We start from the raw sequence: 72,089 nt of genomic DNA, 5'->3' as shown, positions 1-72,089 counted from the left end.
GTTTTAATTCACTAAGTGATTGGATAATCAATTGGATTGATGCCAATCACCTCACTGCCTTGCTAATTAGAACCTAAAAGATTGTTCACCAATACACTCTTGTAGTGAGTAACTAATGGATGAAGGAAATAATTAATTGGATTAATTAAGTGTTTTGATTAATTTAGAAAGTCTAAAGAAATCATAAAAGCGATAAAGATCGTTTTGGGCTTAAAGAAACGTTCGGGTTTAATTAGGCCCATTGGGCCAAAACCCATTGGGCTTTTATTCAAGCATTGGATGACTTGAAATAATTAAAAGCCCAAAGCCCAAACCAAACACATATGGCCGGCCACCAAGGGAGAGATAGGTTAAAATGTTGACTTGTTTCTTTTGTCTATAAAAGGAACTTTATAACACAAAGTTCATTAGGGTTTTTATGTGTTCTAAAACAACAAAAGAGAAAAGAAAAGCTCTCTCTCTTGAACACAAAGGGCCGGCCACCAAGGGGGTGATTTAACTAATCATCTATACACCCTTTTGGTCGTTCCTTCATCTTTCTCATTACAAAGTGGGTGAGGATCTTTAGAGGTTTTCATATCTTTGGAAACTTGAAGAGAACCTAGGAGCACTTACTTTACAAAGTGGAGGAAGCAAGGAGGGAGGCTAGGCTCAAGGAGTTTGAGGAGCAAAGATCTTGAAGGTGGTCCATCCTTGGTCTAAGATCTAGATCAAGAGGTATAAAACTAAACCTCTAGTTTGTTCTTCTTATAAATTTTGTTTTGATGCATCTTATATAAACCTATGCATCTTGAAGGGGATTTGCATGACTATAGCTTTGATAAAATGTATGACATGCTTCCGTTGCTTTCGTATATAAATTTTGAATTGTATATGCATGCTAGTCACTAGAAATCCCACATGAATCTCATAGATTTCCCTTCAAGTGGTATCAGAGCCAAAGGTTTATGTATGATGTGTCCTTTTAGATGTTATGCATATGGGTTTTTAATTTTATGTATGTCATATTATTGCTTCATTCAAAATATGTTTATCTTTTGTTTTTTCAAAGTGTTGAAAAATTGTAAATCAAAAGTTGAAAAGGATATGCAAGAAAAGTGTTTTTGATGCATGAATGAAGTTTGAGTTTAAATTGTTTTTCATTCAAAATATGTTTATCCTTTGTCTTTTCAAATGTTGAAAAAGGTGTATCAATAGTTGAGAAAGATATATATGCAAAAATGTTTTGGATGAATGAATGAAAAGAGGGTTTAGAAACAAAAATTTTGGGGTTTTATTCCTTAAAGGGGGTTCGGCTAAATGGGGATTTTTTTGTTAGTGTTTGTGTTTTGTTTTGAACCTCACACACACACACTTTGAAGCTAGAAAGTAGTGATCTTGTCACTTTTGTTTTTTGGGTTTGAAAAATCACCAAGAACATACAAATCTTGAAAATATGTTCATGGTTTTGTTCTTGGTGTTCATGGTTTGGTTTTTGGTGAAAATGGTTTTACATGCACTGTTTTGTGGTTATGGATGATGTACATACCATCCATAGCCTACACCAAAATTTAAATTAATACCTAGACTTGTCTAGATATATATTTCCATCACCTTTTTCCCTAAAGTCCTTAAAGCAAAACTAAGTGGCAAACAAGATATATTTTTCTTCTACTTTATGTTGGTTCAATGCAAAATTGGGTGAGATATCCCATCCCTTAAATTGTGGCCGGCCACCCTTAGTGGATTTCCCACTTGTGGGGTTTTTTGTAATTTAAAAAGTTGTTTTTACTTTTGAGTATTTACGCTTTAACCCCTAACTTTTTCATATTTGCATTTAGGCCCTTACTATTTGTTAAAGTTAAAATGTTTGATTTTAATTGTTTGAACTCAACATAATATTATGCCCATATGCACTAAATCTAATTGTTTATATGTTGCATTCCATTTGATTATTTAATATGATTAAGTAGTTAGAAAATGGGTGACTATGGACTTATGCCTTAAACGATAATTGAGCTATGAGATAAGGCGCTAAAATCAAATTGTTTGAACCTTGGGAATGTGTTTTAATTACTGTTTCAATTGGACCTTGTCACGTTTCGACATTAATCTATCTCTCCCTCTTAGTATGTGTAATTTGTAGGAATTTGTACAAATCGGTTTGTAATTCTTATTACTTCTTAATCTCTTTTAGTTAGTTGATTCCCTCTAGTGCTAGACTAGAGTTTCTTTAACTATTGGTAAGGAGACATAACTAAAAGAGGGTTTTGACATGAGATTCAAGATTAAATGGGTCCAACGCCCTAATAAGCAATGGATGATTGTCTTTCATTTCTAATGGCTCAATGAAAATGTTTTAATTGGATTGAAAAGCACGTAATTAAAATGACACAACCTCCCCGAGATCTTATTCAACAATGTTGGCTCGTTGTTGCAATAACCCAATAAGTCCATGGTCATCCAAGAGCCTAAGATAACTATAAAGTCCAATTTCAAAGGATTGCAAAAACCGTAGTAGTAGTTACTTCCAATATTTGAAAAATTCGTTTTTGATATTGATTTGTTTTTCTCAAAACAAATAGTGGGAGTATCATACGCTACTAAACTATAATGATTTCAATTAGTAGTTATATATATCTCCAATATTTTGAAAAATGTTTTGATATTGATTTGTTTTATGAAAACGAATAGTGGGGATATCATATGCTACTAATTTCATTAACTTTGGACTAGTAGTTGTAATAGGACAATTTATTTGAATATGTTTAAATAAATAAAATTGATGAGACCTTAAAATCCCTCAACCAACAAAGAATATTAAGTTGATAAACGAGAGATGTTTTGAACATTTCTTCGTAGGCCTTCCACCATGGTGGGCTCCAATCGTTTGTGACTCATGCACCGGCTTCACCCTATAATGGGGAAGTACAAAGTGTGTGCTTACATCCTGGAGGAGTCCATAAACATATGATGAGGTGAGTGTAGACAACGAGTATGACCAACATGATATAATTCAGAGGTTGTGCTTGAACCTCTACATAAACTAAGCATGGTGGGAATAACTTAACTAAGTGCAATGGTGCCAACATGATATAATTCTGAGGCATTCATTCTCTAGAGGCCAAACTAGATGGGTAATTACAAGAGTTGTAAATGACTAAAGTGTTATTCTCTCATCATTATTTTTGCTAACCAACATGATATAATTCTGAGGTGGGCTTGGTAATGGTGAGTCTCCCATACCCCGCTAAGAGTTCAACATAACTCTCGGATTCTATTGAGGGATATGGAATTTGCCAAAAATGGTGGGTGGTGTCATTCGGTTTAAAGACCCGAATCGTGTGACTTAATCAACAATCAAACTAATTTATTTTATTGTTTATGTATTTAGATATGGTTGGAAGCACGTTCGCGAAAATACTCGACAAACATTGCCTAGAGGGGCATAATTTCCCAACCTGGTATCGTAATGTCAAGATTCTCCTAACATTGGAGAAGATTATTTACGTACTTGACAAGCCTCCTCCTGACATACCTCTTGGCCCTGAGGCCACAGAGGATGAACGTGCTAAGTATGACAAGCACGTTGAGGATAATACACAAGCCAAGTGCTATCTGTTGGCTTCCATGAATGAGGAGCTACAGAGACAGCACGAGAGCATGGACAGTGCATTTTCCATAGTACTCCATCTTACGGAGTTATATGGTGAAGGGACTCGCAACCGTCGCTTTAACACTGTTTGTGAACTTGTGAAGACCAAGATGGTCAAAGGGGCTCCAGTGCATCAACATGTACTGAAGATGATAGGATTCATAGAACAACTGGAGAACCTAGGTACTCCACTTGACGGGGAATTGGCCCAGGACTTTATATTGGCTTCTCTTCCTGATTCATTTTCGCAGTTCGTAATGAACTACAACATGAATAAGATGGATCATACTCTCTCTGAGTTACTAAATATGTTAGTAACTGCTGAGAAGACTATGAAAGAGAACGTTGTAGAGACTGTTGCAGTAGCCTACAACAAGCCATCCTCTTCCAATCCTAAGCCGTATGGCAAAGGAAAGGGGAAGGAGATAAAGTCTCCCACTCCTAAGCCGAAAGGAGGAGTGAAGAAAAAGAAAAAGGCAATGGAGCCCAAGGGGACTTGCCACCACTGTGGAAAGGAGGGGCATTGGAGGAGGAATTGCAGGTTTTACCTTGCAACTCTTAAGGACAAACCAAAAGGTATGGTTTATGTTCTTATCTTCAATTCTAAATGTTAGATCTTCTAAATATTTATGTTTGATATAAAAGGCTAATCACTTGTATAATTGTATATAGGTGGAGAAGCCAAGTAGAAGAGGAACAAGCAAAGGAAAAGTGGAGAAGGGTTCGATCACCATGTTTTTGCTTACTACTTCGGAAGTTTGTTAGGCATTTAAAGATTGTCTTTAAACTCTCTTATTTTGTTAAGAACTTATTATGTGGCTTCATATGATGGATGATCACTAATATTGCCTAAATGTATGAAGGTATATTAATTAGTCTCTAAAAGTATAGAGCTAATGTCTTTTGTATTAAACATTATGAATGTTTGAATTATCATATTAATGTAATGTGAAGAATGCCTTCTAATATATTATTTCCTTAAAGTAGTGTTATGAATTGAATATTGTCTTGTTGTATCCTAGTTGAGATACAAGATTTATATCACATTATAATGATATAAGTAATAAGAAAAACGTTTTCTATGGTTATCACTTAAACCACAATAATCAAGGTCACTCTTGATTCAATTAGTAGTTTTGAACAACTAATTGGGCATTCTTAAAATTGTTTTAAAATGTTAAGTGTGTTAGTGATTAAAACCAAGAAAGAAGTGTCTAAATCTATAAAAAAGTTTAAAGATTTTAATCACTTAATAACAAGGCATCAACTTAATGAAGGTTGAAACAAATGAGCTTGAAAGGTTTTAAAGCTACTACACAATGTCCTCTACCCGTATATTCCACGTTTATACATTTTTGAATGTATGAAATCATTTCTCATTAAAGTCATGAGAAATAGTGGGAGGTGTAAAAATGGATATAAACTTGAATATGATTGGTTTATAGTTGTCTAAATAATAATAGTATTTGACTATTATTAAGAGTTTGTAATTTTAATTGTTAAAAGACTCAAGCTCTTCAAAACGTTAAAATTCTATGTTGTGTAACATTCTAAAGAATAGTCTTTGAATGTTGGTTTCGTCAACCTAGCATAAAATGGTTATATGTTGGAAGTTGTCCATCATTCTCTTTTATGAGAACAAGCTAATAACAAAGCATATGGACAAGTTGATGAAACAAAAGGGAATAGTTTCAAAATGAGTCACAACATATAGTTTAACAACAAGACAATCCAAATTCGTCACCTCATGGTTCAAATCATAAAATTTAATTTAAGAAAGCATTTTCCTATATGATAGAAAATCTTTTTCATATCCCTTATAATGAATGTGTCATAAAATCACAAAAGGGACACATGTATGGACTTGTGAGTAGATATCCAAAAGTGAAAAACCATGGGTTATCACTTTAAGATATTACTATATCCCAGGATCAGAACCAAAGCAACTGATAGAGTATTATTGCCTTTAAGAAAGGAACATCAGAGTGGGACTTTGGAAGCGTGCATTCACTTAGGTTACGAACCAAAGTGAAAATAACCCATTTTAACAAATGGAACTTCATAATGGATGAAGTACTAATCATATAAATGTATTGTTAGTATCGTACTACAATGGTCTCAAGGTTGGAGCAAAGTTTGTATAAAGTATACAAACAAAATATATGTCGATATATTGTTTTAGAAACTGCTTCAAAAGGTGTTTTGAAAGGAAGGGGTTCTTTTAGAACCAATGATTGAATCCAAACCATAAGGTCGTTAGTAGGATACTACGACGTAATGGGGCGATAGCTCAAGCCATGGAATCAAGGTCTCATCAAAGTATTCGAACACAAGAAAGAGACATCATCAAAATGTTTTAGAAACATTTGATAAGTAAATCCCTTTTAAATTAAAAGGTGATTAATACATAACCAAGTTAACCTACGAGCATAAGCTCACTCAACTAGCATGTATAAGATACACTAGTGATTGACTTTAGTGCAAGTGGGAGATTGTTGGAAATATGCCCTGAAAGTCAATCTTTGGAAGAAACCTTTCAGGACAATGAATTGATGTATATATGACTCTTATACATCGGAAGGCAAAGATACTAATTAGGACTATCTCAATGAACAAAATATGTCCTAAATAGTGAATCCATGGACAATGGATCGATGGAAGAAGTAACCTAATGATGTTAGATTACAGAGACCTTCTTCTCATAACCATCATGTCCAAAAAGGTTCCTGGTCATAGGATTGTCGGAGGGATACTGACAATCCATAGACCGGTACATATTATGTCCGCTTCAATTGGAAGGATGGAAAGTCTCATCCCATTCGTGTAGCGACACTAAGACAAGTATGTAGGTGCTCATTAAGGGAATGAGTTCACTAAACACAATCGAACGAGAGTACTTGCATGGAGGTCTACTCACATGTCAAGCAAGTAACTCTAATGGTTGGAATAATGTAAGTAATCCTTTGACCTGAGGCATCGTCGTTGTCTTGTGGTTAAGTACTTAATCTTTGATTATGTTAAAGTCATTCCGTTCGCGAGTGTCCAAGGCATCGTTGGGGTTAAGCCACTTAGCCATGAAGGCAAGTGAATGCGCAACAAGGAATCTCTAATCCTCGATAAGAGAGGATGAATACTCTAAGATATGATTCGGGAATCTTCGGCCGATGTATCGAGCGTAATAAAGGAAAGCGTTCCTATACGTCTCAAATGAATCATATAAGAAGGAATAATCACATTAGGGGTTTGACATTATAAATCCATACCCTAGTAATGTGATTGAGAGTATTGTTTTAGAGAAGGATCGAATTACATTGTAATTCCAACTGAATAGGTTCTCCGAATAACTTCTACATTAGCTTGGGTAGCCATGATATATGGTTAGATGTCACTCATGGCTTGTGAGTTCTTCTAGATGATTAAATGTAGTCATCAAAAGGAAGGTGAATTAAAAGTAAGTTTTAATTCACTAAGTGATTGGATAATCAATTGGATTGATCCCAATCACCTCACTGCCTTGCTAATTAGAACCTAAAAGATTGTTCACCAATACACTCTTGTAGTGAGTAACTAATGGATGAAGGAAATAATTAATTGGATTAATTAAGTGTTTTGATTAATTTAGAAAGTCTAAAGAAATCATAAAAGCGATAAAGATCGTTTTGGGCTTAAAGAAACGTTCGGGTTTAATTAGGCCCATTGGGCCAAAACCCATTGGGCTTTTATTCAAGCATTGGATGACTTGAAATAATTAAAAGCCCAAAGCCCAAACCAAACACATATGGCCGGCCACCAAGGGAGAGATAGGTTAAAATGTTGACTTGTTTCTTTTGTCTATAAAAGGAACTTTATAACACAAAGTTCATTAGGGTTTTTATGTGTTCTAAAACAACAAAAGAGAAAAGAAAAGCTCTCTCTCTTGAACACAAAGGGCCGGCCACCAAGGGGGTGATTTAACTAATCATCTATACACCCTTTTGGTCATTCCTTCATCTTTCTCATTACAAAGTGGGTGAGGATCTTTAGAGGTTTTCATATCTTTGGAAACTTGAAGAGAACCTAGGAGCACTTACTTTACAAAGTGGAGGAAGCAAGGAGGGAGGCTAGGCTCAAGGAGTTTGAGGAGCAAAGATCTTGAAGGTGGTCCATCCTTGGTCTAAGATCTAGATCAAGAGGTATAAAACTAAACCTCTAGTTTGTTCTTCTTATAAATTTTGTTTTGATGCATTTTATATAAACCTATGCATCTTGAAGGGGATTTGCATGACTATAGCTTTGATAAAATGTATGACATGCTTCCGTTGCTTTCGTATATAAATTTTGAATTGTATATGCATGCTAGTCACTAGAAATCCCACATGAATCTCATAGATTTCCCTTCAGGCACCAACTTCTCCGACCACTTCACTAATGGAAGCCTTGAAAGTAAAGGTAAGCAAGTCTTTCGGAGAAATGGAGAAGGTCTCGAAGTTTTTCCCAACAAACTCAAAGTCAAATGGCCTACCAAAGAGATGATCTACATGACCCAGCTTGTAGAAATTAGCCTGACTCTAAATAAGCGAAGCCTCGAGTCCAACCTTCTTACCTTTCAGTTGTTTGTTCTCCTTGAGTAGACCAACATGGACATGCTGCAGGTCATCCACTTCCTTCTTCAGATTTTCGTTGATCTTCAGCGCACCTTGAGTTCTAACACTTGGGGTTCAAGCCTATCAATAATCTTATTGAAGTGGATCACTTGATTACAAGCAACAATCAACTCTTCATCCTTTGCGTAAGCAGCAGAATGAAGCTCAGAAGCGGCAAGTTCAAGATCTTAAATCTGAGGTATGTAATGAACAATCTCCTTCTCTGCACTTTCATACTTAACTTGGATCATGTCAAGCCTAGCCTTCAAGTCAACGATCTTCTGGCAAACCCTCTCAAGCTATAGAAAAGTGGGGGCATATATATTGGACCCCTTCAAAGCGATGAGCTCAGACAACAACTTTTTATCTTCTTGGTAAAACAATAAACTTTAGCTGCCATAGTCATTGCCATCTCCTTGGATGCCTTGGTATCCTTTTGGTCAATAAGCATAAACTTGGCTGCCAGAATCGTCGTTTTCTGCATTATGGCAAGTGGAGCAGTCCTCCCATATTGGGTCATATGCTTCGCAAAAGAACTTGTGTAAGCAACCCCTCTAACACCATCAACAAGCTTGGCACACGCGTCCATATCTTCAAGCAGATCTGGCTTCAAAAGTGCACGTATCTCAGTAGACTCTCCAGAAACAGGCTTGGTTGATTTCTCATAATTGCCCATGCAAGCAGTCTCCTCTTTCTTAATAGGCGAACCAGTCTCAACAGCAAGAGGAATAGGCCTTGGCACCACTTTAGCAGCAAAGTCTACCTTATCGTTCTTCATAGTAGCAAGCTTCTCCAAAGGTGAACCAGACATAGCTCCCAAAGGACGTCTTGGCACAAACTTCGGCAATGGGGGCACAACGAAACCTCTACGCTGAGTAATCCTATCAGCAATCATACTAGCTATCTTCGACATAGCAGGCATCACTGGCTCAGATCTAGCAGTCTCATCTTTCTTTCCCTTGGAATAGGTTAAGTCAATCACAAGCTTCTCGGCAGCAGGCGAACCCTCATGAGCAACGGAGGAAGTGTTTGGTTTTTTCTCAACCAACATCTCTTGAGCAAGCGGGGAAAATCTCTTTTTTCCACCTTCATTCACAGCAGGCTCCACAACATCTCTTGAACCAATGCATCCGCCTTGATCCGTTTTACATGCACCCCAAACAGAATGGCGTGCCTATATGCTTCAAGGAAATCTTTGAACGAGGTATCGAAACTAATTTTGAAGTGGGCAGCCTTGAAGTAGCCTACCTTACTCAAAGACCCGCCTTGACGACACAACAGTAGCACATCATCATCACCCTTATGACTGAAGAAGACATGCTCAAAGAAATTCTGCAAAGACGCAAGGAAAGAATCGTTAGACAACTGCACACACAAAACAAAAAAAAAAAAAAGAAAAAAAAAAAGAAAAAAAAAAAGAAAAAAAAAAAAAGAAAAACACACCAGTCCCAAGACCACATGAGCCTAGCAACCACACTTCATTGAGAAGAGGGGCATGCGCCACCGTGCCTCACACACACTCTCTACATAGGGCTCGAGCCCAACAAACAAGGAGATCCACACACTCTTTGGGTCTTGCTATTTGTGGGAGTTTGGTTGTGGTGAAGACGGATCAATAAGACTAGTTTGGAACTTCAAGGATGGTTTAGACCACCCACAAGAACAATGATGTCGTCTCAACCCACTTCTCAATAGGGAGATTCCACTGATTATGCAGCACTCGGAAAGTCTTTTAAATATGTTCCAGCCACCGCTCAGCTCCCTCAAAACCCTCGTGGCCCTCAAACTTATCCAGCTTCAAATTGTACATGGTCTCCAGATGAGTCCTCTGGGGAGGGCGGAGCGCCGACTAAATAGCGGTAGTGATAGCTTCCCCCAATTGAGCTACATCCGGGAAACTAGGCTTAGCAGAGCGACGTGGTTCCCTACGAGGCGGCATAGTTCTGACAGAAGACACCAAAACAATTAAACACTCACAAAATAAATAGGACTGCCAAACCTATGCTCTGATACCAACCTAACACACCCCTATCGAAATCAGGGCATGTTGGCCGTCACGTGAGAGTGACGTAACCATGTGCACAGTGCAGAAGCTAAGAATAATAATAAAAGTACGAATAAATAAAAATCAAACTACACATAGAGTAATTAACATACATGTGCAAGCGTAAGTGTGAAAAACAATATTCAGAGCACAAAAAACCTAGTGCAGTCCAGAGGAACAAACACTAACTAAATACACTCAGGGGGGTCCTACACTGGTGATAATCTGTCAGATATGTCGTGGATTCCTCGTGAGCCACCAAAAGAGCAATCCAAACTAGAACCTGGAGGGGCGCAAAACAGAAAATGTGAGTGGGAAAAAACAAAGCTTTTCAAAATGATTTCATTATCAAAAGTTCTAACCCTTCGCCATAAAACCTGTATAGTTTCCTAGAAAGTAGAATATACACATACTGAAAACATGCTCAGAAATATGCCATGTCGAATGCCTGAACATAAACTGTAAGTAACCCAGGTAATGTCAATCACTGTAATGTAATATGTCAGCCGGACTCACCTAACGTGACCTGTACGGCTGAATTTAGAGCTCAAATCTCCAACTCACTAACTATACCTGCACACGAGTCGGAACCACCTAAAGTGGTCTGTACAACAGGACTGGGTGTAAATAAAGACGCTCAAGTGTTATGATCACGTGAAGACTGGGCGAATAATCGCGGGTCACCTACGAGTTGGAACCACCTATAGTGGTTTGTACGACAAGACTGTGCACCTAACTTGGATCCAAGATAAGCGTGTGGTGCGGGAGGTGAACATCACATGAAGGACTATGCCCTACTCTGGGTGAGAGCACTAACACCGGGGGTGCAGGTTATGAGCTCTCTATGCATCTCACATCTCACATAACTACTAATCATCATCATCATAAGCCATAACTTACTTGGCACTTACTTGTGCGTCCGCAGCACCAAACATACATATATGCAACTACTAATGCATAAATAAATAGGCAAACGCAATGCATGGCATTTAAAACATATAAACATTCCATTTCATTTTCTGGGAAAAACCACAAGTATATAGGTATATATGGAAAACCAAAAGCCCATTCACTGGTATGTAGAAGGGTCATAACCCCCTTGTCTCGAGTGACTGTGCTAGTCCTCGGGATAGGTCTCACCTATATGCGAAACAACTATAAAAACGTTAATTTAAAGCACATAACCAAACTAGGTAATAACTTCTCATACAATGCTCAAATGGGGTGTATGAATACACCAACGTGATCTACTCAACCTCACGAACATCCCCATATTTTTAAAATAATTTTTCGATGTCTCATGCGCCTGCCAAGGCACGGCCAGACGCGCCCCCCACGCGCCTGCCAAGGCACGGCCAGACGCGCCCCCCACGCGCGGCCACGTGCCAGGCACACTGATGGCATCAGTTAACGCCGTCAAGAATATTCCGTTAAAACTAACAGATTTCGTTAAAGTTAACCTGGCGCCGTTAAGAATATTCCGTCCAAACTGACGGAATATTCCATCTTCTTCTCCGGCACACCTCCGGTGCCGTCGCCCTCGATATACAACATGTTCACGGGTTTTGGTACTTGTCCGTACGAAGAAGAAGAAGAAGAGAAAGAGAGAGAGAAAGAGAGAGAGAGAGAGAGAGAGAGAGAGAGAGAGAAAGAGAGACATGGGAAGGTGATGGGGATGAGAGAGTATGTGTGTGGTCTGGATGTAGCCAACCAAATCCCCAAAACAACTACACAATGACAAATATCCACTATGGGCAAAAACGTCATTTCACACGTACGGTACAAATAATCCGGGATGGGTTGTCACAACCTACCCACCTTAAAAACATTTTGTCCCAAAATTCATAGCAACCACTCACACCAACCACTAGCGATCAAAGAACAACTGAGGATACAAATCTCTGATCCGATCTTCTGTCTCCTAAGTAGCCTCATCCGCTGAGTGATTCCTCCACAAAACTTTCACTAAATTCACAATGTTGTTCCTCATAACTTTTTCCTTCCAATCCAGAATCGTTACTGGTTCCTCATCATAAATCAAATCCGGATTAATTTCCAATGGTTAAGGAGGTATCAAATGTGACGGATCCGCAACATAATGACGAAGCATGGACACATGAAAAACATTATGCACTTTAGCCAGCTCATAACGCAACTCAAGCCTGTACGCCACTTCACCAACTCGCTCGGTGATCATATACGGTCTGATATACCTGGGACTTAGCTTACCTTTCTTTCCGAACCGTACAACTCCTCTCCACGGTGACAACTTCAAAAACACCCAATCACCCACTTCATACAGTCTGTCAGTAGAATGTCGGTTCGCTAAACTCCTTTGTCGATCTTGGGCCGCTTTCAGGTTAGACTTAATTACCTGAACATTTTGAGTAGTCTCCTCAACAATCTCGAGGCCCACCAAAACTCTTTCCCCGACTCTGACCAACATAAGGGTGTACGGTAAGATTTACCATACAGTGCCTTAAATGGTGACATGCTGATACTCGAATGAAAGTTGTTGTTGTAGGCAAATTCCATTAAATCCAATCGCTTGTGCCAAGCATCGCCAAACTGCAACACCGAAGATCTTAACATATCCTTCAACGTCTGAATGGTCCTTTCTGACTGTCCGTCTGTCTGAGGATGATATGCCATACTGTAGAGTAATCTCGTACCCAAAGCTTCCTGAAAAGCCACCCAAAATTTGGAAGTAAATCTTGGATCACGATCCGAGACAATACTCACTGGAACACCATGGTACTTCACAATCTTCGATAAGAACAACTCAACTAATTGGCCCAAAGAATACTTCTCCCTTACTGGAATAAAATGCGGTGACTTAGTAAGCCGATCAACTATCACCCAAATGTCGTCAAAACCATTATGTGTACGTGGAAGCTTGTACACAAAATCCATAGTAATGTTTTCCCATTTCCACTCTGGAACGAGAAGCAGCTGCAACAACCCAAATGGCTTCTTCATTTCAGCTTTAACTTGTTGGCAAACGGCACACCTACTCACATACTCAGCTATCTCTCTTTTCATACCCGACCAATAATAAAATGGTCAAATGGTATGATACATTTTAGTAGCTCCTGGATGCATCACATAAGCTAAGATATGCATTTCATCAAGAATTGCTTTCTTTAATTCCAAATTATTCAGCACAACATTCTACTCTCTTGCATAAGCATGCCATCCGATTCTCGAACTCTAAAGTCTTTCTTTTTCCCTTGATTCCTTGCTTGAATTATTTCCTGAGTCTCTTCAACAACCATATGGGCTTCAAGTACACGATCAATTAAAATAAGCCTAACTTGAAAATTAGCAAGTAAGGCTACCTCCTGATCTTCTACCTTTAACCTCACTCCAGTTGATCTCAAGTCTACCAGAAGAGGAACACGATTAGCGTACAACGCATTGATACAGCCCTGAGATTTTCTGCTAAGTGCATCAGCTACCACATTCGCACGACCAGGGTGATAATCAATCGTGCAATCATAATCACTAAGCAGTTCCAACCATCTCCGCTGACGAAGATTAAGATCCCTCTGCGTGAAAAGATATTGAAGATTCTTATGATCCGTAAAGAACTTGCATTTTTCCCCATAAAGATAATGTCTCCACATCTTCAAAGCAAAGATAATGGCTGCTCACTCCAAATCATGTGTAGGGTAATTCAACTCATGAGGCTTTAATTGTCGTGAAGCATCACTAAAGACTTTGAAATTACCACTATCATCTGGGAGTGCCAAAATAGGTGCATGAGTGAGACAATACTTCAACTGCTGAAAACTATGCTCACAATTATCATCCCACTCAAATTTAACATACTTCCTCGTTAACCTCATCAATGGTACATCAATCATGGAAAAATCCTTTATAAATCATCGGTAATACCCTGGTAAACCAAGGAAACTCCTCACCTTAGTGACGGTCCATGGTTGCTCCCACTTTTCCACTACTGCTACTTTTTTAGGATCCCCAAAATACCTTGAGCATATATGACGTGTCCCAAAATGCCATTTGATCTAACCAAAATTGGCACTTGCTAAACTTAGCATACAGTTGGTGTTCCCTCAACCTTTTCAACACCAAAGTAGGATGTCGAACATGCTCAGATTTAGACTTAGAGTATACTAGGATATCGTCAATGAAGACAATGACAAACCTATCCAAATACGTCTGGAATACTAGGTTCATCATATTCATAAAAGCTACTGGTGCATTCGTCAATCCAAATGGCATTACCAGAAACTCGTAATGACCATAACGAGTCCTGAAAGCTGTCTTAGGGACATCCTCACTACTGATGTTCAATTGATAATAACCAGACCTCAAATCAATCTTAGAAAATACACAAGCACCTCGAAGCTAATCAAACAAATCATCTATACGCGGTAATGGATAACGGTTTTTAATTGTTACCCAATTCAATTGCCAGTAATCAGTGCATAGCCTCAAAGTCCCGTCTTTCTTTCTCACAAACAACACTGGAGCTCCCCAAGGTAAAGTACTAGGCTGAATAAAACCTTTGTCCACTAATACCTGCAACTGGATTTTCAATTCCCTCAACTGAACAGGAGCCATATGATAAATAGTCAAGGATATAGGATTCGTACCTAGAAGCAAATCAATGGTGAACTCCACATCTCGGTCTGGCGGCAATCCAGGTAAATCGTCAGGGAAAAAATTAGGAAAATGCCTGACTACCCTTACATCCTCCACACTACTAGGAGCAACATCGTTCAACACTATATGAGCTAAGTATCCCTGGTAACCTTTTGACAACAACCTTTTTGCTCACACAGCAGAAATAACGCCATGTCTCACCCCACTCTGCTCACCCACAAAAGTAACCACAGGTAATCCAGGATGATGGAAGGTAACTATTTTCCTGTAGCAATTTATATTGGCACGATTGAAATACAACCAATCCATGCCCAAAATCACATCAAAGTCAACAATATCTAACAGGATAAGGTCAGCTGACATAACTACATCCTCCACCATCACTGGACATGTTGGATACACACAATCAACAATACATCTCTCCCCTCTAGGCATAGCAAACTCTATATCATACCCTAGAGGTGTAGGGTGAGGTTGCGTCACTTGAGCAAACGTATGAGAAATAACAGAATGTGTAGCACCACAATCAATCAAAATAACCAAGGATATTTAACGTACCCATGATCAAGTCTGGATTATTCTGAGCATTTTGCAGAGAAATATTGTGGATACGCCCTTGGGTCTGCTGCCGTCCACCACGACCTCTACTAGTCTGACCACCTCGACCCTGCACAATACGACCCTGACTAGGCTAACTAGACTGCGTTGAAGATCACGCACTACTAGCAGCAATCTTCCTTATTGAAGTTGTCCTCCCTAATACCACTGAGATCCACCCGCTGGAACTGGAGGATATGGCATATAGCCACCAGAATATTGGGATACCCACTTTGAGAATAAGGATCTTGGGGATACGGATACTGTCCTGGTGTTGGAAATGTGCCCTAAAACCAATCATATGATGATACTTTATGGACATTTCACATGTTAAACTAATCTAGTTTAATATTAAGGGCAAACATTATTGTTTGAGCCGTCTCATATAAATGTTATATGCTTAAACGATAAGTCCAAGGAATATGTGATTGGAAGAATGCGATCTAAAGAAGTTAGATTCATGAGACCATTCTTTCGTTGACACATCCTAAACGTTCCTGATCATAGGATTGTCAATTGGGCATTGACAGTCCGTTAAGATCAGTACGTGCTATGTCTTCTCTCAGGGAGAGTGACTAGTCTCGAGTCATTGGTGTGTGTGACATCAAGACAAGTACGTAGGTGCTCAATAGAGAATGAGTTCACTGAACACGATCAACGAAGAGTTCTCATATTCATGTCACATGAGAACTCATGGTTGGGATAATGCAAATTAGTCTTATGACCTGAGGCATCACAATTGTCTTGTGGTTAGGTCCTTAATCTTTGATTATGTCAAAGTCACTCCATCAGGAGGGTGTCCACGGCATCGTTGGGGTTAAGCCACTTAGCCATGGAGGCAAGTGAATGCGCAACAAGGGATCTCTAACCTTCAAACTGTTTGAGGGAGAATACTCTATGATATGATTTAGAATCTCTGGCCAGAGTATGAATGAGATGTTGGAATGCGTTCCAGATCACATTCAAGGTAATCATATAAGTACAAGATTCACATTGGATAGTAGACATGAATAAACTATCAAACCAAACAATGTGGTCAAGAGTATTGTATTAGAGAAAGACCATATTGCATTTGTAATCCTAAAACTGAATAGGTTCTCCACCTCTTCTGATTAGCTTGGGTAACCATGACATGCTGCTAGGTGTCAACCATGGTTTATGGAAGCCCTAAAAGTGTATTATCACTAACGGGAGAATTGAAAGTAAGTTTCAATTCACAATCCATTTGACAGAGTTTGAATCCCCCACTGCCTCGCTCAAAAGGAACCTAATGGATCGTACACCGTGTAAGGTAGAGATTGAAGATTCAACGGAGATGAGTAAGAATAATTAAATGGTTTAATTATTTATGGCAAGGATTAATTAATATGTTAATTAATCAAACGAATAAGTTCGTTAAAGACCTCGGGATAGTTTTGGACCTTAAGGCCCAATGGGCTTCGAACGTCAAGTCCATTGACTTAAGTTGTATGACAACTTAATGAATAATGATTCACAAAGGCCCAAATAGCCCAATAAATCCCCTTAGGCCGGCCATTTAGAGGAGGGTAGTGAACTTGGCTTAATTGCAAGTTTGCCACTCCATTGTGAGGTGGTATAAAAACATCTTTATAGCCATTTCATCCTAAGGGTTTTCTTTTTGGAGAAAAGAGGAGAACACAAACCTCTCTTTGCTCTCAAAGAGGCCGGCCACCCTAGAGGAAAATAGCTAGCAATCTTACTTCCTCTAGGTCACTCATTTCTTCTACAATATGCCTTGGTGTGGAGACTTAGAGGTTCTCAATTTTGGGAACTTGGAGAAACCTTTTCATCCATCCAAATCCATGGATCTAAGATGCAAGGAATGAAGGCCCTCTCTTTGGGTGATTAGCCTTTGCTTATGCAAAGAGGAATCTACAAAGGTATTGATTTCTCAACTCACTTTGTTTTGAGTTGAGTCTTGGTTCACCTATCTACTAGGCTTTGAAGTTCATGGGTTAAGTTTTTTTTTTGAGTGCATATAAACATGACTCCGCCTTTTAATTGTTAATTGGATGTTGTTGATGTTGCTCAAATGAACTTGTTTTTCACAAATCTTACTTCAAGTGGTATCAAGAGCCTAAGTCTAGTAGTTGGTGAATCCTTTTAGGTTTTGTAGTTCATAGTTTGTGATTTGAATGTTGTAATTGTTACAAGCTTTATTCTTGCTTCTTTGAATGTAAATTTTGTTAGAAAATTTGCCATCTCAAATGTTGTAGATGTAGTTCATATGAGCATGAATTTTGGAGCTAAATTTTGGTGCCATGTTTTTGGGGAAATTCGGCCAAATCCAAAGGGTGGATTTTTGGGTTCTTGTTTGACTTGTTAAAAGTGTTTTAAAGTGACTTTTGGAACCCCTATATACCCTAGTATGGTTGTATGTTATTTCCCTTAAGTTTGAGTGGTTTTGGGATGTTTTTTGGGTGAAGAATGTTCATGGAGCTCTTATGGGTTTTTCATGAATGTTCTTCATTGTTCTTGATATGTTCTTGCCAAGAACAAAAGGTTTGGTGTTTTGATTCAAAGTTTTGATTTATTTCATAAAGTTTTTGTTTTGAAATATTTCTTATGTTTAAATATATTAGATATTTATTTTGAAAAATTAAAGAAATTTTAGTGGGTAGGTGTGTAATGATTTATTCCATTTCACACACCCCACTTACAAAAACTTTGAAATTTTTTTTTATTACTTTGCTTCAAAACCGGCCACCCTACTCAATTAGGGTCCTTGTGGGGCTTTTATGCAATTACATAAAGTTTTGATACTTTTGTGTATTTGTACTTTGACCCAAAAGTTTACGTTTTTACGTAAAGGTCCAAAATCACTAAAAGGACAAATTGTTTTGCTCCTTTAATGAAGTTTTAGCTTTTGTGGAAACTTTTGGGTTCTAGTTGTAATTACATGAAGTAGTGAACTTTTGTGTTTTTACAAAGTGACCCCAAATGTTTAAGTTTTTGCAAAATAGCCCAAAAGTTGAGGTTAATTGCACTATGGCCCAAACAAGTTGAGGTCATAGCATTTTGGCCCAAATTAGGTAGAGAACAAAATTGTTTTGTCTCTTTAAATGAGAATTGGATTTTCATTTCATTTAGCTCCATTTAAATCAATTCTATGGATACAAAAACCAAATGAAAATGTTGCATTCAAGTTTAATTAGTTAAAGCGTTAATTAATTAAAGAAAGGATGATTATGAACCTAAGCCTACTATAATTGAGCTATGTGAAAGGCCGTTTCAAATTTCTTTGAACCATGGGAATGTGTAGATTAAATTTTGGTTGTAATTTGATATGATCAATTGTTGTAAAAGAGCATAAGCTCTTCTTTACTTTAAAGTAATTTGATTTGATCAATTGTTGTAAAAGAGCATAAGCTCTTATTTACTTTGAAGTACTCCTTTCTTGTTTTATTCGATATGCATGAAATTGGAGTAGTTGGGTCCAACGCCCAATAAGACAACACGCCTTAATGTAATTAAACGCGTAACTAAAATCAATCACCATCCCTAGACCGAGATTCAACACTAGGCTCGTGTTGAATCGAATCAAAGGTTCATAGTCATCCTAAGGCCCTAAGGCAACTATATAGTCCATCAATGAATGCAAATCTTATGTTAGTAGTACCATATAGTCTTGCTTTAAAAACCGTTTTAAAAGCATAGTGGGAGTATTATATACTACTAAATCAATCATATGGACCAATAGTTGTAATAGGACCAAAATGTTTTAATTGGATTAAAATGTATATTTATGTGATGAGACCTAAAACCCTCAACCAAACCATTATTAAGTTGATAAGCGAGAGATGCTTTGAATATCTCTTCGTGGCCTTCCACCGTGGTAGGCTCCAATCGTTTGTGACTTGTACACCGGCTTCACCCTATCATGGGGGAGTACAAAGTGCATGCTTACACTCAGGAGGAGTCTATACGCATATGATGAGGTGAGTGTAGGGATGGCCAATATCATATCATTGTGAGGCTATTCTTGAACCCCTTCATGAACTAAGCATGGTGGGAATAACTTAACTAAGTGCAATGGCGCCGATATCATATCATTGTGAGGCAACATTCTCTAGAGGCCAAATAAGATGGGTACTTGCAAGAGATGGAAATGAGTAAGCGTACTCTCTCATTATTATTAATGCTAGCCGATATCGTATCATCGTGAGGTGGGCTTGGTAATAGTGAGCCTCCCATACCCTACTAAGAGTTTCCTCCAAAACTCTCGAATTCCGATGAGGGATATGGAATTTGCCAAAAATAGTGGGTGGTGCTATTTGATTTAAAGACCCGAATCAAATGGCTTAAAATCAATCAATTTATATTCGTTATGTATTTGTTTACCAATATATTTGCAAACGCTATCCAAAACTTGACAAAGAAAAGCCGAATGCTTTAATTTCCGGACTTAGTTCTACAATCCCATAGATTGTCTTTAATGGCTTGTAGATGTAACTAAGTAGTCTCATCCTCACAATCTTCCTATTGATAATGTATCATTGGAAGAATATGTTAGATATGTCTATCATAAAGAGGACAACACTTTTAATGTCATAATTCTTCAAATACAAATTGTTGTATGAAGAAATAAGAGTTGCTTTGAACAACCCTTAATCAATGCAAACATTAGTGCTTGTTTCTTTGTTACATAAACAAGGAACTTTTGAAGTAAGCACAAGGGCATGGACACTTTATGTGCCATGATTCTTCACTTACAAATTGTTGTATGAAGAAATGAGAGTTGCCTTGAACAACTCTTGAAAGTTTGTAATTGTGTTTAGAACATAATGGTTGGTTGACAAAAATAGTCCATCAACATGGACTTATAATGATTTTGAATCATTGAGTGTTGAAGTGTTAAACCACTTAACGAGACGAAAACTAGGCAAGGACTTCACCTTTGTGTCCCTGTCCTAATGGTTCACTAAGTTTATTGTAAACTATATAGTGAACAATAACCGCACGCTCTCCAAATCGATTGATGTGTATAACACATTTGAAATAAGTTTCAAGAGAGATAGTGGGAGTTTAGGGACCATGACTATTGTAGTCAAAAGGGAAGTCAAATGAAGAAAGCAAAAATAACTCCAAGGGAACAAACTTTCTTTATGAAAGGATGGACATTGGAAGGGGTATTTGCAAGAAATGTCTTGCAAGTGTCAAGAACACACCTTTCGAAGGTGTTGTAAAATGTTCTTGAATAATTCAAAACAGTTGGTTCTTCTACTTGAATACATGATTCTGTATTAGCAACTATGTTTTACAATCGTTGTAAAAGTGTGGCTAATAAGAAGTAGAAGATAAATGAGAGAAGAGAAAGTACTTCACATTCGAAACGTGAATCAAATATAGATCTCTGCGAAAGCGGATTGTACTTACTTCCTCATATGAACTACCAAAGAAATTGGAAAAACCAAAGATTGTCTTTACGTCCCAATTTTAAGGAACTTAATTCCGTTACTATTGTAGAGATGGATGAATGTTTTGTTTGACAAAACATTGTTCTTTATTAATGAATGATTAGATTATGGTAATCTAATTAATTGTCTCTATAGTAAAGATGATGTGGTAGTGATAAATGTTTAAGAATATAACGATGCTTAAAACCCAAAAGGTTGCAAGGTAGTGACTAATCCCACTGAGTTGTGACACCTCTAAAACATAAATTACGAGTTGGTAATAGATGGATGCTTTGGATCGTTAGATCCGGATCCAATGCCTTCTTGTTAAAATTGTATAGAGGCGAAATGTTCGAATCTTTATTCTTTTGGAAAGAAGAAAGAATCACAAAGTTGTTGAGATTAATTCACTTAGATGTTAGTGGCTCTTATCCACAACATAATACTACTCATGTTGTATGACATTCACCGAAGATCACTCTCGGTTGGACTATAGTTTATTTTGAATAAACACAAGTCCGAATACTTTGCAAAAGGTTTCAAAGAATTCAAGAAATGTAAGTAGATGAGTAAGACGTCTAAAGTATTTACATCCTTAGATTTGATCCAAGGAAAAAGTAACACATTAGATTGATTTCCTTGAAAGATATCAAGGAAGGTAGCATCGTAAGATAATGAATTTCTCCATTAGGAGAAGAACGAACATGAATAAGATTTAGTTCGTTGGACATTATCAATTACCCATATATATATGATATATACTTCTAAGACAACCTAGTTCCTATACCACAAGCTCCGAGGTAGTCCAGAAGGATTTATAAACCGTCTCAGTTGAATGGTTTGAACTTTATAACTATGTCATAGAGTTGCACCTCTTAATTCGAAAGAAATAAGAATGAAAATCCTTATGACTACATTGAGTGTATATACGATATATACTCAAGGAAATGGTAAAGTACCATTTGACCCGAAATAATGAAACCTTCACAGCTAATTGGTAGCTTAAGGTGACTACACTCAAAGAAAATGGTTGACTTTGAAGAAATCGTTTGATTTCTCATAAAGATGTAAATGAATCTTTTGTTTACTAGGTTTACAAAAGATTAGTGGGAGTTAATCATATTCCTAAATTTGAATATATATACATGATATATATTAATTTTGAAAATGAAAGGAATTCTTCATCGTTAAAGTTATGACTTTAAACATTCTATAATGATAGAATGTATATGGGAGACATAGTCTATATACATGGGATGGAAATCTATAATGATAGATTTCAAGATATAATTGGATTATATCAATCCCTAAAATAGACAAGAGATGCTAGGAAGTTTCTCATATGATGATAAACTTCAATTAGAATGACAATTCTAGTGAGACTAGGAAGTTGTTCTTCTCAAAGCGAATGTACCCTTTGACTCCCAAAGAAATAATGCGTAAATAGAATCCTTTATGCATACGCAGAAAGATGATTTATGTATTTCATATTGTATGAAAACATTGATATAAGTTGTACCTAGAACGGTACAAGATGATATCAGTGCAAGCCCAGGATCGAAACCATGGCAACTGTCAAGTGAATCCTTAGGTATTTAAGAAATACTAAGGATGGATTCCTCAAGAATGAGGAAGAATTAGAGTAACGTAATGGAAGCGTAAATGTATTAGATTATGAATCTAATCCATCATAGAATATCTCTTCATTATGAATGAAGTGATAATGAGATATCTCTTTATTATGACTAAAGAGATATTTGGGTGGAAACGTTAAAAGTAATGACTTTAATGTGTTCCATCATGTATGCAAAATACATTGCCATATAGAAGCTTACAACATTGTTGTTTGGATGGGAAAGTTCATTTATGAACTCTCCATTCGGTTCCAACCAGAAAGTGTATGACACTAATGGGGCGATAGCTCAAGCCAGGGAATCAAGGTCTCATCAAGGTCCGAACTCAAACGAGAGACTGAACCACATGATTGAGAGTCATGTATAATGGTGACGTCGTTATTCTCAAGGTTGCTTCTATGGATAACATATAGATATCCATTGTCTAGGCCTACTACTCAGCCATTTATGAAATGACTACAAAAGAGGTATCATCACTGATGACTAAGCTGATTGGCTCTAGTGCAAGTGGGAGATTGTTGGAAATGTGCCCTAAAACCAATCATATGATGATACTTTATGGACATTTCACATGTTAAACTAATCTAGTTTAATATTAAGGGCAAACATTATTGTTTGAGCCGTCTCATATAAATGTTATATGCTTAAACGATAAGTCCAAGGAATATGTGATTGGAAGAATGCGATCTAAAGAAGTTAGATTCATGAGACCATTCTTTCGTTGACACATCCTAAACGTTCCTGATCATAGGATTGTCAATTGGGCATTGACAGTCCGTTAAGATCAGTACGTGCTATGTCTTCTCTCAGGGAGAGTGACTAGTCTCGAGTCATTGGTGTGTGTGACATCAAGACAAGTACGTAGGTGCTCAATAGAGAATGAGTTCACTGAACACGATCAACGAAGAGTTCTCATATTCATGTCACATGAGAACTCATGGTTGGGATAATGCAAATTAGTCTTATGACCTGAGGCATCACAATTGTCTTGTGGTTAGGTCCTTAATCTTTGATTATGTCAAAGTCACTCCATCAGGAGGGTGTCCACGGCATCGTTGGGGTTAAGCCACTTAGCCATGGAGGCAAGTGAATGCGCAACAAGGGATCTCTAACCTTCAAACTGTTTGAGGGAGAATACTCTATGATATGATTTAGAATCTCTGGCCAGAGTATGAATGAGATGTTGGAATGCGTTCCAGATCACATTCAAGGTAATCATATAAGTACAAGATTCACATTGGATAGTAGACATGAATAAACTATCAAACCAAACAATGTGGTCAAGAGTATTGTATTAGAGAAAGACCATATTGCATTTGTAATCCTAAAACTGAATAGGTTCTCCACCTCTTCTGATTAGCTTGGGTAACCATGACATGCTGCTAGGCGTCAACCATGGTTTATGGAAGCCCTAAAAGTGTATTATCACTAACGGGAGAATTGAAAGTAAGTTTCAATTCACAATCCATTTGAAAGAGTTTGAATCCCCCACTGCCTCGCTCAAAAGGAACCTAATGGATCGTACACCGTGTAAGGTAGAGATTGAAGATTCAACGGAGATGAGTAAGAATAATTAAATGGTTTAATTATTTATGGCAAGGATTAATTAATATGTTAATTAATCAAACGAATAAGTTCGTTAAAGACCTTGGGATAGTTTTGGACCTTAAGGCCCAATGGGCTTCGAACGTCAAATCCATTGACTTAAGTTGTATGACAACTTAATGAATAATGATTCACAAAGGCCCAAATAGCCCAATAAATCCCCTTAGGCCGGCCATTTAGAGGAGGGTAGTGAACTGGGCTTAATTGCAAGTTTGCCACTCCATTGTGAGGTGGTATAAAAACATCTTTATAGCCATTTCATCCTAAGGGTTTTCTTTTTGGAGAAAAGAGGAGAACACAAACCTCTCTTTGCTCTCAAAGAGGCCAGCCACCCTAGAGGAAAATAGCTAGCAATCTTACTTCCTCTAGGTCACTCATTTCTTCTACAATATGCCTTGGTGTGGAGACTTAGAGGTTCTCAATTTTGGGAACTTGGAGAAACCTTTTCATCCATCCAAATCCATGGATCTAAGATGCAAGGAATGAAGGCCCTCTCTTTGGGTGATTAGCCTTTGCTTATGCAAAGAGGAATCTACAAAGGTATTGATTTCTCAACTCACTTTGTTTTGAGTTGAGTCTTGGTTCACCTATCCACTAGGCTTTGAAGTTCATGGGTTAAGTTTTGTTTTTGAGTGCATATAAACATGATTCCGCCTTTTAATTGTTAATTACATGTTGTTGATGTTGCTCAAATGAACTTGTTTTTCACAAATCATCCTTCACCTGGAGCATAAGGAACAACATCACCCTGATAATAATAGGCACCACCACAACATATCTGACCATAACTACCAGGGCTAGGGACCTGCTGGATCGGCGCAGGTAGTGGCAAGAAAGACTGCTGGGGCCTTTGTTGACTCTGGGGACAATTTGCAGCTCGATGTCCCATCTGCCCACAAGTGAAACAACCACTGCTGCCTCTCCTGCACTCTCCAAAATGTTGATTATTACACTTGCGGCAAACCGAAGCCCTTTCTCTACTAGTATCACCCTGCCTCTGGCCTCTAGGACCCCCAACAAATCTACCACCTCTTCCTTGATGAGTGGCACTAAAACCACCGTTGGAAGAACTAGAACTAGTCCCACCTTGCTTAAAACTCTGGGTCTTGCGAGGTCCTAGAGATGCCTGACTTTTGCCCTTGTTGTTTTTCCTCTGATTGCCATCTTTTTCTTCCCCCTCACTCTCGCTGGGCATGTTCTCGGAAAGGGTAGTGGTTACAAGGGGTAGTGGTCGCCATAAAACGATAACAACGAAACATCTCCCCCGGATTTGCAGCAACCTCCGAATAATAAATCAGTAAATCTCCGATAATACTCGTTCGCCGTTGCTTGCAAATATCCCATGAACGCCAAATTTGTAGAGATGAGAGGTAGAGATGTCCCACCGGGCGTGCCAAATTTGTATACACGAAAAATTCCTGAAACAAGAAACAAGAATACGTGTACAAAATATATTTTTGTATTAATGATTTTGGGGTTACAATCTCTTTGTAATTTGATCCTCTGATTCTATCTTCGAAGGGTGTAGGTTTGTGGATGAGCTATTGATCCAAAGGGCCGTCGGGGCTTGATCTAGGGATGAACAGTTGATGAATGGATCTTCAAGGGGCGTTGGGCTTGATCTTGAAGAATGGGTGTATGGGTTTGTTGAGGTTGTTGATCCAAAGGGCCGTTGGGGCTTGATCTTAGGATGAACAGATGATGAATGATGAACACTTTCTTCAAGGGCCGTTGGGGCTTGATCTTGAGTTGGTGGAAGTTCTTCAAGGGCCGTTGGGGCTTGATCTTGAAGGAGGATTTGACGAAGAACGAAGAGTGCTTTCTTGATCCTTCGGGATTTTCTTAAGAGCTTCAGAGTTTCAAGGCTTCAAGGTTTTGGTGTGATGTAAATTCCTCTCCCTTTTTCTCTTGATGGAGAAGCCTATTTATAAGCTTTGAGAGTGAATCACCACCATCCATTTTTTTGGTGAAGTGAGTGGATGTTGTAGGTGAAGTAAATGGAGTTGGTAGGTGAAGTAAGTGTGTGAGGTTGGTGAAGTAAATGGAAGTTGTAGGTGAAATGAGTGTGTGAGGTTGGTGAAGTAAGTGGAAGTTGTAGGTGAAATGAGTGTGTGATGTAGGTGAAATAAGTGTGTGAGGTTGGTGAAGTAAGTGGAAGTTGTAGGTGAAATGAGTGAAGGTTGTAATTTTAATTCATTGGTCAACATTTATTTCACTGAAATTTCAATGTTTACAAATGCCCCCACTTCAAGGTGCGTCGTATACATGTGCTTGTCACGTGTAGAAGATGCGTTTTGAAGTCCCTTAATGTAGATGTCGATCTAAGGGCCGTCGAGGCTTGATCTTGAATTGGGCTGGAAATTTCTTGAAAGGGTCGTCAGGGCTTGATCTTGAATTCGACTGGAAGATTTTCTGATTTCCTCTAATCGTTGATTTTCCACAAGCTTAATCTTGAACTGGGCTGGAGGATTTTTTTTTGGTCTCCTCCGAAGGTCTGAACTTACTCCTTTTATTTGGAGTTGAATTTGATTCAAGGGTGGTGAACACTTGATTTTGAATCGGACTTGTGATTTCTTCAAGGGCCATCAAGGCTTGATCTTGAGTGAAAATAGGACCATGAGCGGTTTCAGGATTCAGACACATGGCAGGCAAGCATGAGGTGGAGGTGATGGCCTATTTATTTGTTCAATCTTTCCAATTCATATTGAAGAGGGTTAAGGGATGAATCAGCATGTGCAGTTGTTGCGTTTGTTGACGATCCACAAGATTGATGTTTCATTGTCACTCGTCTTAGCTGTTCTCCAAGCAGATGTGGTATCTTCTCTGGAAGTGTATCAACCGTTGAAGACGACTACTCGAGAGCAACGCTAGGTAAGCAATCAGGGAATAGATTCCAAGTAGTCAGTTCCAGATCGGAAGACTAATTCCAAGTGCCGGCTGATTGCTCTTGTTCTCCTTGCCCTGCAGGTAAGAACAAGGACAAGGAAAGGACATGGAGAAAGCATGATATGAGATACTTTTGCTTTTGAAGAAGTATTGGCGATTTAATGGCGTCGCGTGGCGAGGCTTTGCTCTTTGGCGACGGCGCCAGCGGAGGGTTGTTGAGGCTTCTCGAGCTCTTTGATTACAACAATGATGTCGAGCTTGGATTTGACTTAAACTCCTCTGTCTGGATTATGTGGTTCTGCAGAGGAAGGCGTCGCACTCCAACAATTTGTTCCAGCTCCTTGTATTGCATTCTTCTCTGCTTGTTTCTTTTTACATAGCCGAGGTGGTGCGCAACCCTTTGCCTTTAGATGGTCTTTCAGAGCATAACTTCTCAGTGATTCATCCATGCTTGACAGCTTCAGTGTAAAGAGCCGACATTCCGTCACCTGCCCTGAAATATGCGCTGAGGGAATTCGAGACTCACCGACAGTTGAAGACGAGCATTCGAGAGCAACGTTAGGTAAGCAACCAGGCAAAGGTTCTGGGCAATCAGTTCCAGATCAAACGTTTGATTTCGGGTTCCGACTGATTGCTTTCTTTCTCCTTGTCTTGCAGGCAAGAGCAAGGGCAAAAGAAAAGACAGGGAAAAGGCATGATATAAGATATCTTTGCTTTCGCCCTTGATGATATGAGATACTTTTTCTTTTGAAGAAGCAGCGGATGAATCAGCATATATATTTGTTGCACTTGTCTCCATATACTTCGATCTACCATTTCCTCCTGCCTCATCTGTACTTCAGGCATCTGGTATCTTCTTTGGGGGTACGTCAACAGTTGAAGATGAGTACTTGAGAGCAGTGATGGATAAGCAACCAAGGAAGGGGTTCCAAGCAGTCGGTTCCAAACGGGAAGCTTGATTCCAAGTGCCGACTTATCGCTTTCTCTCTCTTTGTCTTGCAGGGAAGAACAAGAACAAAGGAAAGGATGAGGAAAAGGCTTGCTATGAGATACTCTTGCTTTCGACCCTAATGATATGAGATACGTTTGCTCTCGAAGACTTGGTTGAATAGGTGTTCCCAAGGGAAGAAGAAAACTGAGCATATTGAGAGGTTTGGTTACAGCTACATTCTCGGCCGAGAAGAAGAGTCATGCGTTTTTGGATGTATGCCTTGCCATGAATGTTGACATATATAGGGATTATAGTGGCAAGTAGTAGTGCGAGTGCGGCTTTGTCACCCACGCTTGTCGGCAAAAGTGTGGTAGTTGGGATAATGACCTCCACGCATTTTCAACTTTGTCAGAGATCTTTGACAAAGTTGCACGCGTTATCTGAAAAGCTGAGGTTGCGTCTGAAAAGCGTTGACGAACTTTACGCAGGAAAATCTGGCTTTTAATATTTGAAGAGTGGTGTCTCTTCGTTTTTTTTTTTTTTTTTTTTTTTTTGAATTGGTGGCTGTGTCGCCTCTCCTTTTATAGAGGTACCGATCACATCCAACATGCACACTTTGAAGATTGCCCGTTCGTGAAAATCGTCTCCGGTATATTTTGTGTTTTTTGAGATTTTACTCCATCCTACCCTTCTCTTTTAACATCTTTGAAAATGGCTAACCCATCTAACATTTGCTTAGATTCAGCAGTGATACAGGCGCGCCGCGTCAGGGTAATATATGGTGCCCGTCTTTCTTATCTTCCAATGGCCCTCTTACAGGTGAAGACTCCGTGATGAGGGATGCCACAACGGCTACGATAGTAGCTAGGAACTTCCTCACTCCTAGAGATAATAGGCTGCTTTCAAGACCGTCCGATGAGTTGACCATTCAAGAGTCCCTAGCTCTCAGTGTTCAGTGTGCGGGCTCTGTGTCCAACATGGGCCAACGCCTACTTGCTCGAACCCGTCAAGTTGAATCATTGACAGCGGAGGTGGAAATTCTTAGACAAGAGGTCAAACAGCTTAAGCGCGAGAATAGAGATTTGCATATCCTTGCAAATAATTATTCGACGAGCATGAAGAGGAAGCTTGATCAGCTACAAGAATCTAAAGGTCGGATTCAAAGTGACCATCAGAGGTTTGTGGCTTTCTTCCAAAGGCACCTTTTGCCTTCGTCATCTAGCGTTCAACCAAGTATTGAGGCTTCGAATAATCTATCTTCAATGCCTCCCGCTCCTGGGGTTTCGCCTAGTAGTGGGGCTTCACGTGAGCAACCTTTGTGAAGGCTCCTTCTCTTTCTTTCTTTCTTTCATTTTTTTTTTTGTACGCATTTGTAATTTCTCGAAGATATCAATAGACATGGTTTATTTCATTCAGCGTATTGTGTTAAGTACAAACAAAACATATTAGGATGTGTTACTTCCTGCCCATTTTTTTTTTATTTTTTTTTTTAAATGATACTTTTGCAAGCTGGTGTCGTGCACCATCCTTCCCCTATTTTCTTCTTTTCAATGATTCTGTCACCACCATCTTTTTTCCTTTTTCTTCTTGATTTGCTAACAATAGCTTGCACCTTTTTTTTTTTTTTGTGCGTGTACATTGTTCTGATGACGAGTATGGTAGATTGGCACTGCTGGGTTGTAGACCTTTTTTTTTATTTATTTATTTGCAGTCATCTTATTACATTCTTCACTGCACGCGGATTTCTGTTTGCACAGTCATCTCATTACATTCTTCACTGCATGCGGATTGTTATTTGCACAGTCACTGCAACATTATTTGCACAGTCGTTGCACTTCATTCGCTTCTCTGGGTTCATGTGCACATATATATATGTATTTATATGGGACCGAATCGTCACTGCACAACCATTGCACAGCCATAGCATTGCTTGCTTTCTTGCATCCCGACTGCCTTATCCTCCAATCATGCGTTGCCGGTAACTGAGTATTCTTCCTTGCGTGCTATTTCCTCGAAGAAGTTGAGTCCAAATGTTAGAGCTCACCAGCTTGCTACAATAGACTTGTCACTAACCCAAGTCCAGTCTTCTCAGCAAGCTGCTTTGGGAGATTATCAAGCCACAGAGACTTTTTTAGCTTTCGTCCAGGTACGTCTAGATACGTTGATACGAGAGCAAGAACAGTTGGGTATCGAAACATCCAAACTTGAAAATGTTCTCAGGGAGTAGGGAGCTACACTTTCTCAATGCCAAGAAAAGATTTCACGCCTAGAACAAGAGAAAGACATGGCTATGGAGTTGCCCATCTTGTCTCTCACCAAGGTAGAGACTTTGAAGACTTTGGAAGGCTTGCTTGAAGATCGCCTCCGTAGTTTTAGGGACATAGTTTTCGAGTAGTGTCTTCTGCCCTTTTTTTTTTTTTTTTTTTTGTAATCAGACTTTTTCCTTTAAAGAAATAAAATGTTTGCATTCTTGAATTTGCTCTTTATTCTTCAAGGTGTTTGTGTTTTTTGTTGATGATGTGACTGTACTTGAAGTTTTGAAGTTTCAAGTTGCCTACGTACCCTTGGTTGAGGAGGGATCAAGTCATGACGTAGTTTAAATGAGTGATGGTTTTTTTTTTGTTTTTTGATGATGATTTTGCCGTACACAGTTTATGCTCTTGCAGGTCAGGAGCGTGGCGCGTTTGCTTTAAGGGTAGTAGCGCTTCAAAAATCTGCCGTTGATGGGGCCGATCTTCAAGCCGTCTTCTGCCATAATTAAGTAGGCGCCGTTGGTGTAGACCTCTTGTATTACGTAGGGTCCATCCCACTTTGATGTGAACTTGCTTTTTGTCTTGTGAGTTGTGATGATAGGCCTACGCAATGCCAGCATGAGATCTCCGGCTTGGAAAGACCTTGGGCAGACTTTCTTGTTGAATGCCTTGGATAACCATGCTTGGTAGCATTCCAAGTGTTGTTGAGCTTCGAGCCTTCTTTCATCCAGCGCTTCCAACTCTTGAAGGCGCATCTTTGCATTTTCTTCATCAGTCAAGCCTTCTTGTATAGCCATCCTTAGTGAGGGGATTTGACTTTCGAGCGGTAGAACAGCTTCCACACCATATACGAGAGAATAAGGCGTAGCTTGGGTGGGAGTCCTATGTGTAGTCCTATATGCCCAAAGTGCTTCACTTATTCTTTCATGCCAGTCTTTCTTTGTTCGGCCAATTACCTTTTTCAGGAGGTTGCACATCATCTTGTTGAATGCTTCCGCGAGGCCGTTGGTCGGAGCATGATACATGGAAGACTTGTGCTGCTTGAACTTATATTTGTCGCAAAGCTCGTCCATGAGTCGGTTGGAGAACTGCTTTCCGTTGTCAGTGATAATGTAGTGAGGCACACCATATCAGTGGATGATATGCTCCTTGATGAAACGAACAACAATTTCCTTTTTGACTTCCCTTAAAGGTATGGCTACAGCCCACTTGGAGAAGTAATCTGTTGCAGCTAGGATGTAAGCTTCTCCTGCAGATGACTTTGGCGTAATTGGTCCTACAACGTCCAATCCCCATGCGTTGAACGGCCATGAAGCAACTGTAGGGTGTAATGGTTCAGGCGGTTGATGTATGAAGTTAGCGTGGAATTGGCAGGCTTGGCACATTTTGGCGTGTTCCAGGCAGTCCTTCACCATGCTCGGCCCATAGTAACCCATTCTTTTGAGCTGGAAATGTAGCTTTGGTCCAGACTGATGCGCCCCACACACACCTGAATGTGCTTCTTCCATGGCTTGATTGGCTTATGGGTCTTCAAATGTCAATTCCACGATAAAGTTTTTGGGATCTTTCGACTACGTTTAATTTCATTTTATTCCAATTCAATCCATAATTTTGAATAATTGATATGGTTAATCAATTGATTATGTAGACTTCAAGCGAAGTTGTCTAAATGACTAAATCCTTTTCTTTTATGGTGGAAAAGGATGCCTTGCTTGTTGTAATCACCAAAAGAATTAATTTTTGTTTTGTTACCTATTTGCATTTTGTATAGCAAATATATAGTGAATGGTCATTGTTTAGCCAAAATCTCATGAATGCATATTTATCTCATTTTATTATGATCTGATTCAAAGGTTTTGTAAATTTCACTCTCTACTCCAGAACAATAATTTGATAAATTTTCCTAACTCCAATTTTGATGAAATTATGTCATGTTATATTTTGCACATGGAAAAATTTTCACATCTTTCAGACAAGAAATGAATTTATGGTAAAATTTTAAGCGTTACACTATGTTGCTGGAATTCTGCACCATAGACTATTTGTGACAGTATTTTGACATATCTATGTAACTCATAAATTCATGAACTTTTAGTATGATATACATTGAGATTTTTATTTCAGGACTCGAAATTTTCACACGTATTGGTTTGAAAATGACTTATCGGTGAATTTTTAACCTCGGGACTATACTGCAGAATTTACGCTTCTGCAGCACATTCCATTTCGATTTTATTTTTAGCCCACTTTTAAGATTGCAAAAATTGTGGAACTTTGGGTGACAGTAATTTTATATGTCTACTTCTAAACACACCCAGAGGGGGTCCTACATTGGTGATAATCTGTCAGATATGCCGTGGATTCCTCGTGAGCCACCAAAAGAGCAATCCAAACTAGAACCTGGAGGGGCGCAAAACAAAAAGTATGAGTGTACAAAAACAAAGCTTTTCAAAATCATTTCATTATCAAAAGTTCTAACCCCTCGCCGTAAAACTTGTATAGTTTCCCAGAAAATAGAATATACACATATATAAAAAAAACATGCTCATAAATATGCCAAGTCAAATGCCTCTACATAAAATGTAAGTAATTCAGTTAATGTCAATCAATGCAATGTAATATGTCAGCCAGAGTAACCTAACGTGACCTGTACAGCTGATTCTAGAGCTCAAATCCCTAACTCACTAACTATACCTACACACGAGTCGGAAACACCTAAAGTGGTCTGTACGACAGGACTGGGTGTAAATAAATACGCTCAAGTGCTACCATCATGTGAAGACTGGGTGAATAATCGCGGGTCACCTACGAGTTGGAACCACCTATAGTGGTCTGTACGACAGGACTGTGCACCTAACTTGGATCCAAGATGAGCTTGTGGTGCGGGAGGTGAACATCACGTGAAGGACTATGCCCTACTCTGGGCGGGAGCACTAACACCGGGGGTGCAGGTTATGAGCTGTCTGCGTATCTCACTTAACTACTAATTACAATCATAAACCATAACTTACCTGGCACTTACCTGTGCGTCCGCAGCACCAAATATACATAAATGCAACTACTAATGCATAAATAAATAGGCAAACGCAACGCATGGCATTTAAAACATATAAACATTCCATTTCATTTTCTGGGAAAAACCACAAGTATATAGGTACATACGGAAAACCAAAATCCCACTCACTGGTATATGGAAGGGTTGTAACCCCCTTGCCTCGAGTGACTGCGCTCGTCCTCGGGATAGGTCTTACCTATATGCGAAACAACTATAAAAACATTAATTTAAAGCACATAACCAAAACTAGGTAATAAATTCTCATATAATGCTCAAATGGGGTGTATGAATACACCAATGTGATTTACTCAACCTCACAAACGTATTTTTAAAATAATTTTCTGACCTCCCACGCGCCGGTCACGCGCGACCACGTGCCAGGCACACTGACGACGTCAATTAACGCCATCAGGAATATTCAGTTAAAACTAACAGATTCTGTTAAAGTTAACCTAACGCCGTTAAGAATATTCTGTCCAAACTGACAGAATATTTCGTCTTCTTCTTCGGCACACCTCCAGTGCTGTCGCCGTCGCCGAAAAACCGGAAAAACTTCTAACCTTCTTTTCTCACTCAATTTTCAACCAAATTCTATAAAATTGGTACTAAAATGAAGCTTACAACAAGTAAAACAAAACCTTACCACTTTCAAGCCCTGAAATTCACGGAATCTCGCCGAAGAAACTTCACAAAATCCGGCCAAACCTGCAATTCACGATCCCGACGTCCAAAACCTTCCAACGAACCACCCTAAGCTTCCTAAGGACCCCTACAAGCTTCAAATTCCCTGAAAAATAACATTTCACGTGTGCATGAATAGTAACCATAATCGGGGTTCCATGGTTCAATGTGAAATCGAAGGATTTCCTACCTGAAATGGGTATGGTTGGACTCGTATGGTCTTCACGAACACAAAGATATAGTTTTCCACCTCAATCTACAACGTTTTCACAGGTTTTGGTACTTGTCCGTACGAAGAAGAAGAAGAAAAAGAGAGAGAGAGAGAGACATGGGACAGGGAAAGTATACAGGAAGGAGATAGGGATGAAAGTGTGTGTGTGGTCCAGATGCAGCCAACAAGCCCACAAAACAAACACCCCAAAATGAAACATAACCACTAGGGGCAAAATCGTCATTTCACACCTACGGTATGAATAATCCGGGACGGGCTGTCACATAATGACTTTTATTAGAAAACACTGATTAAATTTTGATTTAAAGATGTATTGGTTTGTTTTTCTTAAACCAATGTTTTGTTTGGTCATCAATTCTGATTATGATGATAATTGTCTTTTGAGAGAAAATTGGAAAGTGGCATCAGTTTACTAATTGATCATTTTGGTCCCTATGGAATAACTAAATAACAATGTTTCCTCTTTCGAGAACTCTATTGTTCAATGTCAATAACAACATACTTTTGTGTCTGATTGAATCTTTTGAGAATCATTGAATATCCAGCAAAACGGTTATTGAATACTATTCTAAAGGATTATTTTGAAAAATCAGAATTCTAATGTATATGGTGAATACTTTTGTCCTAAAGGGAATTTCAAGAAATCATTTACCACTATAAATTAATATTATAGCAACATAAAGTTAACATATTTTCACCTGGCCAAAGTTGTTGAAGCTCTATGTATTTTGTGAAATTTATGTTTTGGCTAGCTATGCAAGTATTTTCTTTGCATGATTAGTTTCTGCCCAAAGGTGTAACAATCAGGCAATTTGCAATTGGTTCAATCCTCCACAACTTGACTACTTCCATGATGAATCTTGCATAATCGAGAATGAGTAGGTAAATTTGGCAATCTTTTGCCTTAATTTTCTCCAAGTTCTAAATTGGATTAAAATTATTGTTGAAAAATTGATGTTATTGAGTTATCTAAGCGTTTATTTTAATCGACTTTGTTTTAGAATTAAAACATAAATTTTGAGTTTGGATTCTCATATTAGGTTTCATTTTAATTTATAACCTAATCTTTAACACATATGTGAGTCTTCTCTCATACAGTAAAATAAAATAAAATTTGAAGTCATTGCATAAGTTTTTATTATGGAAGTTTTTAATTCTAACCTACTTTTTAAAAAAAAAATTATGTATTTGATCTTTATTGATTCAACTAGCCTATATTTTGTTATATGAAAACCACTTTCTCTAGTGTTTAATCTTGCAATTTTGAGTGTTTGCCCAAGTGGGAAAAATAATGTATTATGGGCTTCACACTTATCAATTTTGCAAGCTTTGAATGGTCATAGTTTTGGAAGATAAAACGTACATTATCATACTTGTTTATATTTTACATATGCAACTAATCTCGCAGGAAGTTCAAGAAGGGTTAATGAGTATATTCTGCTCAAAAGTGTTTTGCTTATTAATTCTTGTTTGTTGTTCATGAAATTGGACTTGTGATTTATATGTTATTGATGAATAATTAATCTGCTCAAAAGTGTTTTCTTAATCAGTACAACTATAAATCAATGTACAGTGAAGCATGGAGTTGACAAAATTGTATATACTTCATCTGCTCAAAAGTGTTGAAGCTATGTACATTTGCCCTTGTGTTTTATGTTTTAGCTATGCAATACTATTATAATTAATTTCTGTCCAAAGATAATTCTGAAATTATATGCTTTTGATGCAATAAGAAAACATTTAGTTAAGTTTTCTGTTTCTGTCAAATGTTAGGCGAACAAAATTGACCAAATAATTTTGTATAGCTTTTCAGCCACAAGAGTCACTTCCTACAGATATCTAGAATAAAGATGTTGAGCTCACAAATTTTATGTTCTAGATCCCATGACTAATGTTTTACTAATGGGAATATTTGAAAGGTATCTGTTTCAGTTTGTAGACATTTACAAAGTTTTTAATTTTTTTTTTTTACTCTCTTAATCAGTGGGAGTAATAATAATTTATATAATTTCGTCGCTTTTAATCAATGGGAGTAAAAGATTACATTTTGTATTGAAAATTTGAATTTTTAGTGGCTGATACTTTAAGAGTAAATTTTGTTCATAGGTTTTAATAAAAGGTCCAGATTTTGTAAACACTATATATATATATATATATATATATATATATATAGATGTGAATTTTGTGAATTTAAACTAACCTAATAAATAGATTAATTCAAACCAAATTTACTCGCAAGTGCACGAATCAGTTGTAGTGGAAATATGTAAATACGAGATCGAATCCACCGGAGCTGATTCAACAATTTAATCCTATAATTATTACTTGACAAAAGGGTTTGTATCAAAGAATAATTAAAATTAACAATACTTAAACAGAAATATATGATTGAGAACAAATGTAAGAAAACACTAAGGCTTTGATTCCACCACTTATTGTCATACCCTAGTATCCAATTGTCAACTCATGAATTATCAAATTAATGAAAACAACTTCCGTACATATGTCCACGGTCAAGTACACATGCCAATAATTTCCCAAAAAATGTGAATTTTACCATGGTTAGGCTTAAACTCAACTATTCCTACAGTCTACATATCCTTGGACTAGTATACACAAACATGTAGAAATCCAATTAAGTATGGTGAGAAACAAATTAACCACTTATCAACTTGGTCACATCAAACAAATAGCTAATTTTCTAGGAAGCCACACAAACCAATACTCGCCTACAGTCGGATCAAAATATAAGTTCATGATTCTCATTCACAAAGCATCGATAGAATCCAATTAATGGTCAGAAATAAATTCATATGCAAATAATTTCAATATCAAAATCCTAGGCTATGTTCAAGCACAAAGAACCCAATATCAAAATTGCAATTCAACCAGTGAATGAAAACTAATCATCAATCTAAAATTCACAAATTGTGTTTGTACCATACTTGACCAATCCGGAAACTACTAAGCACCGGTCAACAGCATACCGTCAAGGATCCACAAGACTTTTCCTCCAACCAGGAGGTCAATCACAACACGACACATGTCGGTATCAGAGGCCAATCATAGTGCAACACGTGTCGATATCAGAGGCCAATCACAACACGACACGTGTCAATGTCAAAACAAAGCTAGAAACTCTCTTCTATAAAAGGGGATCATTCTCCCACAATAATCCCTAATGTCATTTGTACTAAACTATTCCCTAGAACTCACTAAAAGAAAGCTTGAACCTACGTATTTGTGTAAACCCTTACAACTAATGAGAACTCCTCTACTCCGTGGACGTAGCCAATCTGGGTGAACCACATACATCTTGTGTTATTTGCTTCCCTGTCTCTATTCATTTACATACTTATCCACACTAATGACCAGAGCAACCTAGCGAAGGTCATAAACCTCACACTTTCTGTTGTACCAAAGTCCTCGCCGATTTTGTGCATCAACATTTTGGCGCCGTCTGTGGGAATCGCACTTATTCCTACCCTCTCCAGCTTTGTCAAGCTGGTTTCCACCATTCGCACACTTTTCTTCAACTAGGCACCCCTCTCCAACATGGGGAGTGAAGGGAGCCACAGCACGCAGAACGACACCCCCTTCGCACTTAGTGCAAAGCAACGAAAGAAGGAACGAAAGAGGTTTTCTTTTCAGGCTAAAGTCGATAAGCTAGAGGCTCAGAACAACAAGATAGCTATAAAGAATGAGATCCTCAAGGAGCAGTATAAGAATCTCTTCGGAATGCTCCATGAAGCTAGGCATACTCAAACACACGAATTCATCGCCCCCGGGGAAGTCAACCACCGCCTGGGTGCCCCCCAACACGGGGGATCACCTGCCTTCAACATGGATATCCTTAATTGGAAGCGAGTTACTCATCAAGGTGTTGATCAACATGAGACCTCTCTCGACCCAACTGCTTCAATCCGAAGCAGGAGAAGTGGAGGAAGGCACCTTCTTGCAGAAGGAGTAGACTATCGGGACTTCCTGAGGCAACGTCAAGAGAACCCCATCCACATAAGCTCGAAGGTCAATGATCCAAGGGTTTCTGAAAGGTTCGGTCCTCTTCCATGCCCCAAGCCAATTGCCAATCTAGGGAATGAGCGACACGTCCTAGAGGAATATGAAGGTACGGGGGACTCGGGGGCGTTTCGACAAGCTCGCCCTGGAAGTCAGTATGGTGAGTCCAAAGAAAAATCCCATGCCCTTGACCAAGCTTTCCTACTTCTAAGAGGAGATGGAGACTTACGGAAGAAGGATCCAGTAGTACGTGACTCCATTCAAGACCCCCTTGTCCTACAACTCCTTGAGGAAGTAAACAAGTTGAAGGCCGAACGTCAGGCCGAAATACCTAACTGGAACCAACCTAGGTATGGCCCTCTTACAAGGAGGATCCTCGACACCCCCTCCAGGCAAAGACAAAGCAGAAGCTTGGCTTACAACTCTACACTGGAAGGGATGACCCAATTGAGCACCTTAACCTCTTTGAGTCGACCATGGCATACCGGATACACACTGACGAATAACGATGTCTTCTCTTCCCTTCTACCCTCTCTGGCGGAGCTCTGAATTGGTATTGTCGTCTTCCACCTAAGACAGTAGACTCATTTGAGGAAATGAGGAAACTATTTGTTTCTCAACACATCTTCCAGACAGATCGCTTACATTCCGCAGATGACTTGTACACTATTCACCAGAAGCCGGATGAGTCACTACGAAAGCATGCCGGGCGCTTCAGCCATGAGTATTCTCGCTGCGCTAAGGCAAATGACAAGACCACCCTTAAAGCCTTCACGGCAGGCCTACACGACTGTTTCTTCAAGTACATGATCAATGCTAACACTTGGAAGACTTACTTTGAGGTAATGGCACAGGCTTATAACCATGCCTCCACCAAGGCAAGGACATATCAAGGGAAACCCCCTACAGCCATCCCTTATCAGCAAATGGGGAGTGAAAGCCAAATCCAACCGAATGAGAAGACCTCAACCTTCCAAACAGCAGCGATGTTTCCCCCTGCCCAACCTAATACCTCGCCAAGCCAACAGGCGTATCATTCTCAGGGCAAGAGGAAAGACTTTCATCCTCACCAGTCTCACTTTAATAAAAAGAGTAAGGGGCACTATCGCGATAACCAAAGGTATCGCCACGATAATACCCGCCCCTAGGCGGTCAATGCAGTGGGCTAAACACGTGTCAAGAATGGTCCTACCCCGAGGTATGAGACATACACACCTTTGAACACCACATGCACGACCATTTACCCCAGTATAGCTCACTTGATACCAAAGCCAAGGTCGAGGGAGCCAGATTTCAAGTCCACGAAGAACACAGGCATGTTTTGTGGTTACCACAAGTATAATGGCCATGACGGCGAGAAATGTATCACCCTCCGTGATCATATTGAAGCTTTGGCACGTGAAGGAAAAATTGACCAGTTCCTCCTTCACCCTCCAAGGGATAACCACAACCAACGCTAAGTGAATGTGATATATTCCATAAGCGGTGGCACACCCATATCTGAATCTTCCAACAGGGCCATGAAAAACAATGAACGAACGTTGAAGTCTGGCCACCAAGTGTTTTACGTGGAAGACATCAGGGGAGGCAAGTATCAAAAGCCTAAGTGGGATCCAATATGTTTCTACCCTGAGGAACAAAGAGGTATCATCTATCCTCACAACGACCCACTCATTGTGGAGGCTCACATAGCCAACTTTGATCGACCCACTCATTGTGGAGGCTCACATAGCCAACTTTGATGTACGATGAATCCTGGTAGACACGGGGGTGTCGGTCAATATCATGTTTGCTAAAGCTTTCAAAACACTTAATGTAGCTGAACACTTGCTCGATCACTCGGTTTCTCCTCTGATAAGCTTCTCTGGTGATGTCGTGCAACCTTTAGGGGGCGTACATTTACCCTTCACCATCGGTATAAGCCCGTACACAGCCACCATCACCACTAACTTCTTGGTGATCGATTGCCCAACGGCATACAATGTCATCTTTGGGCGCACATGCATTAATGATCTCAAGGCCATGGTATCCACGCATATGTTGTTGATGAAATTTCCAACCCCCTATGGCAATGGTTACATCAGAGGAGATCAACTTAGTGCATGATCATGTTACAACACTTTAGTCAAGCAACAACACTTGCATGTACCTAAAGAAACACTTTCTATACATGACCAAGTTATCAAGACCAGCTCGGACAAAGCCAACTCGAATATTCAAGGTGGTAACAATCAACCCGACGATCCTCGAGATGACTCTATCACCCAGCAAGCACAACCTGCCGAAGAGTTGGAGAAGGTCTCTATCTCAAAAGATTATCCAGATCGCATAGTGAAGATTGGCACCACTTTGTCACCACCAATTCGGTTGGCATTGATCTCTTTTTTGCAAGAGAACACTGAAGTCTTCGCCTGGTCATACAAGGACATGCCAGGCATTTCTCCCGATATCATCTGTCATCGCTTGAGTATTGATCCCAAGACCAAGTCAGTGAAACAGAAGCGAAGATCTTATGATGCTGAACGATATGAAGTAATGAAGGCAGAAGTTGAAAAACTGAAAAGCATAGGCTTTATCCGTGAAGCCAATTATCCAACGTGGGTAGCAAATGTGGTCCTTGTTAAGAAAAATCCGACCAAGGAAAGTCTCTTGCTTCAAAAGATCTTATGGAGAATGTGTGTCGACTACACCTACTTAAACAAATGATGCCCGAAGGATAGCTTTCCCCTTCCTCTCATTGATAGACTTGTAGACTCTACAGCAGGGTGTGAATTCTTGAGCTTCATGGATGCTTACTCAGGGTACAATCAAATCCTCATGAACCCTTCGGACCAAGAACACACAGCCTTCACCACTAATAGAGGACTATATTGCTATAAAGTTATGCCATTCGGCCTAAAGAATGCAGGGGCGACTTATCAAAGATTAGTCAATTCAATGTTCGCTGAACAGATTGGGAAAAGCATGGAAGTTTATGTTGATGAAATGTTAGTCAAAAGCAAACATGCTGACCAACACATTGCCAACTTTTCTGAAACCTTCTCCATCCTGAAGAAGTATCGAATGAGGTTGAACCCCAACAAATGCACTTTCGGTGTGGGCTCTGGAAAATTCTTGGGCTTCATGATTAGCCAACGAGGCATTGAAGCTAACCCCGAGAAGATCAAAGCAATCATGGACATGAAAGAACCAGTAACCTCAAAAGACATCCAGAGCCTTACTAGCAAGGTGGCAGCCTTGACCAGGTTCATCTCTAAGGCCACAGACAAATGCGCTCCTTTTTCAAAGCAGTTAAGGGAAGTAAGAAGTATATTACGTGGACCGATGAATGTGCCGAAGCATTTAAGAACCTCAAGGAGTACATGAGTAAAGCCCCTTTGCTTTCCAAACCTGAAGTTGGTGACACCCTAATAGTCTATCTATCTATCTCAGCTTCAGCAGTTAGTTCAGTCCTCATTCGTAGGGATGGTAGTATCGAACGACCTGTCTACTATGCTAGCAAAGCTTTACAAGATGCGGAGACACGATACTCCAACATTGAGAAATTAGCTCTAGCATTAGTCATGTTTGCTCGAAAACTTCGCCCCTACTTCCAAGCACACTCCATCATCGTGCTCACCAATCACCCCCTTCGACAAATACTTCAGAGTCCTGACACTTCAGGGTGAATGATCAAATGGGCCATAGCACTGGGAGAGTTTGACATCTCCTACCACCCAAAGCTAGCTGAAAAGGGCCAAGCACTTGCAGATTTCATTACCGAATTCACTTATCCCGTTGACATTTCTCCTACACCTGAGGCAGCGGGTTCATCACCCTTGGAAACCCAGAAGGTAGAACCAACACTCCCAGTATGGACTCTATATGTTGATGGCTCATCCAACCAACAGGGTTGTGGAGCAGGGCTAGTCCTGACTACCCCCGACAAAGTGGCAATGGAGCATGCTCTTCGCTTCAAATTCAAGGCGTCAAACAATGAAGCCGAGTATGAGGCCCTTTTAGCAGGCTTACGTTTGGCCAAACACCTTGGAGTTAAACAAATTAATATCTTTAGTGACTCCCAATTGGTGCTTAACCAGGTCACGAACAACTTTGACGCTAAGGATAACTCCATGTCAGCGTATTTTGCGCAAACGCAGCTTTTGCTCAAGCACTTCCATTACCAGATCACCCAAGTCCCTCGAGCGGCAAACAGTCATGCAGACGCTTTAGCTCGCCTTGCCTCAGCAGTGGAAGACAAGATTGGAAGAAAAATTCATGTCAAATTATTGGCAACACCAAGCACCATGGTCACAGAAGTGTGCACCTTGCAACAAGGGGATAGCTGGATCACCCTAATTTATAAATTCCTTGTTCATGGCACTCTCCCAAATGATAAAGTCCAAGCTAAACAGATTCGATACAAGTCTACCCGCTACCTGATCATTAATGACCAACTCTATAAGCGAGGTTTCAACCTACCATACTTACGGCGCCTCACACCTGCGGAAGTGGAAATTGTCCTTCGAGAAATACATGAAGGAGTCTACGGAGATCATGTTGGATCTCGATCCTTAGCACACAAGGCTTTTCGCCAAGGATATTACTGGCCAACACTCCACCAAGATGCCATCAGAATATCCCGCTCATGTGATAAGTGTCAACGCTACGCAACTATTCATCACACCCCTCCCGAGCCTCTTACTCCTATGATAAGCCCTTCGCCCTTCGCCCAATGGGGACTTAATTTGATCAGCCCAATGCCTGCAGGAAAGGGCAAGGTCCTCTATGCAATCGTTGCAGGTGACTACTTCATAAAATGGGCCGAAGTAGAACCCTTGGCAACCATTACTGAGGCAAAAATAGAAGACTTCGTATGGAAGAACATCCTTTGCAAATTAAGCATTCCTAATGCGATAGTCACGGACAATGGGCGACAGTTTGACAACAAGAATTTCAGGATGTTCTGTTCTAAGTTCAACATCAACTTATATTTTGCCTCCCCGGCTCATCCCCAGTCTAACGGACAAGTTGAGGCTATCAACAAATAATCAAGCGCACTTTGAAAACCAGCTTAGACAAGGCTAAAAGTTGTTGGCCAGAATTTGTACCCCAAGTTCTTTAGTCAAACCGCACTTCATATCGAACTACATGCAAAGTGAAAATGACAAAGTCATACCTCACTTGCCTTTGGTACAGAGGCTGTTGTCCTAGTTGAGCTTGAGCAAGCAACGTTTCGAGTCCAGAACTACATGCAAAGTGAAAATGACAAACAACTCACCCTCAACTTGGATCTAGTCGAGGAACACAGAAACCAGGCTCACTTGAGGAATGTCGCCTACAAGCAGCGCATCTCCAACTACTATGACTTAAGAGTCAAACCTCGCTTTATCAAAGTGGGGGACTGGGTATTAAAGAAAAGACTACTCTGCGACAGAGTCCCGAGTGAAGGCACGCTTAGCCCAAATTGGGATGGACCATTTGAAGTTATTGGCATCAGTCACCCTGGTTCTTACAAGCTTAGGAGCTCCGATGGCAAAACCCTTGGCCATCCATGGAACGCTGATCACTTGAAATACTATTACAAGTAGACTCACACTGTACAAGTGTTGAGCTACGGCCATTTGGCATCCTATGTAATGAAGGCCATTTGGCATCAATTCAATAAAGAGGTGATTTAGACAACCTGGTCCTAACTCCCTTACATCCCTATCACTGAAACGCTTAGGTTCAAAGCTTCAACACGAATGCTTACAACATGAAATAAAGTCTAAGTATATGTCAACATGACTTATATCCAAACAAGGGATCCCTTCATGCATAGCAAAACATTCATAAGCATCACTCATGTCAATCAACATAAACATCATACATTCCAACACATTCATACATAAACATCATACATTCCAACAAAACCATACATAAGCCAACTGTGCTTCGAAAGGGTTTAACACACTTTATGTCATTCGACACTTGCTACAATGTGCCTCGACACCTTGCCCTTATTCTCACCAACCAAGTGATGAAATGTGAAGAAAGAACTCATCTTCATGCCACCAATGAGGTGATGAAATGTACAACCTGTACTCTCCTTCATGCCACCAACCAGGTGATAAAATGTACAACCTGTACTCTAATATCATTTGGCAACTTGGCACTCATGCCACCAACTAAGTGAAGAAGGAACTCATCTTCGTGCCACCAACCAAGTGATGAAATGTGATGAAAGGTGATAAAGGAATTCACATTCGTACCACTAACCAAGTGATGAAAGCAACTCACCATTCATTACACCAACCAGAAGACGAGTGGTACAACTTGTACATGTGAACTCCTAGTATTCACAAATAATCAAAAACCCTCAAGCTTTACAACTCAACTAGGGGAGCAGTTATGCCTAACAAGAGTTATAGTCACCAACAAAGTCATATTTTCAATGCATGGTATATGAAGATCAAGCTCTTCAACCCTCTTACATTTGCTTCAGACATTTCTCCTTTGTAACAATGCAAACACTACAATTCGTAGAAAGCTTCACACACTCTTGATCAAGACTGTTCAAAGCAAATTCAATTTATATGGTTCATCCAAACCTTCGACTACTACAAGATGTGGCTTGCATCACAATCTCTTGCTCAACAGTATGGAAGCAAAATTGGTATATGTTGTCTCTCCCACATTTTCAAATTTCTAATTTTCCCCAAAAATAAAAATAAAATAAAAAAAACAAAGAAAAGAAATTGGGAAATTCAACAACTTCAACAAATGTCAAAAGCCTCACACAATCTTGATCAAGATAGTGTGAAGCAAAATCAATTTATGGTGCCCAACAAAGCTCCAACACAAAAGCTTCACCTACAAAGTTTCAACATCAAACAAAGCTTCAACAAGTGAAGGGCAACAACAATTCTCAAAAAGCTTGACACACTCTTGATCAAGATAGTGTGAAGCAAAATCAATTTATGGTGCCAACAAAAGCTTCAACAAGTGAAGGGCAACTACAATTCTCAAAAACTTCACACACTCTTGATCAAGATAGTGTGATGCAAAATCAATTTATGGTGCCCAACAAAGCTTCAACACAAAAGCTTCACCTACAAAGTTTCAACATCAAACAAAGCTTCAACAACAAAGCTTCAACATCAAACAAAGCTTCATCAATGGAGAGCAACTACAATTCTCAAAAGCTTCACACACTCTTGATCAAGATAGTGTGAAGCAAAATCAATTTATGGTGCCCAACAAAGCTTCAACACAAAAGCTTCACCTACAGAGCTTCAACACAAAAGCTTCACCTACAAAATTTCAACACAAGAGCTTTAACCTACAAAGTTTCAACACAAGAGCTTTACCTACAAAGCTTCAAGACAAAAGCTTCACCTACAAAGCTTCAAGACAAAAGCTTCACCTACAAAATTTCAACACAAGGGCTTCACCTACAAAGCTTCAAGACAAAAGCTTCACCTACAAAGCTTCAAGACAAAAGCTTCACCAACAAGCTTCAACACAAAGCTTCACCTACAAAGCTTCAACACAAAGCTTCACCAACAAAGCTTCACCTACAAAGCTTCAACACAAAAACTTCAACACCAAAACTTCACCTACAAAACTTCAACATCAAATCTTCAAAAAAAAAAAAAAAAAAAAAAAAAACAAGAACCTAGGCCTCCCCTTCTTTGGGCCTAAGAATGAGGAGTTTTAGGCAACCACCTAGAAAGGAAAATGGTGAAGTTTTGTTTGGAAAATTGCCTACTAGCAAGACACCTCCCTCGACCGGAGACTTGGGGGACTCCTACCATATACCACTACACCTCGGTACTCAGAAATTTCACGACTACTCAGTGCCTTGGATTTTTCAAGTCCCCAACCGAGAAGTTTGCCTCACTCAAGAAATTAAGGGAGCACTACTTCAACCTACAAGGTCCACCCACGGAGTTTCAACATGCAAACTTCAACAAAATAACAAATTCAAAGAACTTAGTGAAGGATACCTTAGTGTATTTAACACAACACGTTGAATGAAGTAAAGCATATTTATTGATATCTTCGATAAAGTACAAATACGTGCATACACATGAATCAAAACAATCAAATAGGAGGGCGCCTTCACAAAGGCTACTCAGGAGAAGTCTCAACACTCGGCAAAGCCCCAGAAATAGAAGGCACCGGAAGGTGATTATTTGGAGCTCAGTACTGGACAGAACCCCAGAAAGAGGAGGCACCAGAGGTTGATCATTTGGAGCTTCAGTATATCGTACAGCCCCAGAGGACGAAGGCAATAAATGCCTTTCGAACTAACTCACAAACCTCTAACTTTCAGAAGTACGAAAATAAGGAAAATATTCCTACAACCAATAACTTTCAGAATGGACTCCTTGAACTTAATTGGTGCTCCTATAAAAGAAAGAGCCATATCTTCAATAGGGCTCTTGGTTCAAAAATCAAAGAGGCACCACTCTCCAAATTTCGAGAAGCGGATTTCCTGGGTTAAAATTTATTAGCAATCTTCACACGCAACATCAGTTCCTTGGATACCAAGGACAACTTTGCCAAAGAACTCTGACAAAGTTAAGGCAGGTAAGAAGGCCTAGTTACCCTACTATTACCCACAAGGATAAAGGAACAACACCACCGCTTGATTATTGGAAAATCCCTATGTGTGTCAACCTCTATGCTCCGTGGCAAAGCAGACTTGCAAAAATGCCCAACCTTTCTTCACATCTGAGAAAACACTCCCAACAAGATTGCTTGCCCAGAAATCGAAGAGGCACCACTCTCCGAATCTCGAGAACCATATCCCCAACAAGATTGCCTGCTCATAAATCGAAGAGGCACCGCTTCCCAAACTTCGAGAAGTCGGATTTCATTGGATAAAATTTGTCCATAATCCTCACACGCAACATCAGCTTTTTGGATACCACAGACCACTTTTTCAAAGTGCTCTGACAAAGTTAAAACACGTGAACCTTGCAGCGACCACTACATTGTTTTGACCGAGAAAGGTAAAGGAACAACATTGCCACTCGCTGTTGGGACTATTCCTATATATGTCGACCTCCATCCTCCACAGCCAGGCTGACCTGCCAAATAAAAAAAAAAAATTATGCTTAACTCTTCCCCACATCTAAAATGGCACTCCCAATCTAGCCTTTCGAAATACTCCGTTTTCTTCTCTTTTGATAATACCCATGCCAACTAGGCACATCAGAGCAAGAATATCTCATATCATCATGGTTGAAAGCAAGAGTATCCCATATCATGCTTTTTCCCTGCTTTTCCTTTGCCCTTGCTCTTACCTGCAGGACAAGGAGAAAGAATGCAATCAGTTGGAACCTGAAATCAAACTTCCGATCTAGAACTGATTGCCCGGAACCTTTGCCTAGTCACTTGCCTAGCATTGCTCTCGAGTACTCATCCTCAACTATTGTCAAGGTCATGAATTCCTTCAGCAAATACCTCAGAACAGTTGGTATGATATTGGCTCTTTACACTGAAGCTGCCAAGCATGGATGAGTCACTGAGAAGTCATGCTCTTAAAGAATGCAATCAGTCGGAACCTGAAATCAAACTTCCGATCTAGAACTGATTGCCCGAAACCTTTGCCTGGTTGCTTGCCTAGCATTGCTCTCGAGTACTCATCCTCAACTGTTGTCAAGGTCACGAATTCCTTCAGCAAATACTTCAGAACATTTGGTACGATATTGGCTCTTTGCACTGAAATTGCCAAGCATGGATGAGTCGCTGAAAAGTAGTGCTTTGAAGGACCATTTAAAAACAAAGATTGCGCACCATTTCTGCTATACAAAAGATTGAAGCAAAAGGTTCAACGACGAGCTAGAACAGATCACTACAGCATGACGCCCTTCTTGTGGAACCACACAATCCATACGGAGGAGTCTAAGTCAAATCCAAGCTCGGCATCATTGCTCTAATTGAAGAGATTGAGAAACCTCAACAACCTTTTGCTAGCACCGTCGTCGAAGAACAAAGCCTCGCCATACCACATCCACTACTTTGTCAAACAGTAAAAGTATCTCATATCATCAGGATCGAACATACTCCAGATTTGACGGACTTGTTTTGACCCTCAAATTCTGGAGTCGGCTCGCTCATTTGGAGGAAACCAAAAAACCCTCCAGCCCAGTTCAAGAATACACTTGTGGAAAGTCAAGTACAACAAAGCACGTACCGATTCGTCAGTTTTCTCCAAAAACAAGAGTACCTTATATCATCTCTTCTCCCTGTTTCTTCTCTTTATCTTTATTGTTGAATGAGAGACATGGAGAATGAGTGCAATCAGCCGAAACCCAAGATCAACCTACCGATCTGAGACTGATTGCTTGGAACCTTGATTGCTTACCTTGTCTGTCACCTCCTTCGGCAGATCTCCTCGCTTAGAGACTTGGGGGACTCCTACTATATGGTTTGTATCGCACTTGACCAAACTTGAAACTACAAGTAAGCTTCAAATGAAAATGATATATTACCTTGTGCGTCAACGCCAACCAAAGATACCACTCCTGGATGAAGGAAAAGTACTCCCAAGAGAAGATGCCACATCTACTTACAGGACAGATAAGGTAAGTGAAGGTGACACCACACTTCGGTACTTGGAAGTTTCGTGATTACTCAATGGCTTGGATCTTGCAAGTCCCCAACCAAGGAGCTTCCCTCACTCGGGAACTTAGGGGAGCAATGTTTGTACCATACTTGACCAATCCCAAAACTACTAAGCACCGGTCAACAACATACCGTCAAGGACCCACAAGACTTTTCCTCCAACCAGGAGGCCAATCACAACACGACACATGTCGGTATCAGAAGCCATTCACAGTGCGACACGTGTCAATATCAGAGGCCAATCACAACACGACACGTGTCAATGTCAGAACAAAGCTAGAAACTCTCTTCTATAAAGGTGGATCATTCTCCCACAATAATCCCTAATGTCATTTGTACTAAAGTATTCAATAGAACTCACTAAAAGAGAGCTTGAACCTATGTATTTGTGTAAACCCTTCATAACTAATGAGAACTCCTCAACTCCGTGGACGTAGCCAATCTAGGTGAACCACGTACATCTTGTGTTGTTTGCTTCCCTATCTCTATTCATTTACATACTTATTCACACTAATGACCAGAGCAACCTAGCGAAGGTCACAAACTTGACACTTTCTGTTGTACCAAAGTCCTCGCCGATTTTGTGCATCAACATGAATCATGAGTGAATCTTTCAATCATACAAATAGCCAAGGAATCAAGAGCATCAAGACCTTGTCGGCTTGATTTAAATATGTTGAATTCAACTTTGATATCACTAAGTCCCAGTGTCAAAAGCCCACTTCTACAATGAATAACAGCATCCGCAGCAGCCAAGAACGGCCGCCCAAGAATAATAGGAATTTCGTTGTTAGGATTTTGGACAGGTTCTATGTCTAAAATAACAAAATCAGCATCAAAAGTGAACTTTCCAACCTGTACCAACACATCATTGACAACTCCACAGGGAGTTTTGATCGATTTATTTGCAAGTTGCAATGTAATGAAGGTTGGTTTCAGATCACCAAGCCCAAATTGCAGAAAAACAGAATAAGGCAATAGGTTAACACTTGCTCGTAGATCAAGCAACGCCTTTTCGAAAGTATGATCACCAATAGTACATGTGATGGTGGGGCAACTAGGATCTTTATATTTCCGAGAGAATTTTCAAGTGATTACTGAACTTTCTTATGGACATTTGACTTAAGTTTCGGCGTACAAAGCTCCTTGAGAAATTTAGCATATGCAGGGACTTGATCAATTGCATCTAACAAAGGAATAGAAATTTGCACTTGTTTGAATAACTCCAAAATCTCCTTGTAATTTGAATTCATCCTGGATGATGTCAATCTTTGAGGAGACGGAACTCTAGGCACATGAGATGTGGATAGATCAGATTTGTTTGAAGAAGGGATTGTGCACTTTTTAGAAGTCATTTGACTGCAGGATTGATGCTTTTCACCCCTCTCATCATCGTTGTCTTGAGAATCAGAATTTGCATCACTCTTAGGCACGACCACCTCATTATCTACTTGTTTACCACTTCTAAGAGATATAATTGAATTAACTTGTTCATGGCCCTTTGGATTGGTCATCGGCTGGCTTGGAAACTTACCGTTTTGCCTCTCACGTATTGCATCAGCGAGCTGTCCTACTTGAGTTTCTAGCTTCTTAAGTAAAGCTTAAGTCTATTGTTGGAAAGTCTGAGCGCTTTGTTGAAATGCAAGTTGACTTTGTGCAAGGGCAGCTATACTATCCTCCAGAGATGACTTCTTAGATTCAGAAAAACCAGTTGCAATACCTTGAGGCTTTACTGTTACACCCCACCCCCAATTATTTTGCAAATTTCATATTTTCCCCAAAAGGTTTTTGAAAGTTACTTTTTGGTCCCTTATCCTAATCTAATCCGGACCCTTTATCTCGATTTCTCTTCTCCCCTACGCTACCACGTGGCAAACACCTAACTCCCTTTCTCTTTCTCTTTTCCTGATCTCCATGTCTCTCTCACTCTCACCGTCTCTTTGTCACTCTGTCTCACCCTCCCTTAACTCTCTCCCTCGGACTCTCCTATTCATGTTGACCCACGCACACCCAAACCACCCTGATGTCGACGCTGCACCATCGTGACCCACGAGGATCTCCCCTCCCTCACTCTATATCTTTTTCTCTCTTCCTTCTCCCACAGGAAGCACCGAGAGGGTGCAATGGTGAACTTCGTCGAACTCCACCATTTGCAAGTAGGTGAGGCTCAGAATCGTTTTACCCTATCTTAATTTGGATGTTGGTATGAATTTCTGAGTATGTATACCTGTTTTGGTGAAGGTTGGACTTGAAATCAGTTCGGGTGTGTTAAACCAAGATTCTGGCAGGTACCTATGGCTTCCAGGCCATTTTCTTGCCAACTCTGGCCATGATGATGGGAACCAAGGGTATATTTCAATTCCTTACCTTCGGGGCTTCAATTTGGTATATTGAATGACATGTTTTGGTTGAGTTTTGAGCTCCATCGGAGCTTGGGAATTCTCCGGCTGAAATCCGCCCTTCTCCTTCCTTAGAATTTGGCGACCCACCAAACCCAAGGCCTTTGGGCCTTTCCAGTCCAAGTCCCATAACCCTATTCAAATTTGTCTAACCCATTTATTTAAGTTAAGCCCAATAACCTTTTGGAGACCTAGCCCATACTCTGGGTCTTGTTAAACTTGGGCCCGAGCCTTTTTATTTTCAGTTAGGCCTGCGCGCCGAGTGTGTGTGTGTGTGTTTGTGTGCGCGTACGTGCATGCTGTGAATGTGTATGCATGTTGTGCATATGTGTGTGTTTGTGAAGTAAGTGTGTGTGTGTGTGTGTGTGTGTGTGTGCGCGCGCGTCTGTGTGAGTGTGTGTACATGTGTGTGTGTAAGCATGTGTGAATGTGTGTGGTGCACTTGCGTGTGTGTGTGTGTTGTGTCGTGCGTGCGTGTGTGTTGGTTTGGGCTTAAGCTCAAACCACCCCTTTTCACCCTAACCCTTTTTAACCAAAAACCTTAGGACTCGAAAACTCAAAATCTCTCCTAGGCCAATTTCGATGTTCCAAATCCGATTTTGGCGTCCATTTCCTAGAATTCTACCGTTTGGGCATAGTTTGATAAATTGTACATTTTTGTGCTTAGGTGAACTTGCTACTGGGGATTTCCTTCATCCTTTTCCGCACAACTCTGCTGCTACAGAGTATCTGTGAGTGGACCCCTTCTAAAATTACATGATTTCATAGTTTAATTGCATAAATGAAAAGCATGCCTTACGAGTTTATGGATTAATTTTATGTTAAGCATGTTTATTGAAATGTTGATTATCGTCTCGTTATTTTGTAAGGAATTAATTGTTGGCCTATATTGAGCTATATTTTAATATATCGTATTTTCTATAAAAATCATGAATTGGTAGACTATCTGATGGATGACGATAGGATTCTAGAACATGTTTAGAAACCCATCTTTATAGTATAGATAATGGATGACTTTATACTATGAAGTGGTTATTTATAAGAGGCGTAACTATTTGTGCGTAACTAGTGGACGCTAGGCCTCCTAGGGCGAGGATCTGGTGTTGGCAGTTAGGCCGAGAGAAATAATCCCTAGCTACGGGCTGAGGGACATGGAGCAAGCATTAGGCCGGGAGTCGGTAATCTCTGGCTACAGGCGCAGAGACCATGCTAGCATAGGGCCGGGAGTTATACTTATTCAATGATCTTACTAGCAGCACACCGCGCTTACGAGGTGATCTATGAGACGATTGATGTTTTGATTTCCGTGATGTTTTTCCGCGATGTCTTTTGAGATGTTTTTGGCATGCTAGGGTTTTTAGTAAACCTATCACTTATTTGATCGGCCCAATGCCTGCAGGAAAGGGCAAGGTCCGCTATGCAATCGTTGCAGTTGACTACTTCACAAAGTGGGCCGAAGTAGAACCCTTGGCAACCATTACTGAGGCAAAAATAGAAGACTTCGTATGGAAGAACATCCTTTGCAGATTTGGCATTCCTAATGTGATAGTCACGGACAATGGGCGACAGTTCGACAACAAGAAGTTCAGGATGTTCTGTTCTAAGTTCAACATCAACTTATGTTTTGCCTCCCCAGCTCATCCCCAGTCTAACAGACAAGTTGAGGCCATCAATAAAATAATCAAGCACACTTTGAAAACCAGCTTGGACAAGGCTAATGGCTGTTGGCCAGAATTTGTACCCCAAGTTATTTAGTCATACCGCACTTCATATCGGACTTCAACAAGAGAAACTCCATTCTCACTTGCCTTTGGTACAGAGGCCGTTGTCCCAGTTGAGCTTGAGTAAGCAACGTTCCGAGTCCAGAACTACATGCAAAGTGAAAATGACAAACAACTCACCCTCAACTTGGATCTAGTCGAGGAACACAGAAACCAGGCTCACTTGAGGAATGTCGCCTACAAGCAACGCATCTCCAACTACTATGACTCAAGAGTCAAACCTTGCTCTTTCAAAGTGGGGGACTGGGTATTGAAGAAAAGACTACTCTGCGACAGAGTCCCGAGTGAAGGCACGCTCAGTCCAAATTGGGATGGACTGTTTGAAGTTATTGGCATCAGTCGCCCTGGTTCCTACAAGCTCAGGAGCGCCGATGGCAAAATCCTTGGCCATACATGGAACGCTGATCACTTGAAGTACTATTACAAGTAGACTCACACTGTACAAGTGTTGAGCTACAGCCATTCGGCATCCTATGTAATGAAGGCCATTTGGCATCAATTCAATAAAAAGGTGATTTAGAAAACTTGGTCCTAACTCCCTTACATCCCTATCACTGAAATGCTCAGGTTTAAAGCTTCAATACGAATGCTGACAACATGAAATAAAGTCTAAATATGTGTCAACATGACTTATATCCAAACAAGGGATCTATTCAAACATAGCCAAACATTTATCAATGACAGTACAAATACTTGGCAATTAAAATCAAAGCGCACAGTATAAGGTTGCAAACATACATAAACAAAAAACCCTCCGCCTTATAACATGGCACGTGCCAGACAAACAACAAACTAGTCCATTCAGAGTACATGGCACATGCCATACAAACAACAAACTATTACATTCAAAGGTATCTCATATCATCAAGGTCTAAAGTAAAAGTATCTCATATCATGCTCTTTCCCTGTCTTTTCCTTTGTCCTTGTTATTACTCGCATGGCAAAGTAAACGAAAGCAATCAGAGGCACTTGGAGTCAGTCTTCTGTTCTGGAACCGACTGCCTGGAATCCATTCCTGATTGCTTACCTAGCGTTGCTCTCGAGTAGTCATCTTCAACGGTTGATACACTTCCAGAGAAGAGACCACTTCTGCAAGGGGAGCAAGCAAGGCAAGGGAAAATGATACATTGAAGCATGTGGAGACAAACATAGGCGGAGTTATCCTCCAACCCTTTTCAATACGAATTGGAAAGATTGAACAAAGAAACAGACCAAAGGAGTAGGCTCAGACCTTCGGGGGAGACCAAAAGAATCCTGCTGCCCAGTTCAAGAGTAGCACAAAGGAAAATCAACGATGGGAGGAACCCCTGTGGAATCAACAACATCAAGCCTCAATGAAATCAACAAGGAGAAGATGGAATTTACATTCCACAACCAGATTTGCGTCTCTAAACTCTTCTCTTTGTTATTTACATTCTGCCATGTTTAGTATGTTTAAATGCTTTTTGTGTGTTTACTTATGCTTTGTTTGATTTTAAGCTTAAAACATTGAGGACAATGTTTGATTTAAGTGTGGGGGGGTAACTAATGTTGTTAATGCAAATTCGTGGGATTTTATCGCCCATAACTTCAAATGTTGTTCCTTACTGTTTTAAGGTGTTTTTAAGTTGTTTTAGAGTGTTTTAGTATGTTTTGTTTTTATAACTCCGAAAATACCATAAAAAGTTGAAAAAATTGTTTTGAAAAGCCTAAACGTTTTTATAACTCCGAAAATACCATAAAAAGTTGAAAAAATTGTTTTGAAAAGCCTAAAAAGAGTGTTTTGAGTCGTTTTTGTGTGTTTGTGTCTTAGGGTACCTTCCAACACAATAATGGGATTTGGTTTGTAATTGCATGACTGTTAAAAAGAGTTATAAACATGGATGAAAGTTTGATTTACTCTTGGTATATGCTTGGTTATGGTTATAATGTATGACTTCACATGCAATCATAAAAGAAAAATTCGTTTTTGTAACATGCTTGAAGGAAGGAACTCAAACAAACGCTACAACCCTGAGAGACTTGAGCCTATAACGTTCTTTGGAGAGTATAATCTGTGATTTCCTGTTTTCTAAAGTCGTTGCATGATCTCATTATTCCTTGCTTGGTTACTACTTAGAATGCAATTGTATCATGATAGAACTAAATGCTAGAACTTATATCCGTTTCATTCAAAGCATGATATTGATTACATAACATACAATAAGATGAAGTTGTTAGTCAAGCCAAAGCCAAAAAGCCTATCCCTTTTCACATGTATTGTAGGATTACCCCTTTTGAGCCTTTTCAAGCTTATTTTCTTTGTTAACCCCTTGTTCTTAAAAGGATAGTGAAGCATGACTTAGAATGAACTCCTTTTGATCAATATACTGCAGAAAATAAGTGTGGGGGAAGATAATAGGGCACGGCCAAAGAATGAAATAAAGAAAAAAAAAATTGTTGAAAAGAAAAAAAAAAAAAAAAAAAAAAAGAGTTGAAAAATAAGTGAGAATGATCTCACAAGCATTGGTTATTGAAACTAGGGTCCAAAAGAGTGAATTTGACCCTAGTTGTTGCATGAATCTTTCCTTGTGTTTAAAAGTTGATTTCTGCCATTAAAAGTGAGTTTAAGTGTCAATTTCATTACTTCGCTTTCTATTACCTTTGTTTCACTTTACCTTTCTTTGTTAAACCATTACCCTTAGCCCCGTTACAACCCTCAACTTCTATCTTGATGTTATGTATTCAATATGTGGAGTTTGGAATTGATATGAGCTTATGGAATCACTGGTTCTCATTCTAAGTAGTAGCATTCCATTCATGAGATCATATACATGTTAATAATTCCGGAAAATGCTTTCCTTGTTATAACATATGTGAGTGTTCGTCTACATGTTTACATCAATCTTCTCACATATACCTAGTGTAGGGAGTGTAGTCAGAAAATCTGTGTGAAAAACGAGTGCATATCTTGTAAGGATTTGAGCAAATTCTCTAAGGCATGTTACTACATTCAAAACATGGTTTTAAATGCTTAATTGTGAAATAATATGTGGTGACTATGAGTAAGAATGTACTTAAGTGTAAAGATGGCTAAAATCTGTGGGAATAATGATTTTTAACTTGTCATGTGCATTGGAAATCCCTAAGACGATTGTTGGAAGGTTTAGGTTGTGTTTTACTTGTTTAGTGTCGTTTGTTTGTATGTTATCGTTTTGTTTTGCTCGAGGACTAGCAAAAGCTAAGTGTGGGGGAATCTGATAGGAGCATATTTAGGCGACTTACTTAGCTTGTTTTCGTGCATTTATGTTGTTGTTTCTTAGTTCTTTAAGTGTTTTAAGTCATTTTCGTATGATTTCAGGTTCTAAGGGCTAAAGGAGCAAAGAAGTGCATTTTGGAGCCTTTTGGAGCATTTTTTGGGCCAAGAATGGATAGCTTATGCTTGGAGCCAAAGTGTTGGACAAAATTGAAGCTTTGTGTGCACTTTAGAACATAAAACAAAGGGCCTAGCCCAAGCAAACAAAGCCTTAGAACCAGAAATTCCCATGCCAACACATAAACAAAGCCCTTTGCCATGCATCACATGCATTTTCATCACATTCACACACATGCACTCCCATTTCACATCCACTTCACCCTTTGCCGTGACTTCACATTGCATTTCCAGCATGCATTCACATGCATTTTCAGCTACATATTCACCCACATACACTTTAATCATTCAACACATGCATTCACACACCAACAACCATTTTGTGTCGTGCATTTCATCACCTTTCCAGCTTTCCCTTTCAATTCCAGCATGCATTCACATACAAAAACAGCACCATTCATTCTATGCCGTGCATTTCATCACCTTTCCAGCTTTCCCTTTCAATTCCAGCATGCATTCACACACCAAAAACAGCACCATTCATTCTATGCCGTGCATTTCATTTACCTTTCCATCTTTCCCTTTCATTTCCAGCTCTAACTCTTCATCATTGCAGCCACAAACACCTTAAACAAACAACATATACATCTCCACTCCTCCTATAAATACCCTTGCATTCATTCACTCCCCATTCAATACACATCTCATTTCATACACTTCACACAACACAAACACAACCCTTGTGCCGCAAATCCCCTTCCATTTCTGTGCAGTTTTTCTCCTCCATTGCAGCCACTATCCAACCACTTCCCATCCCTCCAAAACACTTCACATAATCCCCAAAGCTCACCTTAGACCTTGTGCTACAACAACGAGGAAGAAAAGAGTGCCTAAACGTTCATACAATTCAAGTTTGAGTTGTTGGAATGTTTAGGTGTTTCTTTGATTTCAAAGTTTAAATTGAATTCTCCTTGTTTTGTACGTATGAGAATGGAAGAGAAGAGTGCCTAAACGTTCATACAATTCAAGTTTGAGTTGTTGGAATGTTTAGGGGTTTCTTTGATTTCAAAGTTATGAGGAACTAAACCCCCTTTAGCTAGGGGGTGATTCGAAACTATGTTTATATTTGCAATATGAATTGATTAACTTTCGTTGGAATTTCATAAGTTGTGGATTCAATTTGTTTAACCGTTTGATTGATAACTTATTTATGAATGTTTATTAAGAATGCGCGCTTAATTTTCATGCATAAATATGACGCTAGAATATAAGTGAATTTCACCTAATCGTTATGAACTTATATTCACAAGTAGTGGAGGTTGCTTATAAACAATCGTGTTAAACGAATTCTTGGCATAAGTTTCATGCGTATTCCATAGTAACGAATGCCTCGTCAATACTTATAGTTTTCATAATGCTTAATGATCTTTGATTGTATCTTTATTGTGCTTTTCACGTAAAGGACTTTTGGAGAATGTGGTGAATTGCGTTGCGCTAACCCATCCAATTCATTGACTTAAGGAGAACTTGACGGTTAATTTAAGCGGACCTAATTAACCCGGGGTGGTGAGTTTCACAACTTATTGAAAGACCAACTGAGAATCAATATTTTATGCAAGTGTAACATGTGTGGAGAAGAACCCCTTGGCTATTCCATCATCCATATTTTTATCACCTTTGTATTTACGTTTTGCCCTTAATTATAATCTTTCCATTTAATTTAATCTTGCCCAAACACATTTCCCCCATATTTCGTTGAGTCTTAATCATTCGTATTTGTTTTATTTTCGTGTTTTAAGTATTTGGAGTCTTGTGTACTTGTTTTGAATTCTTGTTAAGTAAGTTAAGTGTTTTAAAAGTTAGTTTTATTTATTTGAGTCAAGTGTTTAGTATCCCTAGTTAATCCCCGGTTAGAACGATCCCTACTTATATCCTTACTACAATTGTCACAAATAGGGTTTAATTTGTGCGCGTATAATTCTCGCATCAGTACTCATCCATCTCATCACAGTACTTTCGGATAATGCTTCCATTATCGCAACGCTCAAGGACGTCCATCCATTTCCTTTTCTCAAAATTAGCCGCCCGGATGCAGTGAGGTTTAAAAGTATCGTGAAAGGCCTAGGAACATAAGAACTCCTGCATGGCAGCGTCCCTCTCAGTTGGGATACTCTTCTTTAGCTTAGAAACTTCAACCAAGGCACTATCCAACTCCCTTTTAACCTTGGAAACTTCTAGGATAGTGGTCTCCAACTGTTTCCCAGTCCCCTCCAGTTGTTTCTTGAGCCTCACATTCTCACCATTTCACCTCTTCAAACTCTCAAAGTGTTGATCTTTGAGGCGGATGGCCTCAGCCAAAGCTTTGCTCGTTTTTCTGGCATCATTCACAAGCTGGTTATTCTCTTTAAACTTTGCCTTGTACCGCTCGACCTCTCGTAATCTGTTGTCATACTCAGTCATGACCTACATGACAGGATGATCGTCACTACCAAAAAAAAAAAAAAAGAAAATAAAGAAATGACAGAATAACACTTACATAAGAAGATAGCCTCATCATCCGGTCACGATCTGATTCATTCTCATCTAACGGCTCGCCAAGCTCGTCAACAGTGGATCGACGTCCTGCCAGGCAATTATTGATATACCTAAAACTACTTGGCTGCATGGCAACCTTCAAATCCTTGCAATGGATGCTGCCAACCTCTTCCTTATACTTCCTCTTACGGTTGGAGCTAGGGTCACCTTCTTGGTCAGTGGACTCCATGGTTGGAGGAAAGATGGGATTGATGGTAGGAAGAGGAGGCAACAGTCGTCTTTCCTCCCCTGTAACTATGGCAATAGCACACCCGATCGCCTCAGCTTCAGCTTTCTTTGAGGCAGTAATCTTAAGGACCTCCTCTGGTGACTTAGGTCTAGGGGCTGGCCTTACCCGGAGTTTACGAGCTCCCTTGTGAAACAAAATGTCATCTACGGGAACTAACATGGGCGTTTTCCCTTTCTTGGTGCTAGTTCCCCCTTTCTTGCTCACTTTCTCCACTGAACAAAAAAAAAATCAAAGTAAAGAATACAACTTTGTAAAAGAAAGAGGGGGCGAAATGAAAGATACAGCTTACTTGCTCGTCTCTGGCACTCCGACACTAGGGGCTAGAAACCGTACTTTCGAAACAAAGGCTATAGCTTGCCCAAATGGCTATCCTCCTTAGGCACTCTTAACACCTTCTCTACATCAGCCAGCTCCTGTCTGGACAATTTGATGTTGCCTCGCGTCACTGCATAAAGGAAAATGTCAGACGCAAGAAGAAATCACAACAAATAGCAAACAATGCGAACAATGGATATATTACAACCTACAGTCTGGAAGTGAGTAAGAACATGTCGCTTAGGAGTGACACCTCTAACATGCTCCCAATCATTATAAAGAAAGCACCAACGATTTTTCCAAGTGCAGTACACCTTTTTCTTACCAAAGACAATACGCTCTCTCTCACTCCGACATGCACACTCGTCATACCCAGGGCATGCTTTCACCGGGCGCATCTTATAGTAGTAGCGCCACTGATGGAAGGAAGGCTCACCTAACCCACATTCCATCCAAATAATATAAAACCCGATCAAGGTATCCCAAAAACCAAGATTGAGTTGCCCAGGCGCATATCCAATGAAAGATAGCAACCATTGCAACCAAGGGTGCAAAGGCAACTTCACCCCTAAGGTTAATAATATTTGGGGTATAGAACATAGCATGACCCTTGGGCGGTTTAGAGGGAAATTCTTCATGATGTACCAAACGCATTCCTACACTGCGGGGGATACTACATGACTGCATTAGGGCCTCAACCTGCCTTTCGCTATCTAACAAGTTTTTCTCTAAAAGGTCGGTTGTGAACTCAGAGCGAAATATGGGTATGGCGTCAAAAACAACCCCCTCACCCACTGACATGAAGGAAGAAGAACCAATATTGGCTAAGGTTTGACAATTGCGAAAATCATGCAACATTTCTTTGGTACAAGACTCCAACAAAGGCCCTGAAGACTCCAACATTGCAAGCTCAAACCTAAAGCTAGAGCTAGGGGAGCCCTCATCACTAGGACTTCCAGACTCTGACATCTACAACAAACAGAAACAAACTCTATCACTACATGAAAGATCGAAACATAAGGAAGTTCCTATGGCATGAAGAAAAGCTCAACCAATTCGTCATGTTCTTAACCAGATACATGAACACTCAAACAATTCAACAAGAATGAAAGCATGCAATCTAGTGGAGAAGACTACCAACCTGAAGATGGTGCAAAGCAATGTTGGAATCCCTCTCAACTAGAGAACACTCTGTCTTCCTAAATTACTACAAAATGAGCAAATGAAGGCAAGGTAAAGAGTGGAGACTTATCCTTCTTATATAAGTTCAACAGGACCAAAGAAATTCAAAATTCAAATTCAAACCATGAGAAAACCCCACATGGAAAGTCTTCAAACTTCCACAAGCTAGGGAGTTTCAAACTTCAAATTTTCTGTTCCCCCCATTCCAAGAAAAAAAAAATCCAAAAAAAAAAAAAAAAAAAAAAAAAGGAGGGGGAACACAACAACTTCATCAATGGAAGACAACAACAATTCTCAAAAGCTTCACACACTCTTGATCAAGATAGTGTGAAGCAAAATCAATTTATGGTGCCAACAAAAACTTCAACAAGTGAAGGGCAACAACAAATGTCAAAAGCCTCACACACTCTTGATCAAGATAGTGTGAAGCAAAGCCAACTTATAGTGCCAACAAAAGCTTCAACAAATGAAAGGCAACAACAAAGGTCAAAAGCCTCACACACTCTTGATCAAGATAGTGTGAAGCAAAACCAATTTATGGTGACTAACACAAAAGCTTCACCTACAAAGCTTCAACATCAAACAAAGCTTCATCAATGGAGAGCAACTACAATTCTCCAAAGCTTCACACACTCTTGATCAAGATAGTGTGAAGTAAAATCAATTTATGGTGCCCAACAAAGCTTCAACACAAAAGCTTCACCTACAAAGCTTCAACACAAGTGCTTCACCTACAAAGTTTCAACACAAGAGCTTCACCTACAAAGCTTCAATACAAAAGCTTCAACACCAAAGCTTCAATACAAAAGCTTCAACACAAAAGCTTCACCTACAAAGCTTCAACACAAAAACTTCACCTACAAAGCTTCAACATCAAAGCTTCACCCATTAAAAATATATATATTTTTTCGAAAAAAAAAAAAAAAAAAAAAAAAAACAAAGAAAGAAATGAGCCTAGGCCTCCCCTTCTTTGGGCCTAACAACTTTCATACCAAATATATATGAAGGAGGAGTTTTGGGCAACCACTTAGAAAGGAAAATGGTGAAGTTTTGTTTGGAAAATTGCCTACTAGCAAGACACCTCCTTTGTCAACTCCCTGGATCGGAGACTTGGGAGACTCCTCCCATATACCACTACACCTTGGTACTCGGAAATTTTGCAACTACTCAGTGCCTTGGATTTTTCAAGTCCCTAACCGAGAAGTTTTCCTTACTCAGGAAATTAAAGGAGCACTACTTCAACCTACAGGGTCCACCCACGAAGTTTCAACATGCAAACTTCAACAAAATAAAAAATTCAAAGAACTTAGTGAAGGATACCTTAGTGTATTTAACACAACATGTTGAATGAAGTAAAGCTTATTTATTGATATCTTCGATAAATTACAAATACGTGCATATACATGAATCAAAACAAACAAACAGGAGGGCGCCTTCACAAACGTTTGCTCAGGAGAAGTCTCAACACTCGGCAAAGCCCTAGAAATAGGAGGCACCAGAGGGTGATTATTTGGAGCCTCAGTACTGGGCAAAACATCAGAAAAAGGAGGCACGAGAGGTTGATCATTTAGAGCTTCAGTATGTGGTACAGCCCCAGAGGACGAAGGCAGTAAATGCCTTTCGAACAAACTCACAAACCTCTGATGATCATTTAAAATTTGACCCTCGGATTCTTGTAACTGGTCAAGCTTTGTCTTCATGGTTGTAGCATAGCTATGTGTGAGCATGTGCAACTGTTTATTCTCATGCTTAAGCCCTCTGATCTCCTGTTTAAGACTTATTACTTCAGCTGCCAACGATTCACCTTGGCGGGTTCGAGCAAATAGACGTTGGGCCATATTAGACACAGAACCTGCACACTGAACACTGAAAGCCAGAGAATCCTTAACAGCTAACTCATCGGATCATTTGGTAAGTAGTCTGTTGTCTTTGGGAGTGAGAAGATTCTTGGCCACCACCGCAGCAGTCATATCATTCTTCATCACAAAGTCCCCAATAGTAAGGGGACCAATAAGAGATAAGAAGGATGGGCGCCATATGTTATCCTGAGGAGACATGGCTGCCTCTTCTATAGCATTCAAGTCTAAACGACAGTCGGACAGGCCAGACATTCTCAGAAGATATGAAGAAAAAATGAGGTACAGTAAGTCTTAGAAGTATGAAAATAAGGGAAATATTCCTACAAGCAACAACTTTCTGAACGTACTTCTTGAACTTAATTAGTGCTCTTATAAAAGAAAGAGCCAGATCTTCAACAGGGCTGCTTGTTCAAAAATCGAAGAGGCACCACTCTCCGAATTTCGAGAAGCGGATTTCCTGAGTTAAAATTTATTAGCAATCTTCACATGCGACATCAATTCCTCGGATACCAAGGACAACTTTACCAAAAGACTCTGACAAAGTTAAGACAGGTAAATGTTGAAGGCCCAGTTACCTTACTATTACCCACAAGGATAAAGGAACAGCACCACTGCTTGATTATTGGAAAATCCTTATGTGTGTCAACCTCTGTGCTCCGTGGCAAAGCAGACTTGCAAAAATGCCCAACCTTTCTTCACATCTAAGAAAACACTCCCAACAAGATTGCTTGCCCAGAAATCGAAGAGGCACCGTTCTCTGAATCTCGAGAACCATATCCCCAACAAGATTGCCTGCTCAGAAATCGAAGAAGCACTGCTCCCCGAACTTCGAGAGTCGGATTTCATTGGATAACATTTGTCCACAATCCTCACACGCAATATCATCTTTCTGGATACCACAGACCACTTTTTCAAAGTGCTCTGACAAAGTTAAAACACATGAACCTTGCAGTGACCACTACATTGCTCTGACCGAGAAGGGTAAAGGAACAGCATTACTTCTCGCTGTTGGGAAAATTCCTATATATGTCGAACTCCATCCTCCACAGCCAAGCAGACCTGCCAAATAAAAAAAAATGCTTAACCCTTCCTCACATCTGAAATGGCACTCCCAATCTAGCCTCTTGAAATACTCCGTTTTCTTCTCCCTCGATAATACCCCTGCCAACCAATCACATCAGAGCAAGAATATCTCATATCATCAGGATTGAAAGCAAGAGTATCCCATATCATGCGTTTTCCCTGTCTTTTCCTTTGCCCTTGCTCTTACCTGCAGGGCAAGGAGAAAGAATGCAATCAGTCGGAACCTGAAATCAAACTTTCGATCTAGAATTGATTGCCCGAAACCTTTGCCTGGTTGCTTGCCTAGCATTGCTCTCGAGTACTCATCCTCAACTATTGTCAAGGTCACGAATTCCTTCGGCAAATACCTCAGAACATTTGGTACGATATTGGCTCTTTGCACTGAAATTGCCAAGCATGGATGAGTCGCTGAAAAGTAGTGCTTTGAAGGACCATTTAAATGCAAAGATTGCGCACCATTTCTGCTATACAAAAGATTGAAGCAAAAGGTTCAACGACGAGCTAGAACAGATCACTACAGCATGACGCCCTTCTTGTGGAACCGCACAATCCATACGGAGGAGTCTAAGTCAAATCCAAGCTCGGCATCATTGCTCTAATTGAAGAGATTGAGAAACCTCAACAGCCTTTTGCTAGCACCGTCGTCGAAGAACAAAGCCTAGCCATACCACATCCACTACTTTGTCAAACAGTAAAAGTATCTCATATCATCAGGATTGAACATACTCCAGATTTGACGGACTTGTTTTGACCCTCAAATTCTGCAGTCTGCTCGCTCCTTTGGAGGAAACTAGAAAACCCTCCAGCCCAGTTCAAGAATATACCTGTGGAAAGTCAAGTACAACAAAGCATGTGCCGATTCATCCGTCTTCTCCAAAAACAAGAGTACTTCATATCATCTCTCTTCCCTGTTTCTTCTCTTTATCCTTGTTGCTGAATAAAAGACAACGAGAATGAGCACAATCAGCCGGAACCCAAGATCAACCTACCGATCTGAGACTGATTGCTTGGAACTCTGATTGCTTACCTTATCTGTCACCTCCTTCGGAAGATCTCCTCGCTTAGAGACTTGAAGGACTCCTACTATATGGTTTGTATCGCACTTGACCAAAGCCGAAACTACAAGTAAGCTTCAAATGAAAATGATACATTACCTTGTGCGTCAACGCCAACTAAAGATACCACTCCTAGATGAAGGAAAAGTACTTCCAAGAGAAGATGCCACATCTACTTACTAGACAGAGAAGGCAAGTGAAGGCGACACCACACTTCGGTACTTGGAAGTTTCGTGATTACTCAATGGCTTGGATCTTGCAAGTCCCCAACTGAGGAGCTTCCCTCACTCAAGAACTTAGGGGAGCACTGTTTGTACCATACTTGACCAATCCCAAAACTACTGAGCACCGGTCAACAGTATACCGTCAAGTACCCACAAGACGTTTTTCCCAACCAGAAGGCCAATCACAACGCGACACGTGTCGGTATCAAAGGCCAATCACGGCGTAACACGTATCGATATCAGAGGCCAATCACAACATGACGCGTGTCAATGTCAGAACAAAGCTAGAAACTATCTTCTATAAAAGGGGATCATTCTCCCACAATAATCCCTAATGTCATTTGTACTAAACTATTCACTAGAACTCAGTAAAAGGGAGCTTGAACCTATGTATTTGTGTAAACCTTTCACAACAAATGAGAACTCCTCTACTCCGTGGACGTAGCCAATCTGGGTGAACCACATACATCTTGTGTTGTTTGCTTCCCTGTCTCTATTCATTTGCATACTTATCCACACTAATGAGCAGAGCAATCTAGCGAAGGTCACAAACTTGACACTTTCTGTTGTACCAAAGTTCTCGCCGATTTTGTGCATCAATAGAGTTCATTGAGAGGTATTGGAAGTAGAAGACTACTTCTACTTTGTTCGTAAGGATCAATGGCTTCATCTTCATAACCATGTCTTCCGTATTATGCAGATAAGTTTAATATAATTAGTCGATCTCTATTTTATATTGATTTGATTTATTCGTGATCCTAATGTCTTCTTGTTGTGATTTCAGAATATGTCTTATAGTTCGAACTCATCTCTTGCGTCGTTGGCGAGTTTTGACATCACTGCTAGGCATAGTAGACCGGCGTTGCTCGGTTCCTTTCTTCTTCTTGGAGTTTTGCCTCGATGTATTTGGTGATCTCCGGAAGAGGTTGAGAAATTTGGAAAAGGGTTTGGGCTTTGCTTCTCTGGAGTTCCACCTCCATTTTTGCTTCGTGGAATGGGAGAGGATGAAGAAGCAAAGTGCTTCTTTTTCTACAAAGTAAAGAAATAACAACAAATACAAAGGAAAGATTAACCCAAAAAAAAAGGGTTTATACCTTTTGAGTCCTTGCCTTTCCTTTTTGTCGTCCACCCCTCCTCTGTATTCTTCTATTCCTCTTCCTGTTTGTTTTCTCAATGCCCTACAATTTCTCCACCGTTTCTGTATCTCTCCTTCGTTGCTATCTCTTTCCTATCTCTCATTTTTTGTGTTGATTTCTATCTTCCCCTTTTTCTCGACAGAGATAAGTCTTTTATAGACTTTTCCTTGACAATTTGGATGAAGGAAAGTGGGTGTGGGTAGTGGAATTGGAACCACTTTCACTATCTGTTGCAGTTTTTAGAGATATGAAGAGAAAACTCCCCTTTCAGTTTTCTTTCCAACGTGGAGCAACTGCTCCCTGTTTTATCCACTTTTTTTTTTTTATCAGAAAAGGGCTTTAATCCATATTTGGACTTTAGCTACTTGATGTTTGGGCTTTAGGCATGAATGGATTTTTTTTTGGAAGCCCAATTTAATTTTTCTAGTGGATTTTTTTATCTCAACAGATTGCCCCCTCAAGCATCATGTATGAAATTTTGTTGCATGCATGAGGCTTTATAACTTTCATGGGCTTGGTTTTGATAGTAGGGGAAATGCATTTTCTAATGACAAAACGTATGACCAATTTCTTCTGTTAGATTCTATCAGGCTCGTTGTCCACCATAGGATTTTCTAGCTGTGAAGACTTGTGTGCCACCACTCCGTTTGCAATTTGATCTCACCATGAATGAAATATATTTTCACATTCTTCTGAAGATGTGCAGCGATTTACCTACATTAAATTTGGTGGGCAGAATATATTTTGGTGATTTTATGGCTGCATCCAACTTTTTAGATTGCATACGTACCCCGTAAAGGGATCCAGCCAAATGTAGTTCACCCCTTAGTTTTCAGGGTTTTATTTTTATGTTTTTATAGCTGCACCTAGCTTCAATGTTAGACTGCCTACATACCCCTTTTGAGGGATCAAGCCATACGTAGTTCAAAGTGCATTTTTTAGAATACCTTATAGGGATTTACGTCTAAAGAGCTCACTCTTCTTCTATCCCCTTGTCGGTCTCTTCAATTTCTGACCACGCTTGAGACCAAAATCACTTTCAGGCAATTTGCTTTTCAACATTGCATGCCATCGAGACTACCTCATCAAATGTTTAAGGCTCTGCAGCAGCAACAAAAGTCCCGATCTCGGGTAAGAGGTTATGTGAGCACATTTGTACTGTTGTCACCTCAGTTAATTTCTCTGTGCATTGTAGCTTTAGGTTTCTCTATCTTGTGATGAAATCATTTACGCTTCGTCATGCCTTTGCTTACAATTAGCTAAATCCACTATCGAGATTTTTCTTTTGGAGCTAACAAAGTGTGCAAGAAACAACTTTTGTATGTCATCCCATGTATTGATAGAACTTGGAGGCAATTGTGTGTACCAAGTGAAAGCCGATCCTTTTAGGGACTGCACAAATTGCCTTATTAGCAAGGCATCATATTGTGATGCCTTTCCACAGGCTGAGTAGAAGTCAGCTAGATGTTCTTGTGGGGTGCCGTTTACGCCATCAAATTTTTCGAAACTCGGTATTTGATATCCTTTTGGGTATGACATTGCATCGTAATGTGCAGGGTATGGTCTTTGGTACCCTAAAATTGGCGGAGTTAAACTCATGGAATTTACGGATGTTCTCGTCAAATATTTTCGTGATTTCTTATTGTGTGATTTGACTTAAGGAACTTTCCTTTTTCGTCTGGCCACCACCAACAACGTTAGCCTTAATGGCTAGCTGTGAAGTTAATGCTGTAATTTCGACATCTTTTTTAACTAGCTTCCTTTGCATTTCTTGAAGCTGCTCTTCTAGACTTGATGTGCCAATTACCATGACTGGCATAAACACTACATGTTCATTTTTGCTCTCCAACCATTTGGGGATGTTGTTCAAGGCAAATGCCTAGAAGCAGGATTGATGTAGTCTTGTTTGAGCAATTGATTGTTTAATATGATCAATACATGGTCTTGACTGGGCTTGGAGATCGGGGAATGCCCCCTGTGATTTCGAGCTATCATGAAGCCCCACGACTTGGTTTTTAAACTTGACTTGAGATTTTGGAGATGCCCCCTATAACATGTGGGCTTGAACTCTCATTGCCTCATTGTCATGTATTTTCATATTCATCTTCTTGGACTTGACACAATTTGTCACCTTGGAGTGCCCCCATAGGTGGTGTGTGTTAGCAACCTTGACTTTACCTTCAATGTACCACGCTTGTGATTTGATATTTGAGACGGTATTGTCTTTCTTGGTAGGTTGTATACGCCTTGTCGTGTTCTTTCTTGAAACTGTCTTTTCTTCTCTAAAAGAAACCATCCTTACAGGCTCCACAATGATTAACGTGATTGGAATTGAGCCAATCATGATTTTAGTTGTGGTGCAAGCTTTATCAGCTGCAAGTGCATTAGTCTTGATGACTATGTGCTCTTTGGCCTTTGCAGCTTTGGTTGATGCAAGTGGAGCTTTGGGATGCCTTCAATAGCTTCCACAACAACATCTTCACTTCTTTTCTTCCTATGAACTTTAGCAACTCGTTTCTTTGCATTTTTGGCGGTGTTCTTTGATTGAGTCTTTTTCTGCACAGTCCTTGCAACTTTGGCAGTTACCTTGTTGGCTTCGACTCCAGGATTTGACTTTTGAATATTGAATGAGGCTAGTGCTTGATCAATGATGAATGACATTCAGTAACCAGCATGCCTTACACGTCTTGCCTTGGCATGAGTTGTCGGAAGCTCATGGAAGTAAACAATAACTTGTGGTGCCATCTCGTTTCCTTGCGAGAAAATAAGTAGCACATAAGATTTCATTTATTCATAGTTAGAGATGAAAAGGTGAATGGGTCCCATTGGGCATGCTAAAAATCATGTTGAGCAAAAATTGTACACAATATGCAAACAAATAATTCACTTGACACAATTTCAACTTCGTTCATTTTTCAAAGAGAGGTTTATTAATTTGAATTCGACCCATTCTGGGCTACGCGCCTATTAATTACAACCCTTCTTTTAGGAAACGAATATCCTTTGATTCCAATATGAATAAATCGTAACTTGGGGATTTGGGTGTTTATTTGATTTTGTGATTGCACCTAGGTAGAGCCCTAGATTGCCTACATACCCTCGTTGAGGGATCAAGTTACACGTAGTTCTTTATGTATTTGTTGGGGTTTGATGCCTTGTGCAGTTTTAGCTCGTGCGGGCGAGGACTTTGAGTCTTTTGAGCTTTTGATGCCTTGTGCAGAGCAAGGACTTTAAGCCATTAGAGCAGAACGATGCTTCGTGCCATTTGAATCTTGTCACGGCTTCAAGCCATTTGATATTCTTTATGGCTTCAAGCCATTTGCAGCGGCTTTGTGCCATTTGTAATGGCTTTGTGCCTTTTGATATTTGATACAGCTTCATGCTATTTAAGACTTTTCTTCGGCTTGGTGCCATTTGGGATTTGATACGGCTTCATGCCATTTGGTATTTGATACATGGCATGAGTTTCAACAATTTGAGGTGGTGAGTGTTGGTATTGAAAAAGTTTGCTAACTCAATACCAAAATATGTGGGTGATAAGTTTACAAACTCTATCACACCTCTCACTTTCACTCTCAATAAAATTGGACAAGGAAAGAAATAGAGAAATAGAGAAATAGAGAAATAGAGAAATAGAGAAATAGAGAAAGGAGGGAAGCAACAAGCTTTGGTAAAACACTTGCACTTAGATATATGAAAAGAGAGTTTACAAACTCAATAGCTTACAAGCTGAAATTAAATGAATGGGAAATGGGATTCGGATGGGATGCTCTAAAGCTTAGCAAGATGGCCTATTTATACAAAACAGAAATTAATAAACAATGCAACAACACATGCAATGAATGGGGTGTTTAACATCTTTACACCCTTTAAAACACATGCAGGAACTTTGGACAGTCTAGCACACATATGCAGCTATCTTTCCAGCTTGCAATCAACACTCTTTCGGCTAATACATCACATGGCAGCACACTGCTGTCAGCTTTCGGCTAACAGATGGAGGGAGCAATGATCTTTGTAGTTGCTGGAAACAACCTGGAAAGAAACTAACAGCTTGCTTTAACCATTAACAACCTGTTTTGATTTGATTTTCCAACACACCTCCTCAAATTAAAACGCCTTTATGCCTAGCATTTCACGTAGCAACTTGAATGGCTCAACTGGCAGTGGCTTTGTGAATATGTCAGCCACTTGTTCCTTGGTGTGACAATAGACAAGTTCGATTGTCTTTTGCTTCACATGGTCCCTCAGAAAATGGAACCTGGTATCGATGTGCTTGCTCCTTCCATGTTGGACTGGATTCCTAGCAAGCTTGATAGCTGAGATGTTATCCACATGAATCACAGTCGATTCCATTTGTGGATGACACACTGACTTCAACAGATTTCTTAACCAAATTGCCTCACACACGGTTGAGGCTACAGCAACATACTCGGCTTCACACGATGACAAAGCAACAATTGATTGCTTCTTTGAAGTCCATGAGAAAGTTGTTGATCCTAGAAAAAACACATAGCCAATTGTGCTTTTCCTTTCATCTTGGTCACCTCCCCAATCACTATCTGAATAACCAAATAATTTTGCATCTTCACCAAAATTATAAAACAGACCATAGTTTAGAGTACCTCTTATGTACCTCAAAATTCTCTTGGCGGCCAGCCAATGAAACTCCCTTGGTGTTTCCATGTATCGACTCACGAGTCCAACACCATAAACTATATCAGGTCTTGTGATTGTAAGGTACCTTAGGCTTCCAACCAAGCTTTTGTACACGGTTGAGTTTACAAACTCACCTTCTCCTTCCTTAGACAGCTTCAATCCAGTTGCAACTGGAGTGTTGACAATATTGCACTTGTCCATATTGAATTTCTCCAATATATCTCTCATGTACTTTTGTTGAGAAATGTAGATACCATCACTTGCTTCACTTCTATGCCAAGAAAGTATGACATTAATCCATTGTCAGTCATCTCGAATTCACTGAACATGGATTGCTTGAACTCATAGAACATTGCTTCATTGTTTCCTGTAAACAACAAGTCATCTACATAGAGACAAATAATTAAGAACTCCCCTTTTTCACCGTTCTTCATGTAAACTGAATGCTCGTATGGACATTTCTGAAATCCATTTTGGTGAAGGTAGTTGTCAATCCTTGAGTTCCAAGCTCGTGGTGCTTGCTTGAGGCCATACAAAGCTTTCTTCAAACGATACACCTTATCTTCTTTTCCTTGTACTTGGAAGCCTTCTGGTTGTTCCACGTACACTTCTTCCTCAAGAACTCCATTAAGGAAGGCTAACTTGACATCTAATTGATAAATTTTCCATTTATGCTGAGCGGCAAGAGAGATTAGTAATCTTACCGTGTCAAGTCTTGCAACTGGAGCATAGACTTCATCATAGTCCACTCCATACTTCTGTTTGTAGCCCTTTGCTACAAGCCTTGATTTGTATCGATCCACACTTCCATCTGCAATGCGTTTGATCTTGTAAACCCACTTGACACCAATAGCCTTCTGATTTGGTGGGAGCTTTGTTAACTCCCAAGTGTCATTCTTCTCGATGGCATGGATCTCTTCTTCCATGGCTTTCTTCCAACAATCTTCTTCCACAACTTCATTGAATGAGAGAGGCTCATGGTCTGCATAGAAGCAGAAAAAATTGGTTTCTTCTTCTTCTTGTCCATAAATCTCTGTGAGATTCCTTAACCTCACTGGAGTTGAGGAGCTGCTTTCCTCACTAGATGTAGGACCACTCCTTGCAATTCTGTGCACTGGAGTTGTTGTGATTGTTTGAGCAGGCTGTTGCTCAATAGGTGGTACAACTTCTGGTTCTTCAAAATTAGTGGAGACGATCTTCTCTTTACTGACTTCTTTGTTGTTCCACTTCCATGTCTCTTCCTCACTGAAGATGACATCTCTACTAACCACTAGTTTGCCAGTTAGTGGGTTGTAGAGCTTGTATGCCTTGGACTCTTCACTATAGCCCACAAACACACACTTCTCACCTCTATCATCAAGTTTCCTCCTCTTGGCTTCTGGAACTTGAGCATATGCAACACACCC

General features: G+C 39.8%; 4 protein-coding genes and 2 pseudogenes across 4 annotated transcripts; 2 read left to right on the top strand and 4 right to left on the bottom strand.

The window, feature by feature from the left end:
• Window positions 1-3,706: 3,706 nt before the first annotated feature.
• LOC148699423 (uncharacterized) lies at window positions 3,707-4,492 on the top strand. The gene is made up of 2 exons (XM_088685660.1): window positions 3,707-4,210; window positions 4,307-4,492. The coding sequence occupies exons 1-2, from the start codon at window positions 3,745-3,747 to the stop codon at window positions 4,321-4,323; spliced, it is 483 nt and encodes a 160-aa protein (XP_088541786.1). The 5' UTR covers window positions 3,707-3,744; the 3' UTR covers window positions 4,324-4,492.
• A 44,931-nt stretch (window positions 4,493-49,423) lies between these two features.
• On the bottom strand, window positions 49,424-50,349 carry LOC148699422 (uncharacterized). The gene is made up of 2 exons (XM_088699899.1): window positions 49,939-50,349; window positions 49,424-49,846 (listed from the first exon to the last, which is right to left on the bottom strand). Exons 1-2 carry the CDS (start codon window positions 50,347-50,349, stop codon window positions 49,424-49,426), a joined length of 834 nt encoding a protein of 277 aa, XP_088556025.1.
• Window positions 50,350-52,623: 2,274 nt separating this feature from the next.
• On the top strand, window positions 52,624-53,445 carry LOC148699421 (uncharacterized). Its single transcript, XM_088699841.1, has 2 exons — window positions 52,624-52,980; window positions 53,101-53,445. Exons 1-2 carry the CDS (start codon window positions 52,624-52,626, stop codon window positions 53,443-53,445), a joined length of 702 nt encoding a protein of 233 aa, XP_088555967.1.
• A 5,205-nt stretch (window positions 53,446-58,650) lies between these two features.
• Window positions 58,651-59,113, bottom strand: LOC148699420 (uncharacterized). Its single transcript, XM_088685599.1, has 2 exons — window positions 58,883-59,113; window positions 58,651-58,809 (listed from the first exon to the last, which is right to left on the bottom strand). The coding sequence occupies exons 1-2, from the start codon at window positions 59,108-59,110 to the stop codon at window positions 58,651-58,653; spliced, it is 387 nt and encodes a 128-aa protein (XP_088541725.1). The 5' UTR covers window positions 59,111-59,113.
• A 404-nt stretch (window positions 59,114-59,517) lies between these two features.
• Window positions 59,518-62,778, bottom strand: LOC148699419 (uncharacterized; annotated as a pseudogene).
• Window positions 62,779-66,997: 4,219 nt separating this feature from the next.
• On the bottom strand, window positions 66,998-67,834 carry LOC148699418 (uncharacterized; annotated as a pseudogene).
• Window positions 67,835-72,089: the final 4,255 nt, after the last annotated feature.

Source organism: Pyrus communis, chromosome 1, assembly GCF_041283825.1.
Source record: "Pyrus communis isolate YQ-2024b chromosome 1, ASM4128382v1, whole genome shotgun sequence".
Classification (NCBI taxonomy): domain Eukaryota; kingdom Viridiplantae; phylum Streptophyta; class Magnoliopsida; order Rosales; family Rosaceae; genus Pyrus; species Pyrus communis.
The sequence above is the reverse complement of the archived record's forward strand: the minus strand, read 5'-3'. Positions and strand labels throughout refer to the sequence as shown.

What these genes read in the sequence shown, in the direction of transcription:
- LOC148699423 (XM_088685660.1), top strand. Translation starts at nt 3,745, where the DNA reads ATGGTCAAAGGGGCTCCAGTGCATCAACATGTACTGAAGATGATAGGA.
- LOC148699421 (XM_088699841.1), top strand. Translation starts at nt 52,624, where the DNA reads ATGCCTGCAGGAAAGGGCAAGGTCCGCTATGCAATCGTTGCAGTTGAC. An exon ending in GGCCAGAATTTGTACCCCAA is followed by an intron (nt 52,981 to 53,100) that starts GTTATTTAGTCA and finishes TTCCGAGTCCAG; the next exon opens with AACTACATGCAAAGTGAAAA.
- LOC148699420 (XM_088685599.1), bottom strand. Translation starts at nt 59,110, where the DNA reads ATGGAGTCCACTGACCAAGAAGGTGACCCTAGCTCCAACCGTAAGAGG. An exon ending in TGATGAGGCTATCTTCTTAT is followed by an intron (nt 58,810 to 58,882) that starts GTAAGTGTTATT and finishes CCTGTCATGTAG; the next exon opens with GTCATGACTGAGTATGACAA.
- LOC148699422 (XM_088699899.1), bottom strand. Translation starts at nt 50,349, where the DNA reads ATGACCAATCCAAAGGGCCATGAACAAGTTAATTCAATTATATCTCTT. An exon ending in AGTCAAATGTCCATAAGAAA is followed by an intron (nt 49,847 to 49,938) that starts GTTCAGTAATCA and finishes ACTTTCGAAAAG; the next exon opens with GCGTTGCTTGATCTACGAGC.